The 55062-nt window shown below is 50.8% G+C and overlaps 2 protein-coding genes across 4 annotated transcripts; one reads left to right on the top strand and one right to left on the bottom strand.

Moving 5' to 3' along the window:
- Positions 1-8432: 8432 nt before the first annotated feature.
- C1QTNF1 (C1q and TNF related 1) lies at positions 8433-29578 on the bottom strand. 3 transcript variants are annotated; one of them, XM_014789331.2, is made up of 4 exons: positions 29187-29578; positions 13858-14023; positions 11306-11445; positions 8433-10675 (listed from the first exon to the last, which is right to left on the bottom strand). In XM_014789331.2, exons 2-4 carry the CDS (start codon positions 14004-14006, stop codon positions 10125-10127), a joined length of 840 nt encoding a protein of 279 aa, XP_014644817.1. In that variant the 5' UTR covers positions 14007-14023; positions 29187-29578; the 3' UTR covers positions 8433-10124. The 3 variants fall into 3 exon arrangements, with proteins under 3 accessions (XP_014644817.1, XP_004432890.1, XP_087297839.1); XM_004432833.3 differs by having other exon boundaries at positions 13858-14020; XM_087441713.1 differs by lacking the exon at positions 29187-29578 and adding an exon at positions 29027-29131.
- A 6639-nt stretch (positions 29579-36217) lies between these two features.
- On the top strand, positions 36218-53959 carry CANT1 (calcium activated nucleotidase 1). The gene is made up of 4 exons (XM_004432832.3): positions 36218-36337; positions 47806-48457; positions 50416-50619; positions 51656-53959. The coding sequence occupies exons 2-4, from the start codon at positions 47827-47829 to the stop codon at positions 52024-52026; spliced, it is 1206 nt and encodes a 401-aa protein (XP_004432889.1). The 5' UTR covers positions 36218-36337; positions 47806-47826; the 3' UTR covers positions 52027-53959.
- Positions 53960-55062: the final 1103 nt, after the last annotated feature.

Below are 55062 nucleotides of genomic sequence, written 5' to 3'. Positions count from 1 at the left end.
TATTTCTGCATAGATTACATCATGTTCACCACCAAAATACTAATTACAACCCATCACCACACACATGTACCGAATTATCCCTTTCACCCTCCTCCCTCCCCCCTTCCCCCCTGGTAACATCAATCCAATCTCTGTCCCTATGTGTTTGTTTATTGTTGTTATTATCTACTACTTAATGAAGGAAATCATATGGTATTTGACCTTCTCCCTCTGACTTATTTCACTTTGCATTATACCCTCAATGTCCATCCATATTGTTGGATATTGAATTTTATCAAACATTTTCTTCTATATGTCTTGAGATGATGGTATGGTTTTTATTCTTTATTCTGTTAATGTGGTAAAATACATTGATTTTACAATGTTGTCTAAGTCTGTATTCTGGAATAAACCCAATTTGTTTGTGATGTATTATCTTTCCTATTATTGCTGGCTTTGGTTTGCTAATATGGTGTTTAGGATTTTTCTTTCTATGTTTGCAAGTGAGGTTGACCTACAATTTTCTCATCGGGTTTTGGAATCAAGATCATGATCACCTCATAAAACGAGTTGAAAAATATTCCCTTTTTCTCTTTTCTGGAAGAGTTTTTGCAAGATTAGGATTATTTTTCCATATTTGGTAAAGTTTACTCACTAAACAATCTGAGCCTAGAAGTTTCTTTTATGGGAAGTTTTTTAATTACAGATTCTATTTAATACTTTTAAGACTATTCAGAGCTTCTCTTGCTTTCTGTATTAATATTGGAATTGTGTTTTTGAAAAAAGAAAAGTGTCTATTTCACCCAAATATTCAAATTTATTAGCATAAAGTTATTTCTAATATTCACTTATTGTTTTCCATTTCTATAGCTTCTGTAACCATGTTTATTTTGTTTATTTTCCTAGTTCACCGTTTTTCCTTTTGTCTTGGTTGTTTCTTTTCTTTTACTTTCTTTAGGCTTAATTTGCTATTCTTTTCCTAACTTCTTGAGGTTAGTGCTTGTCTCATTGATTTTCAGCCTGTCTTCTTTTCTAATATTGCAGTAAAAGCTACATGTTAAGTATGACTTCAGTATATCCCACAAGTTTTGACATGTGGTTCTTTCATTTCAATTAACTTCAAAATATTTTCAAATTTTCTTGTGATTAATTTTTTAATCCAGGGGTTATTTAGAAGTTTATTTCTTAACTTCCAAACATATCGGGACACCTTAATTTACTTTTTGTTATTGATTTTTAGTGTAGTTGAATTGTACTCAGAGAATGTACTCTGTATCATTCAATCCTTTAAGTAAAACTTGCTTTATGGTCAATTTTTAAAAATAGTTCATCTCCACCTGAAAAGACTGTGTATTCTGCAGTCAGTGTTCTGAATATTATTATTAAGTTAAATTTTCTAATCATATTGTTCAAATCCTCTATATATTTATTTATTTTTTAAAAAATATAATTATTCTGTCAGTTACTGAAAAAGGTGTAGTAAAACTTCCCACTATGATTTTGCATTTATTTATTTCTCCTTGTTTGCCTTTACATATTTTGAGGCTGTGTTATTAGGTACATGCAGACTTTAAATGTACCTTACATCTTCCTGGTAAATTGAGTAAGTAATCATCATGAAATGACCACCTTTGTTTCTAGTAATGCTTTATGCATTAATGTCTACTTTGTTTAGTATTATGATAGTTATAAAGCTTTCTTTTAGTTAACATTTGCAAGGTAAGTATCTCTTTCCATTGTTTTACTTTCAATTTTTCTATATTCCTATGTTTTAGATATTCTCTTGTAAATGGTACATAGTTGGGGTTTTTTTAAATCTAGACTAATAATCTTTGCCTTTTAATTGGAGCAATTAGTCCCTTTACATTTAATGTAATTATAAATATATTTGGTTTTAAATCTACCTTTTTAATAAGTGCTTTATATCTTTCCTCCTTACTCTATATTCCTGTTTTTCTCCTTTCTTGTCTTTTTAGATTGATTGAATGCCTTTTATTATTTCATCCCCTTCCCCCTTAGCTTGGATATTCTACACCCTTTTACTATTATTTAATGGTTACTTGAGAGATTACAAGGTGCATCCTTCATTTGTCAAAGTCAAATATTATTTGGTACTTTTACTTATTTTCAAGACAATGTATGGATTATAGAACACTTAAACTTCATATATCCCTATATCCATTACTTTTGTGTAATAAAGCAACCTAAATCTAGTGGTATAAAACAACAATATTTTTATTATACTCACAGATCCTATGGTTTAAGAACTTAGAAAGGGCACAGAGGGGACCTCTTGCCTCTATGGTGTGATATCTAGGGCCTCAGCTGGAAAGAGCCAAAAGCTGGGGTTGATTCATCAGCTGGGGGCTGGCATTATTTGAATGTTTGTACACTCACGTGCCTAATCATTAATGCTGGCTGTTGAGTGGGACCCAATCTAGGAATGTCAGCTGGTACATCTACATGTGGCTTTCCCATCTAGTTGCTTGGGCTTCCTCAGAGCATGGTGGCTGGATTCCAAAAGTAAGTGTCCCAGGAGGAACCAGGTAGAAGCTATATTGCCCTTTATGATCTAGCCTTAGAGGTCAGATGATATCCTTTGTAGTTGGAGCCCTACACAGCTTCAAGGAAAGGGAACATAGACACCCACCTCTCCATGGGACAAGTGTCAAAGTCACATCATAAGACGAACATGTGGGTTGAGAGATATTGTTGTGGCCATATTCAGAAAATACAGTTTGCCACAATCCTCCTCCAGACCATACCATAGTTGTTGTGAATATTTTTACTGTATATATTTTAAACTCCACAAGACATTACAGTCACGTGTTGCTTAACGACAGAGATAGGTTCTGAGAAATGTGTCATTAGGCGGTTTCATTGTTGTGGGAACATCATAGAGTGAACCTACACAAACCTAGATGGTATAGCCTACTACACACCTAGGCTATGTGGTACTTATCTTACAAGACCACTGTCGTATATTCAGCCAGTTGTTGACCAAAATGTCATTATGTGGCACATAACTTTACTTACTTTTAAAGGCTTTACTGAGATATAATTCAAATATAGTATAATTTACCCATCTAAAGTGCACAATTCAATGATTTTTAGTATATTCACAGAGTTGTACAACCATCACCACAATCAATTTTAGAACATTTTGTCACTCCAAAAAGAAACCCATCGGCAGTCATTCCCCATTCCCCACCACCACACACACCCAGCCCTAGGCAACCACTAATCTACTTTCTGTCTCTATGGATTTGCCTATTCTGGACATTTCACACAAATGGAATCATACAGTATGTGAGTTTTTTGTGACTGGCTTTTTTCACTTAGGATAATGTTTTTGAGGTTTATCCATGTTGTAGCATGTATCAGTACTTCATTCCTTTTATTTCCAAATAATATTCCATTGTATGGACATGCCACATTCTATTCATTCATTCATCCATTGATGGACATTTGTGTTGTTTTCACTTTTTTGCTATTACGAATAATGCTGCTGTCAACGTCTGTGTACAAGTTTTTGTGTGGGTGCGTGTTTTTATTTCTCTTGGGTGTGTACTTAGGAGTAGGCTTGCTGAGTTACATGGTAACTCTATGTTTAACATTTTGAGGAACTTCCAAGTTGTTTTTCAAGACATTTTTTTTTATACAGGCAATATTCATATAGAATTACCACCAAATTTACCATTTTTCTTGCTCCTCAGTTGTTCCCACATCTCTTACCTTCCTTCTGGGATCATTTTCACTTAGTGCAGGTTTTCCAGTGACAAATTCTCCCAATTTTTGTTTGCTTGAAAATGTCTTTATTTTTTATAATTTCATTGAGACTAGAACTTTAGATTGACAGTTTTTATTTTTTAAGCCCTTTAAATATACCTTTCCACTGTCTTTTGGTTTCTACTCCTTCTGTTGAGAGGTCAATTGTCAGGCTTATTATTGCTCCTTTGAAAGAAAAAAATTTCTCCTTTTTCTGTTTTTAAGATTGTTTCTTTGTCTTTGGTTTTTAATGGTTTTACCACCATGTGCCTTGATGGATGTGAATTCATCTTTATTTGTTCTGCTTGGGATTCACTGGGTTTCTTGAATCTGTGCCTTAGTGAACTTCATCAATTTGGTGAAATTCTAAGCCATTTTGTCTTCAAAATGTTGTCTTCATTGTTTCTGTTGCATTCTGTCTCTCATTTCTCCTTCTGGGACTCCACTTGCACATATGTTGGGCTTTCTCATTGTCACTTCTGTACAGATATATCCTCTAGTCCATATTTTTCATCCTTTTGTCTCTCCAGGCTTTTTTCTGAAAGTTTTCTTCTCATTTATATTCTACTTCGCTGATTTTTCTCTTCAGCTCTGTACAATATGCTGGTATATTCACCCATTGAGTTCTCCTTTTGCTAGTTTTATTTTTCACTTCTGGAGTTTCCATTTGATTCTTTACTATTATTATCAGTTTCAAGTTCTCTGCCATGATTCTCAATTTTGTCTTTTATCTCCTCAAATGTAGCAAGCATAGTTATTTTAATTTTTGGTTGTGATAACTCTACTGTGAGGTTTTTTACCCCACATGATAAGCATTTAATACATACTTGTTGGATATTTTTAGTAAGTAGGACCTCAAACTGAATGGACAAGTAACTTAGTGGCTTTCTCAATTGAACTGCTGTAACATTTTCTCTATCTTTAGGTGGGGGTGGGGGTGGGGCTCCAAATTATCTAGAGTATATGGACTTCTAATCCTATTTGTGAAAATCTCTGAAGTGGACCTTTGTGGGGGCCATCTGCATAATGAGAAATGGGCTTTGCTCCATTCTGCCCTAGGAGGAGCTGGTTACCAGGGCCAGTTGAGGTAGTGGCATTTGAGGTCACCAAGCCTTTCCAATCCCTACTCCAGCTGTGTAGTGACTTCAGAGAGAAAGGCATGGTCCTCAATTAGCCATTCTTTCTGGAATGCTTCCCTTGGCACCTGAGTCAGCCTCCTGCATTCCAGTGATCTCATCCATCAGTTGATTCCAAAATGCTTGTTCAATAATGCTCTTGGAAGAACTAACCCTGACACTCCCATCCCACCTCACTGACCCCTGGCCCCCTCCTAAGCCAAGCCCAGAATAATAAGACTGGCTCTGAAGGTTACACCTCTGGAGCTACAGGACTTCCCAGATCTCAACAGTGAAGGGCAAGTCATTCTTAGTGTGTGTGGGGGGGGGCGGTTTGTTCGTTTGTTATAACTACTTTATTGAGATATAATTTACAAACTATACAATTCACCCATTTAAAGTGCGCAATTCAATGGTTTTTAGTGTATTCAGAGTTGCACAACCACCACTACAATCAATTTTAGAATATTTTCATCACTCCAAAAAGAAACCTTGTACCCATTCCCAAAATTCTCCCCACTCCCAGTCCTTGGAAACCACTAATCTACTTTCTGTCTCTATGGATTTGCCTATTCTGGGCATTTCACATAAATGGAATCATACAATATGTGATCTTTTGTAACTGGCTTCTTTCACTTAACATAATGTTTTTGCGGTTTATCCATGCCGTAGCACGTATCAGTACTTCATTCCTTTTCATTGCTACCATTCCATTGTATGGATAGACCACATTGTGTTCATCCATTCATCAGCTAATGGACATTTGAGTTGTTTACAGTTTTGTTTATTATGAATAATGCTGCTATGAACATTCATCTACAAGTTTTTGTGTAGCCATATGTTTTCATTTCTTTGGGGTAGACACCTAGAAGTGGAATTGCTGAGTCATCTGTAGCTCTATGTTTAACATTTTGAGGAAATGACAGACTGTTTCCCTGTGCCTACATCATTTTACATTCCTGCCAGTAGTGTGTGAGGGTTCCAATTTCTCTACATCCTTGCCAACACTTATTCTGATTATAGTCATCCTATTGGTTGTGAAGTTGTATCTCACTGTGGTTTTGACTTGCATTTCCCTCGTGGCTAATGATGTTGAGCATCTTTTCATATGCTTATTTGTCATTTGCATATCTTCTTTGGAGAAATGTTTATTGAGATTTTCTGCCCATTTTTAATTGGGTTATTTGTCTTTTTATTATTAGGTTGCAAGAGTTCTTTATATATTCTAGATACTAGTCCCTTATAAGATATATAATTTACCAATATTTTCTTCCATTCTGTGTTGTCTTTTCACTTTCTTAATGGTGTCCTTTGAAGCACAGAATTTTAAATTTTGATGACGTCTAATTTATCTATTTTTTTCTTTTGTTACTTGTGCTTTTGGTGTCATATCTAGAAAACTATTGCCTAATACTAGGTGATTTACACCTAGGCTTTTTTCTAAGAATTTTATAGTTTTAGCTCTTAGATTTAGGTCTTTGATCTGTTTCAAGTTAATTTTTATATATGGTGTGAGGTAGGGGTCCAATTCCACTCTTTTGCATGTGAAGGCATCTTGTTTTATTTATTATTTTCTGTAACGTTCTTGTTTTTTCATGATCTGAGCAAGCAGGTTTCATTTTAGCCCAGTTATTATGGCCCAACAAAACCAGCTTGCTGTCATGCCCTTGTGTTTCTATAGTGAACCCTACAGAAAATTATCCTTGAGCAGACACATGCGCGCACACACACACACACACACACACATACACACACTGTAACTCTGTAGGATGGGAGTGCCTTCCTCACTGCTCCCACCCCTGGCTACAAAGGCTCCTGAAAGTCCTAACATAAGCAATTCTTTCCTTTGGCTGAGTCATCAGCCATTTCTAAGTCCTTTTGCTAAAACACTAATATTTGTGTTGCAACTGAGTTTTTCAGGTCTTTTCCAGGAATAGTTAGCTAATTCCTTACTAGCTGGGGTCAGGACATGGGGAAAGGAGCCTATGCAAAATAAACTGCTTAGGGAGGGAGTCAGGTAGAGCAGTAACTAGGTGCCAAGCATGCAGTTCTTCTGAGATCCATTCATGGATGGCAGGGCATCCATGTCACACTGTAGTTAAAATCCTGGAAAAGTCCTCTGGAAGGCAAGTATCGGATCTTATTTGTCATTATGCCCCCAGCACCTAGCATATGGGCTACCACAACACAGGAAGAGGGTAAATATTTGGAGAGCGAGCGGAGTAGAAATGCCAGCAGGAAGGGAGTGGAAGAATGGGGATGCGAGGGACAAGGTGTGGGGAGAGCTCAAAGAGTGAGGGACATCAAAAGGGGCATTGGGTGGGCTCTGGAGCAAACCCTGCCTCCTCTCCCATGTTGGCTTGGCCCGAAATGGGAGAGGTATTACATGCTCCACGTAACTGTCCTTGGAGAGAGGGCAGGCGGTGGGCACCTGGATGAAGCTGACTCATTCTTTCCATGCACCTTTGGGAAATACACTCAGCCCCTGCTCCCAGCTGCATGGAAGCACATCCTCTGCTGAGTGGCCTCAGCTTTGTGGAGGTGGAGGCCTGCTCTTTGCCCTGCAGAGAGTAGGATTGCAGTGTCTGCCTTCCCCCATCTGGCCCCAGCTCAAGGCTGAGTGTGACCACACGGGCTCACCCCAGAACCAGGCAAAGGAAAGACACCAGCTGTTTGCCAGTGTGCTGGCACCAGAGGGAGCAAGGCAGCTTTGCACTGCCTGCTGGCAGTCGGATAAGGGCCCCGGCCGCCAGTTGGCAAGCAATGGAAAAAAGAAGCAGAAATGTTTGCTCTTCACCACTCGGGCATAAGGGGGGATGTTGGTGGGTGTATTCAAGCCTGCAGGTCATTGTAGTGGGTTGAATTGTGTCCCCCAGATGTCCAAGTCCTAACCCCTGATACTTGTGAATGTGACCTTATTTGGAAAAAGGTCTTGCAGATGCGATTAAGTTAAGGATCTCGAGAGGAGATCATCCTGGATTTAGGGTGGGTCCTAAATCCAATGACTAGTGTCCTTAAAAGAGAAAGGAGAGGGAGATTTGAGAGACACAGGAAAGAAGGCCATGTGAAGACAGACATAGGCAGAGTTAGGAGTGACGCAGCCACAAACCATAGAACATCTAGGGCCACCAGAAGATGGAAGAAGCGAGGAAGGATCCTGCCCTGCAGACTCCGGAGGACAAGTGGCCCTGCCGACAACTTGATTTCAGACTTCTGGCCTCCAGAACTGTGAAAGAATAAATTTCTGTTGTTTTAAGCCATCAAGCTCGTGGTAGTTTGTTACGGAAGCCCCAGGAAACAAATATAGTAGTCCAAGACCTGTCTCTTGCCCGCCACTAGCAGAATCCTCCAACACAGAGCATCCAATGGGGCCATGTCCAGCTGAGTCTATGAAACGAGTTCCCATGAGGAATGAGGCAGTCCAGGGCCCAGCCGGTGCCCACTGGGTACCGATGTCCCCAGATACCAAGCTGAGGGTCTCCAGGCCTCCAACAGGCAGTAGGTGGGATTTGGAGATGGGGATAGAAAGGAAGAGGATGCGGTTCAATGACCAAACTGATGAGGCCACAATGCTGAAACACACAATTCCGAGTTTAATGTTTTCTGAAAGAGCACTGGGACAGCACAAAGCAGCAGGTGGGGGCCCTGCCCACTGGCAGGCCCACGGAAACACAGTTTTAAAGTCTGACCAGCAGAAGTCCTTCAGAGGGAGGGATGTACGGACCCTGGACTGCGTGGCCAGGCCCAAGGAGGGCAGAGGGATCGGTCAAGACCAAGGGTCACCAGGTGGTAGGAAGGAAGGCTCCCGTAGGGGCTTAGGAGCCCAAGCAGGTAGTAAGAGGGACCCTGGGTCTGGGCATTACTGTAGAGTGAGGCGGGGAAGGCCTGCCCAGCAAAGCCAGCCACAGGCCAGAGCACCAATTCCAGGCAGCAGCCTACTCAGGAGAGAGGGTTCTGACCCCAGGGATGGGGACATGTCTTCTCTCCCGGCCTCAGGGACTGAGTCCCAAGGGAGCTCCAGAGATAGGCAGAGGGGAAATTTCTAGCGCCTTCCGGATCTCCCCTACTTTGGGGCCCAGAGAGAGCCCCTCCCACATGGGCTTAAGCTGCTGGTCAAAGAGGTCTGAGGGAGGGTGCTGGAAGGTGCTGAAGGCTGAACCCTATGGGAAATAGGACTCTGAGATGGTGTGAGAGGAGGTTTTATAGAAAACGTTATGTGACCGTGACACCTGCTACAAAACCAAAGGCCCCAGCACCTTCCACGGCTGACCCGTCTGAGAGGCCAATGCCAGATGGACAGGCAGGGAGGCCCTGCCCAGGGCTCGAGGGTGGTGTAGGGAAATAGAGCAGAGCCATACAGGATGTATGGCTCTGCCTTGGTTGTACCGAGCTTTGCACCTCATAGAAACGTCTGCAGGCCCCTGAGGTCCCCAGGTGCTGTCAGGAGCCCATGGGTTCCAGCAAGCAGACTGCTTCTCCCAGCCCAGAGACCAAGGCCCAGGGCTTGGCTGTCCCTCTGGTGAGCTGCCATTTGCTTCCCCAGCCCGAACCCCCTCACTCTTGTGGCTCAGAAAGACCAGCTGAACCCTCAGGCAAAGCCATAAGGCTGTCCATAGGATGTGGACATCAGTCCAGCTGTCCCCCAGGAAGGTTTATACGTGGCTTAAGAGAATTAAGCCAGATGTGGTTTCCGGGGTCCCCATACCCCCGATCCCCTTCCCCCGTCGCCATGGTGTCCACATTAGATCTTCTCTTAAAAGGAACCTCACGCAACCTTAAGCAAAAACAGCCCTCCCTTGGGAGCCAGCACGGCTGGTGGAAAGGCAAAAATAACAACACCTTCCTTTCCTCCACAGTTTACTTTGCTCCTTCCACAACCTTTAGAATTTGCTTAAGTATTTCCAGCAATGGGAGCAAAGATGACTTAGTCTGGGACACCCTGCCGCACTGTGGCGGCCGTGTGTGCAGGGGTCACTTAAGGATACGTACACAGAGGGGAGCTGGAGGTCCCGGCCATTCTCGCAGGTGCCCGCCGGGGGATTTCATCTCCAGAGCCAGTAAGGCCTGGGACCACACAGCTTTTTCTGCCTCCCATTCCCATGAAGGGCGTCGTGTTGAATGCCAAAGCTGGGGAAGTGGGGACCAGGGGAATCAGGACTGGGGGAAGGGCTGACGGAGTCAGCCTGGTGCTGGACCGAGGGGGTCCAGGGAGCAGGGGGTGGGGGGAAACGGGAGGTTTGCCTCTGGCGCTGCAGCAGGTGGCTAGGGCTCAGCCGCGTGCTTGACCAGGTAGCCGCTGAAGGTGATGTAGGTGTCAAACTCATCGCTGAAGATGGCGTTCTCCCGCTCGCCCTTGAAGAGGCGCACCCACACCTCGTCCTGCTCCTGCAGCTCCAGCATCAGGCTCTGACTCTGCATGATGCTGCGGTCGCTCACCTGGGCATACAGGATCACCACCTCCTCTGTGTTCTTCATGATGTGTAGGTACGTCTCCTTCTGGTTCCAGGTGTGCACATTGAGGCTGAAAAAGTAGATGCCAGGCACATAGCAGTAGAACTTGCCGGTGAACATGTTGAAGTGGCCATAGAGGTTCACGAACTCCGTGTCGAAGATCACCGTCTGGTAGTAGTCATTGCTGTGCAGGGGCTTCTTCCGGCCCACGGAGAAGGCAGCATAGTGGTTCTTGCACCGGTCCCCGGGGGCCCCCATGGAACCCTTCTGCCCTTTGGGTCCCACGTGGCCCCTAGCACCCACGGAGCCTGGTTTGCCGTATTTCCCTTGCAGGCCTCGATCCCCTCGGTCACCCTTCTCACCTAAAACGGGCAGGAAAACACGTGGTGTCAAGCAAGCAGACCCAACCTCAAGGATCCTTCTATTTTCATCCAGAAGCAATAATTTTTATTTTCCTTCTGGAAAATACTGGCAAAGAAAAGGGAACATATGGGTTTGTCCAAAAGCAACAGGCGCTGTGGCCAGGCCCATGGCTCACTCAGAGCAAACGAACTGCAGATGTCGGGCTCGGCCTGGCCATCTTCCCAGTTAGATTTTGCAGGGCCACGCAAGGTTATCTGTTGTGCTCAGGACTGTGGTGTGCATGCGATGGCCTTTCAGAAAGTGGGCGGGGGGCGGGGGCGCCAAGCCTCAAAGCAAAGAACATGAGGCATGCAGTGTGAATGCAGGTAGGGCTGAGACCCAGAGCTGCCCTCGGGCTCCTTCTCCTGTCTTGGGCTGAGGGCCCCTATGCCATCTCTCCTCTTGGAAAGGGGCCAGAGCCTCAGAAACAGAATTTCCTCCTCCCCCCTCTAGATGACAGCCTGCCTCTGCTCTGTGCCCAAGGGAGACATGCCGCCCTGTCCACCCCGACGACTCCACCTTCTCCCCGAGCAGGACCGAGCAGCGCCCCCAGGGATGGTGCCCTTTGCTCCTCTTTGCAGCAGCCTCACCTTTCAGGATGGTGATGTTGATCTGCGGCACCGGGATGGCCTGGTACACAGGGGCAGCAGGGTCGCAGCAGCGAAAGCACCGGGAGGCAGTGGGCTCTTCGCCCTGCCTGGGACTGTATTTTTCCTGTTTTTCTTCAGCCCTAAGGGAATAAAGACATCACAGTGAAATCCATGAGCTCTCAGAGCCGGGATCTCTTCCTGCCTCTGCTACTGGAGGGTCTGGTGTACCCGACGTGCCTTGTCTCTCGCCTGGATGCACAAGGCTGTGTGTCAACTTTCCCTCAACAGAGACCACAGTGGCTCTTGGTGAATCCCAGGACCCTACGTGAAGTTTCAGAAAGAGCCCCCTGCCCTCTGTTAACAGCTCATAGTAATGGAAAGAATAAAAACAAAAACAGCAATAATTTGTGGGCTTTGCAAGACAGAGGCTGCTTTGGAGAAATCTGCCCCTCTAGGAGGTCTTCAGATGACATGTGATGATGCAGCGACTAGCCATCCCCTTCATTCGTCTATGACTCTAGGAGATACTCTATTAAGCTGACTCATTTGTAAATGAGAGGGCTCAGCTAGATCTTCGGGATTCCTGCAGCAGCTGGAGGTTCCACTCTAACGTTTACAACCCTACATCTGAAGATTGGCTCCTGGGCGAGGTGGACGGCGACAGCTCCATGCTACCACCTCGCGGCATCGCGCTGCATTGCACCGTGCCCTCTCTGGCTTGCGGCTCTTTTCACCCAGGCTCTAGGGCTGTGACAGGAACATCTAGGAGGTGGCACAGTCCCTCTCAATGGGCCAGCTCCTCATTTAACCCCGCTCCCACTTTTAAACCCCAGACAACGTGGAAACGGACCTATGCACCCTAAATTCAGCCCCTCACAAGCCCTGAACTCCCAGATGGACCCCTGCCCCCACCTCTGGCCAGAAGTTTCCATCTAGAGATTCAACAAGCCCCACAAATGTGAAGTGTCCAAAACTGATGGCCTGTCACTTAGCCTCTGACACTTTCTCTTTCCAAACCCTCTTCCTAGCATCATCATCAGCTGCCCAGAACGGAACTTTCAGCCTCATTCTAGATGCCTCTCTGGGCTCACCACAACATTCCGAGGATCACAGAGTCCTGAGGAGTCAGCCCCCCACCACACGAAAGTACCTCCAGAACCTGGGCCTTCAGCCCTCCTCATCTCTGGAGGACCACTACCATTTTGCTCTCCTGGAATTCATCTCTCCCCATGCCAATTCATTCTCTTCTCTGCCTCCCTCCAGTGTTCTTTCTAGAACTCTGTGATATTTAAACCTCTCCATGACTTCCTACTCCCTCCATGAAAGCCCTCCATGACTCCTCCATAGGATTAAGAAGAGACCCTTTCCCAACAGGCTCATCTCCCCTCCCATGCTCCACCCTCTGGCACCAGTTCCCACCACCCCAAAACCACTAGCCCTTACAGTGCCAGACACTGGCATGGCCACGCCTTTGCACACACCATCCTGGTTGCCGGGCGGCTTTCCCCTCCTTCTGCCCCTGGTGTCCTTCAAGACCCTGTCACTCCTCCACTTAGTCTTCCCCGGTCCCACCAACTCCCACTCCCCGGCGTTGGGGGTGCACCTGTACTGCAGAGCCTACATCACTCACTGCACTGGGTCATGTGTTTGTCCCGAAAGGCTCAGAGTTCCTGGAGGCCACCGACTGTGTCATTCATGTGTGTGTCCCCAGTGCCTAGTGGATGGCCAGACCAATAAAAGGCACTCAATCAACGTTTGTGGAATGAAAAGAAGGAGGAGGAGGAGAAAGAGAAGAAAAATAATGATGTTACTTAGCTGCAAATCCTAAGCAATTCCATGTACTCTAAGTTAGCCTGAAGCCTTGGGTATCAAGTCAGCCCAAAGCTCAAAATAATGAAGAAACTCAAAGCATCGGGCTATCACCTAGGTGCTGTTTGACAGTTCCAGGAGTAATCCCAAGCATTTTGTGTATCCCTACAAAATGTCCCAAATAGCCTGGTCTATATATCATTGAAGGTCACAGATCTGAAGACAATGCCGTTCAGAACTTGATAACTTTTCAAGGAGAGCAACCACTTCTCTTGCCAGTCTTCAGCAGTCCTCGCCATCTTGCAACTTGATCAGATGGTCAGGGTTGTGGGACCAGCTCTTGGTCCAACACTGTCCCTGCCTCCTACTTCCAGGGGTACTCAGAACTCTAGCAGATATTCTCAAAGGACAAAGCAGGAATGGAAAGACAAACTGAGGGCTGGGGTTGGGGTTTGGCGTGCTCTTTATTTAAGGATGTGGCTGCAAAACCTCACACAGACCCACATTCCTTTGGGGCTGGAATGAGGCTTGGTTATTGTCCTCAGTTTCAGATAAGGCGCCCGGGGCACTGGAAGGAGAAATGGCTTGTCTGTCCTCCAGGACCAGCCTCCACAGAGACCTCTCCTCAGTCTCAGCTATTGCTCCTTCACATCTAGCTGTGAACGAGCCCCCTGGGGTGCCCCAGACCCCAGGCCCAACCCCGCCGAGCCAGAGCTCCTGCATCCACACCGTCACAGCCTCACCTCTCAGCATGGTCCACTAGCGGCTCCCTTGTCCCCTCCTGCTCCTGCTGTTCCTGCTGGCCACGTGGCACACGGCCCAGCACCGGACCACAGGCGAAGGCGAGCAGCAAGCAGCATGCCAGCATGAGTCCCAGTCCACGGGAGCCCATCTTCCCACCGTGACCTGCTGGGAAAGACACATGGGGAAGGACAGCAGTTGGGAGGGGCTCCGCAGAGAAATAGCCGAGAAGCAAGGGTGCTCCCCAGACACGCAAAACCCAGAAGTGCTTCAGGCACAGAACCTTCTGGGAGGGCGACCACACACACGTTCTCTCTCACTCAAACACTCCCACATGCACGCACTCTCACACTCAGCAAACACATACATATACTCACATACTCTCACACATGCACACTCTCACACAATCTCAACACACTCATTCATACTGACACACAAACCTCAGTGTGCACACACATGCGTACATGCACTCTCACACACTCACATATTCTCATGTGCACACGTGCATGCACACACTTGACACACTCACATACTCTCTTATACTCAAACACACCTCCATTAGGACTCAACACACACACTCAACACACTCTTGGTACACTTATATGTGCACTCACATCCACACACTCTCACATTCACACTTGCACACTCATGCGCATGCACACTTTCAACACACTCACATGTACTCCTGCACACACATATAATTCATGTGCACACTCGCTTACTCTCATACTCATACTTACATGCCCACACTCAACATACACACTCTCAACACACTCATAAACTTACACTCACATACTCTCTCACACCCACACATGCATGCACACACACACACTCTCAATGCATTCACATGCATACTCACACTCTCACGCGTGTGCACACTGTTCCTGGAGCCTCAGCCTGCCGGGCTGGTGTGGGAGCACCAGCACTGCCTGAGGCCTCCATGCCTCCCAGAAAGGAGACTCCTCAGCCACTGGGCTCCACAGATGATCATTTAATTGGCCCTATCAGGACAATGAGCAAAATTCCGAATTAATTTGGGTGATCACTGTCCAGTGATTCTGCCTCAGCCCTGCACTCTGGGGGCCTGCGGGTAGGCAGGCGGCTACAAGTCGCTCTCTGGCCACCAGGGGGTGCGCCAGTGAGCAACCTCGAGCATCTAAAATAGGGATGGTGTCCGGCCCAGCCCCAGAGGGTGTTCATCATTCGCTGGGGCCAATCCATGTCTGTCACTCATGGTTCTCTCGGCAAAAACTCTGGACAGGACCCTCCTCAGCCAGGATTGAGATAGTCCTTCTAGAAAGAGACCCGTTGGGGGTTCCTAGTGAGCCCATGAGGGGCTTGGGCTTAACACGGCAAAACATCCCACTCGTTTTCACCCGTAGAGGTATCACCCCCATAACTTGGGGAGTCGGGTTTTACCCACGTGTGGATGGGAAGTCACGCGTGCCTCGGCTGTTCCTGCTGGGCTGGGAAACCTCCCCACCGCGGGAGGGGCGACTGTGGTCAATTCCAACCCATCTCTGTTCACCAAACACACAATCTAACACCTCCAAGGACCCATGAGGACCCAATTCAACCCTCTCAACTGCACAGTGAGAAACGGAGGCCTGGCAAGAGTAAGGACCACCCACCCCTCGCAGCCAAGTTAGGGGTGGGATCCAGGTGGTTACTGAGAGACAAAGAGAAAAAGCAAGGAGAACAATCTCAAAGGTCCTATATCTGATTTTTCCTTAATTCCTCTTTTATTTCTTTTTTTGTGTGTGTGAAGAAATCAGCCCTGAGCTAACATCCGTGCTAATCCTCCTCTTTTTTTGCTAAGGAAGACCAGCTCTGAGCTAACATCTATTACCAATCCTCCTCCTTTTTTTTTTTTCCCCAAAGCCCCAGTAGATAGTTGTGTGTCATAGTTGCACACCCTTCTAGTTGCTGTATGTGGGTTGCGGCCTCAGCATGGCCGGAGAAGCGGTGCATCGGTGCGAGCCCGGGATCCGAACCCGGGCCGCCAGTAGCGGAGCACGCGCACTTAACCGCTAAGCCACGGGGCTGGCCCTCCTCTTTTATTTCTAAGGAAAACAAAAACACTGAGGTGGATTTCTGTTTTTGTCAGTAATTATCTACCCAGATGAATGCTCCTTTCACAGACTTTGGGAAGCCATGGACTTCCCTCAAACACCCCATTGCTCAGAGACCTTGTAGCTGGGGAGGGCATGACCCTCTCCACTGGGTCAACTTTGGGCTTTGTTCTTTACCCCGCGTGTTAGTGGGCTCGCTGTCACAGCTCTGAAGAGATAGTGCTCCGTAGCTCTCCCTGCTGGAGCCCCCGTGCCAAGTCAAGAACCTGAGGGAGGCAGAAGATCCAGGAGCCAGAGCCCTGGGACAGAAAAGGCAGGAGCCCCAGGCTCTCCAATGGATCCTCAGAGACGTGATGAGACTCTGAACCAGGAAGGCTGGCCTCCTCATGGATCCCCTCCTACCCTGTCACTCGCACCTCTGCTGGGCCTTCAATTCTCTGCCTGACCCCTCACCCCATCCAGTGCAATGGATTAGCTGGGCACCCCCACCTCCAAGTTCTCTACCAACCAACCATCCTTCCCACGTGTCAGGGCCCAGAGACCTTCCCAAAGACCAAGAGACTGCTTGGACCAGCCCCCCACTCAAAACCTCTACTACCTCTCCTCCGCTTACCAACGAAAGTGTGTATATGTTCATTTATAAAATACATACTTAAATTATCTATCTATCTATCTATCTATCTATCTATCTACCATTTCGCATGCATGACCCTCTCCAGTCTGCCCCCCCCCTTCAGCTGCAATGCACAGCACCCCTCATCCTGTGTTTGAGCTCTCTGCTTCTCAAACTTTAACGGGCATACATATCACCTGGGAAATCTCGTTAAAATGCAGATCCTGATTCAGCAGGTCTGGGACAGGGCCTTGAGTGTCTGTATCATCAAAGAGCCCCAGGTGCTGCCAATGCTGCTGGTCCAAGGACCACACTTTGAGTAGCAGGTTCCAGACACGCCCCCAAACTCTTGGCATCTATCCACCAGCTGGCTTCCTTCTCCTCTGGCCAGGAGCACCCTATTGTCCTCCTCTTTTCTACTAAAAACCAGGCTAACAGGACCAACAACTGCACCAGGCACTGTGCTGGGCATCCATGCATCATTTCAATTAATCCTTATAGCCTTATAAGTTAGGGTTACGTCTGAAAACACCTCCTCATTAATAATTTTTACCCCATCACAGGCCTTGGATGGACCTTCAGTGAATCCTTTAAGGAGATGATACTCATTCTTTATTATCCCAAATTTACGAATGAGGAAATAAAGATGTAGAGAGGTTGATTAGCCCGAGACTGCGCAATTTTTAAGGGAGGGCCAGGGGCTGGATTTGAACTTGGACAGGCTGCCTTGGGATACATTAAAATCCTACTGGGTCTTCAAGACCCAACTCAAGTGCTGCATATTCAAGTGCTACATATTCTATCTGAAGCCTTCCCGACCCCTCAACTGGCAAAAACTCATCCTCCTCTTTTTATGTTTTGTTATTTTCATATTGTTCCATAACGCAGAGAGTTGTCCTTGGCCTGTAAGATTCTGCACAGCAGACTGTGACCTCCTCTGGGCCTGGGACATTGTCTTGTTCGTCTTGGACCAGCCAAGCATCCTGCAGCACCCTCAGCCTGACTGCTGCTCAACAAATATTTGTCAAATTGAATTCTCTAAATTTATTTCCCTATTTCTGTATTTCTTCTGTTTTTCCTTGGCACCTTAATAATTACTCTTTTTTTTTTAAGTGCCAAGCTTGCCTCACTTGAAAGGAAAAGAGGCTTTTCTTTCTTGAAACATTTTTTTTCTGAATCCAAAGTATATATTCATCTTGGAAAAGCTGGAAAATGACCACAAAAGGAAGTAAAGAGCCACTCTGGATTCTTTTGTCCCCAAGGGGTCTCAACCTCAGCACGATGGGCATTTGGGACTGGCTCACTCTTTGTTGTGGGGCTGTCCTGTGCATTGTAGGATATTTAGCAGCATCCCTGGACTCCACCCACTAGATTCCATTAGCACACCCCTACTCCCAGTAGTGACAACTAAAAATGTCTCCAGACTTCACCACTTGTCCCCTGGGAGGCACCCACCTCCCACAGCCGCCTCCACCCCCAGTCGAGAATCAATGCTCAACCCTCAGTGGAAGCACCATTTTGCATGTCGGTATGTCTCTTCCTAATCTGGAAGAAGGGTTTTCTGTACCTCGATCAGAAGAGATGGGGACCAGGATGCAGGCGGTTTAGGGGAGATGATATCAGTGAGCCGGGGATATGAGCTGGCCCAGCAAAGAGTTGTTGATGCTGGGCTGACAAACTGAGGGCCTCAGGGGATGGTGGTTCTCCTCAAGAACCTCTTCTTTGGAGCCAAAGCAAACCCAGACTGAAATCTTTCCTTCTTCGAACTTTCTTCAGAACCATTTTACGAAGTCCCACAGTAAAGCCAGTGTAATGACATTATGATCATTTTAGTCACTTTTGGGCAAAACCAGTATTGCCCAACTTGTAACCAAACTTGGCTCCAGATCACTTTTAGTGATTTCCAGTGAAAAGAAATCCCCTACAAAAGGTGAGGTTTTGCCCCCAGTAAGGCAACTCAAAAGAATGTGCTGCACACAGTGAAGGCAGGTCTGGGAAGGGGCCCCCAGGACTTCTGGGCCAGTGGTGTATAACCCGCATGAATCTGGACCCACATGGTCCAGTCTCCAGGCTGCCTTGTGGTCAAGGCATCTGAGGTCAATTCCAACATGACTCAAGTTCTGGACTTGCCTTTCCCAAACCCAGTGAAGAAATTCATTTGCCAAATTCCAAGAACATCTTTTTTCTCCCACCCACGTCCCTCAGGACCTTCAGCTCTTCAGAGTTCCTCTCCTCAACCTCCCCATCTACCTCCCGCTGAACCTCCCGCAACAAAGATGAATCCCCCTTTACAGGAGGTGGGGGGCAGAAAGGGAGAATTGGGCCACTTAGAGGATCTGGAGCAGGGCAGGAAGTCCGAGAACACTTCCTTGTTAATAATTTGTATCCCTTCTCAGACCTCGCATGGACCTGGGGTGAATCCTTTAAGGAGACAATTTTCATACACACGTTCAAGTTTCCGTATGTCTGTTTAAAATCAGTCCCAGTGAGTTGCCCCAGTTATTTTTGGGCTCCCTCCCACCTCTGTGTTGTCATGCCTCTGTTCTGACTGAACTCCCGGAGCTCAGGCTCCACTTGTTCACAGTCTATCTGAGGCCACACCCAGCCCAGTGCCATTTGACAAAAGCATTTAATAAACATGATTTTCCGTCTTCCTTAATCCCCATTGGGTGACTAGCTGTTCTAGAGGCAAGAAGCCTAGGATCTCCCTGGATTAGAAGATTACCATCCAGTGAAGGAGACAGATGTGTACCCAATTATAGCTCAAGACGGAAAGGCAAATGTCGAGTCAAAATGGTAAGTGGGTAGCACTCTAGACCTGACCTGTGCTGTCCAGTGCCATGAAATAAAATTCAAAATTCAGTTCCTCAGTCACGCTAGCCACATTCCAAGAGCTCAATAGCTACACGTAGCTGGTAGCTACCGTATTGGACGGCACAGAATAGAATGTTTCAATCATTGCAGAAAGCTCTATTGGACAGCTCTGTCCTATTAAAATGAAGTCAGTGGGGGAGGAAGTAGGAACTATGAACAAATAGTAGGCCAGAAATCTGGGAGTCATTTAGACTCCTTCTTCTCAAGCATCCGCCACATCGAATCAGTCACCAACCCTCTTTAATACCTCCTGAAGGTCTCTTCTCCTTTCTACCGTTTGCCTCATTTGATGCTTTCCAGGAGCTCCGGCTGTGCCCCAGATGTCAAGCCACCCAAGACAAATATCTTTGTCTGGCTTTTCTAGGGCCTGGACATCCCCCCAAATTTTACATGCATCTCCTAAGGAAGCCTGGCATAAGACAGAACTTTCTCCCACACCTCATGGCTCCTAAGTCAAGAAAGTGATTTAGCTCAGCTTCCGTCACTCCCCGTGTCAATACAGCATCAACCACCCCTCTACCACCACCCCTTCCGCACGTCTACTCCTGCCACCTTCCCTCCCCAGTATCCTCTCAACCAAAAAGGAAGCCCTGGGGCTGTCTCTCCCTGCTATGACATCTGGTGGAATTCTGTTGAGAAGCTCAGAGCTCTCCGGTGGCTGCAGGAGGTTCCCTGTACTCAGCAGCTCTGGTGCCCAGAAAGGAGAAAGCGCCATGTTGGGGTGTCCCTCTGGCCCTGATGACTATCAGGATTTTCTAACACATGACATCTGCTTGCCTTCCCCAAAAGCCATTCCTCGCACTAATTTTTCACTTACCAGCTCCTCTGGCAATGGGCAGGAGGGAGGCAGAGTGACTTCCAGTTGACAAATGACATTTGTTCACCAATTCCAGAAGCCCAGTTAGTATCTAATTTTCCCTCCTATAATTGGACAGGCCCAGCTGATCTTGAACTCTCCCCCACTTCCCCCCAACCTTGTAGAGGAAACAGCAGTAGGAGGATGGGGATCCCTTATTAAAGGAACTCCAGTCAACTGGAGGTGAGCAGTGCCTTTCCCAAGAGATGTGGGTGTCCTGGCGCCCATCCCACTCACCTGATCTCCCTTTTTTCCTTTTTCCAAGAAGCTGCTCTCTGCTTAGAGGAGGAGGGTTTATTTTTTAAGGTTTGGGGGTTGATTTGATTACCTCCAAAGCCCAAGGCCGGGGATGGAGATGGGGTCTTCCAGGGCTACTTGCTAGTTAATAAGCAAGGGCTTCCTTTTCCCTGGATAGGAGCAAGGTCTGGCTTGAGACACAACAGTGAAGGAAAGAGAGGCCAAGAATTCTGCCCATCCTAAAACATCTCCATCTTCTCCTGAAACAACACTCTGCCCCTAGACCAGGAAAGGCTCACCTGGAGAGGAGAGCAGACACAGTCTACGTTTCTGCCCAGGCCCTGTAGACAGGGAGACCACGTGGGCTGCAGGCGGCAGGCCTGCGTGGGCACCTGGCCAGCCCAGCCTCCACAGCTACGATTCCATCCCAGTGCAAACAAAGATTTCCTTGACTAGGGCACTGTCCTTAGATCACCTCCCAGCTGTCAGGCCTCCGGTGGGCAAGCAGGGACGGCAGGCCTGCCCCTGCTTTGAGAACCCTGTGAGAGAGAAGAGCTATTGACAGCTTGTGCTGTGAGCCTGCTCTGCAGGTGGCCTGGCCCCCCGCCCACTTCCCTGCAGCGGTGACACCCTCGGGGGGCTGACCACTCCCAAGACCTACGGAGGGAGGAACCTAGGAATCCCACGGCCTGTGTCCCATCCCACCAGCCCTTTTACAAGCAGTATAAATGTCTCTGGTTTTCTGGGGCCTGGACACCACTACAATGTTTTATAGGCATCTGCAGAGGAGCTTGGCAAAAGATGGAACTTTATCCCACACCTAATGGCTTCCAGGTCAAGAATATGACTTAGATCAGCATGCAGTCAGGATCCCTGCTGCCTGGTCCAGCCCAGATCACTCTGGCTAAGATCGCCAACGTCCCTTCCGACACCCAGCGCTTGTTGCCCCATGTTCCATGAGCGCTGTGGGGCGCCTGCTGATGAAGACCACCCACCTCTTCCACCCCAGCTCCGGCCCACCTGGTCTCCCAGTGTTTATCCTTCTTGATCTCCCCCTTACAGACAGGTGTTTTCCAGGCTGTGCCCTCGGCTCTCAACTCCTCTCACTCCAAACACTCTTTCCTCCTGTCATTTTCTACGCGAGGGCTTCAACCAACGTCTCCTCGATCCTTGTCCCCACTCTGGCCTGGCCGCAGAGCTCTAGGTATGTGGTCTCCAAAACAGTGGCCACTAGCCCACCCACAGGGCAAGTCAAATTAGACAAAATGAAGGATTCAATTCTCAGCTACATAAGCACATTTTAAGTGGCTACCCTCTTGGATAGCACAGCTGGGAGAACGTTACATCATTGCAGAAAGTTCTATTGGACAGTGCTGGTCTAGACCCAGGTATCTAACTGAATACCTCCTCTTTGCTCTGTCATAAGACCCTTGAACCCCCAATTAATCCGTCGCCTTCTACCCCAAACCCCACCATACCTGCTCCTCCTCCTGCAGCCTATGGCTCGGGGAAAGTGGGCACCGTTCACACAGGGGCCCCAGGCTGGAAATTTGGGAGCCATACAGACTCCTACCTCCACGCACCCATCACCTCTCATCTGTCACCAAGCCTCCTGAAAGTCTCCTCTCTTCCCCATCCCCTCGGCCTCTGTTACCACTTCTTTCTCAGCTCTTTGCTGGTCTCCCACCTCTCAACTATCTTCTAAACTGCTTACCGGAGGCAGCTCCCAAAGCTGCAGATCTGAATGCCACCCTTGGCTTAAAAGGCTTCCCCCCAAAATAAAGGAAACATTTAAGCCCTGAGCTTCACCTTCTGGCTCCTGCCCCACCTCTGGCCCCGTTGTCCCTACCCCTGCACATATATCCTTCACTCCAGCCATCTGGAGCCACTTGAAGTCCCCATCACAAGTCACACGATCTCGTCCTCTGTCTGTCCCTTTCTCCTACCACCTTCTTCATCACTGTGTTCTTCAGAGGCCAGCCTGACGCCAGCTCCTCCAGCATCCTGCACAGGCTGGTCTACAATCATTGGCTTCCTTGGCTTGTCTCCGCACAGACTAGGAGCCTCTCATAAATGGGAGCTGTGTCTCATTTCACGTGCATCTCCAGCGTCTGGTGTCTGACTTCCAATACTGATGGAACTCCACAGTCACCTTTCAGCTGTTCCCAAGGAGCAGAGCCATCATCCAGAGAGGACTCCAGGATCCTGCACTTTGTGCTATGGCCTCAAGCCAGCATGTTCAAATCTCTCTCTGACTCAGGGTGGGGGTGGTTTGGGGGAGAGGAGGAAAGCAGGGAGAGTGACCCAGGGCTCACTATTAAGTGTCATCAGAACTCTGAATCCTGGTGTGGCCATCTAGCCATCTTTTCCTCAAATGCTCCTCTTATCTACACTCAGAAAATCTACTGCAAAAGAGTTACAACCCACTGCCTCCATTAGCCAAGGTTACAAACAACCTAAATGTCCTGCAAAAACAGTCTAATTCAATAAATCATGGTGCATCCATACAATGCAAAACTAAAAGTGAGGCGGTTGATTGGGGTGGCAAACTCAAATGCCTTCAGTTCTTGTCCGTGGGCTGGGTGTAAGGTAATAGGGAGGGGTGGGTATTGCGGAGAAGCAGGAACCCAGTGCTCCTTTTAAAGGCATGTAAATAAATAAATAAATAAGTCTGGGGGGTGGGGCAGCTCCAGCCAGCAGCACCAATCAGTGACCTCTGTAAACAGATGAATATTTACTGACACGGAAAGATGTTCATAAACAGTGATGAGTGAAGACACAGGTTGAGAACATGCACACATAAATACATGTCCAAACACACACATACACTCAGCCACAAAGAGCTGAAGGCCACCCACCTGGCTGCTAACAGCAATTATCTCTGGGTGATGAAAATATGGATGTTTGCCATTTTCTTATTTTGGCTTCTCTGGGTTTTTTTCCTATAACAGTCACATATTTTTTCACCTTGAGTACACATTATTTTCCACTTAGAAAAATGACAAATAAGCCCACCCTGGGGACTAAGTGAGCATTTTGTTTATTCCAGGGAATGTGACTCTATGTGTAGAAAAGTAGAATGGAGGGGGGTTTGGGGATGCTGTGGCAAATCTGGGACTCAAGCGGGACCATGCAGATGTAAAGTGACCCAGTGCTGAAGCCCTGCGTTCTTTCACAAGTGTTTGTCGAGCCTCTACTCGGTACCAGGCAGAGGGCTGGATTCTGGGGACACAGTGGAACAGGAAGATCCAGCCCTCTCCCTGGGCAGCAGAACCCCCAAGGGATTGTGGGTACAGGTCAGGCCAGGGAAGGGCGCCTAACCTGGCCTAGAAACAGGCTAGCTGGAGAGAACACGTTTTCTAGAAGCAGGGGAATTTGTTCTGTCTTGGACACACCACTCACTGGTAGCACGTACTGCCGAAGGAGGCCTCCTGCGGCATGAAACAGAAGGAAATAAGCCAAATCCTTGAGCCCATCAGGAATTCTGCACAATGGCCAGGCAAGTTAACAGGCCAGGTGCAGCCCCATCATTTACCCAAGATTCCTTCTAACAAAGCCCTGCTACCACTGATTAAGCACCTACCACGTGCCAGGCTCTGGGCACGGTGCTCTACGTACACCGTTGAGCTTGATCCCTACAGTGCACCTCTGTTTCTCCGACCCGCAAACAGGCTCAGCGTGAAGGAGCCGCTCACCCCAGGCCCCACTGCGGGCGGTGCTGGAGCTCAGGGGAGACACAGGTGTATCTGACAGTAAAGTGCCTTCCACTTCACATCGAGGGGCCTCCAGAAAGATTCCAGATGGGGCCAAACTATGCTGGAGCAAACTATGGTCCAGCAGGTGCTCCCACCCGCTGGGCGTTCCCCTGCTTAGCTGACTTGTTATAGCTGGAACAGCAGCAGTGGCATTTGGCTCTGAGGAGTGTGCCACCAGCTGAGACCCTGCATCCATCCATTCAGCAGATTACTGGGCGCCCACTTTATGCCAGGCACAGTATGGGGCATGGGGTGATCCATGATAACTGTCTTCATTGAAGCCATGTGCTAAGATCTCCCTGGTGGCAGCCTGCCAGCACCTGAAAACTCACCATTAGAGTTTAATTCCTTTGGATTAAGACACAGAACCACCCGTAACAACCTCCTCATACCTCAAAATGTAAGGAACGTGGGAGGTGTGGCCCTTCAAACGTGCATTTCTAGGGCATTGCTTTTGCAGGCTAGAGAGGAAACAGTGCATTAGTGAACTCTGAAAGGAAGAAGGAGGAAGAAGACCACATCATGCAGGGACTGGCAAATGGCAGCATCCCGCCCCCAAGGCCCTCTGTGGTTAGGAGCCGACTGCAAAGGGCTCCAAGGCCAACTGCAGCTAGCAGGAAGGAGTGGTGTAAAGAACCAACGCGGGGGGGGGGGGCAGCGTTGTGCCCTGTGTCTGCCCACCCCTTGGGGGGGCTGTCTGGGGGTCAGGCTTGGGTGGACCCCCTAGTAGGGGGCCCTGCAGAGAGGGAACTGGAAGCAGAAGAATGCAAAAGCGAAGAACGAACAGAAAGGAGAAGGGCGGGCATCGGACTCTAGCCTCACTCCTCTCCCCAGCTGCCTGGCCTGGCTCCGCTTGCCCTGCAGGTGCCGTTTTCAGGGTCTCCTCAACCAGGACCTACGGCCGGTTTACAGAACTGTGGGTCTTGCTCTCCTAGCTATACCTTCACGGGGGCGGGGGCGGGGGGGGAGGGTGTCCTGAATGCCAGAAGACCTGAGAGCCCCGTGACCACTCCCAAACCCACCCAGACCCATCCATCTCTCACCAGAACCCACTTTGGACTCCTCACAAGGAGAAAGGGCCTGAGTGTTTCCAGGCACATCCCAGTCCCCAGCTCTGAAGACCAGACCCAGAAACCTGCAGGGCAGAGCTGCAGAGCCCAGCGCAGCCCAACTTCTGGCCTGCACCCCTCCGCAAATCCACCAGAGCTGGCAGCTTTCCCAGGCAAGGTCCTTTTCCTTCCCTGGTCCCCAGGGCAGAGGGTGGCTGGTAACCAGATGTCCCCACTGCTTGGGGAGGGGGCGCAACCAGAGGCAAAGGGTTTGGGGCACTCCGCCAAGTGTGGCTTTACCAGTGGCCAGCAGCAACACTTGACCCAGCACAGGGCACCAAGAACTTGACATCCCCATGCCCTCCACCACCCCCACTGCCCACCCCGCCTGTCTCCCTCTTTTCCCGTCCTCCCTTCCCACCCTGACACACTGCCCACAGTCTCCTGCTCTGCTCATCTCGTTTCAAGGAAAATTCCTACAGGAGCCAGAGAGATGGTCAGACACTGAGGCCCAGCCTGGCCCACAGCAGTCCTGGATGGGGTGGGACACCCCAGTAGGACTGTGCCAGTCCCATCCACTACTGGAGAAGGGATTGACTGTAGGGGCCTCTGGGGCAGGCCAGGGACACCCCAGTAGGCGGTGGGAGGCCGCTAGTGCCACTGCCCACACCCATCTCACTTTGAGCCCAGTTCTGGAAAGCAAGTGTGGGCAAGAATGAGTGGCTTAACAGGATACAAGGAGCCACTCATGTCTCCCACTTTACAGGCATCACTCAGCTGCAACCTTGACAAGGACCCAGAAATAAAGATGCCCCCCAAAGGGCTCAAGAGCTCGCACTGCTGTTGATGCCACTGAGCCCTGCCCCTGAAAGGCAGGAAGACGAGGGTCAGAGGACACAGGCTGCAGCAGCAGTTTCACCGCGGAGCTTGGGGAGGAAGAAAAGAGGAGGCATGCCCCACTTCCACACGTCTGCAGTTAAGCGCAGAACTGGCCCTGCCAGGCCAAGGACCCCGGCACAGACCCCCAGGCAGGGCCCCAAAATCCCGGATCCCAGGCCTCATGGGACCAGCTTGCTGGGTTGCCCTGAGAGAAAGCGGAAGTAAGCGCCTTAAGCAGTCTTTGACGATTCTTTTCCAGATTGTTCTCTAAGTGGGCAGACAGTTCCTCCTCGCACTGTATGAGGGGTCAGGGCAATGCCCGGGGTCCTGTCCACGGAGCTGCTTTGTCTCATCTGACTTTAAGAGAAGGCAGATTTCAGCAGGTAAAAACAGGAAAAAAAAATAATAACCCTCAGCCCACAAAGCAGTTACGCCACCAAGATGAAGCGCCCAGGAGGCCATCACCCCCATTAAATATCTCTGGGCTCTCAGGGCAGGGAGATGAAGCAGCTTCAGAAACACCCATTTCTCTCTCCAGTGGATGGGCAGGCAGAGTTGCCTTAGGCAATCAGCAGAGTGTGGGGACCATAACGGAACCTGGAACCTTTCTATTCTTCCTTTCCTTTGTGAGCTGTCACCCCCATCCCTAGCTTTGGAGCCTCAGCTACCCCCAGCTCCAGAACAGGGATCCACACAAGGGGCTGGCTGCTGAAGACAAAAAACACAGTGGCAAGCTCATGTCTGGTAAGGACGCCCAGCAGCACGACTGTATCTACAAAATTCTTTTCATCTTTGTTTTGATGGGTGAAGTTCAACGCCAGAATATTTGGTTTATGAGTCATGCTAATTACAGCTGGGGGGGTGTGGGGGGAGGAGGGCAGGAGGCACCAGGAAGAACAACAGAAAGAAGCATGTTCTGAAAAAATTATGCTGTGCTGGTTGCCCTGAATAGGGAGGTTACATCCCAGGAATGAGGAGGGAGCCGCCTGCGCCCTTCCTGGGACCACATCGGCTTTCTCGGCTCCACCTGTGAGGGCCTCACTGGCTGGCTGCACCTGCCCCAGACAGGTAGTGGCATCCTCTGGCTGGACGAGAGCCCACCCAAGACCTCCTGTGCCCACGTTTCTCTGTCTCCCAGACCTGCTGTTCACCGGGAGCACTTTCCTTGGCATCACAAGAGACTCAAGATGGAAGAAAGAGGAGAGAGAGTGAGAGGAGAGGGCAAGGGTCGCTGGCAAGCAGAACCTGGCTGTCCTTCCTGCCCCAGGGCACTTTCTCCATGGGCTGCTGGGAAATGGAAATTTGGAAACTTGAGAAGCTTGGATTCCAGCCTCAGCTTCAAGAGCTGTGCATCCTTGAGCAAGTCACATCCCTTCTCTGGGCACCAAGATGCAGGTTTGAGTCCCTGGTCCTCATCTATTGCCTCTGGGCAAGTCATGAGCCTTTCTGAGCTTTTCAGGGGTGAGAGTGCCGTTGATAGAATTGTCGAGAACAAACATTTGCTCAGTGCCCGCCACGCGGGAAACACACACATACACATACACACACACATCCATGGCTGCTATTATTTTTAGTGCCGCTGTTGTTATTGGGTCATCCCTAAGCTTCTCTCAGCTCTCAGGTCAAGAGGGAGAGTGGGGAGGAGGGCACGAAAGGACAACGCAACCCTCTGCCCCCATTTTTTAATGAAATTTTTTATTAAAAAATTTTTTAAAATAAAAAATAATTTTTTAATAAAAAAATTTTAATTAAAAAGAATACATTTTCCTGTATTTTTTCCCTCCTGTCCCAGCAGGGACATTGAGCAGGCCTCGTGGAGAACGAATTTCCTCCCCACGCAGGCGTCTCCACGTAGCACACGCAATAGTCAAGGGCATCTCTTTATGACCTTGCACGTGAGGCTGGCTGTGTGCTTTCCTGCACTATAAAAAGCAAAGGCCCAGCAGCCTCTGAGGACCTCACATCCTCCCATAGGGACCCGGGAAGTAGCTAGCAGTTGAGAAAACTCAGTTTCTCAGAACACTCCTCATTTTCAAATCTCAGAAGGAGGAAGCTCCAAGTGCCAAACTTCCCCAGGTTCTTAGAAACCAAGTGAGGTAGAAGAGGCAAAAACAAGTCACAGAGAGATGCAGTTTCCTCCCTCCCCTCCAAGCAGATCGGGAGGGCCCATGAGTGCCCAAAGCATGTGGGGATCCAGGGAAGACACAGGGGCTGCCAGGGAATTGGGATGGCGGGGCCCAGGCTAACAGGATGTGGGTGCCCAGGACAGGTGGGGACCACACCTATGCCAGTGGGGATGCCCTAGAAGAGCTGGGCAGTATGTGGTACATAGACACAGAGAGGCGTTGGTGGTCCAGAAACTTGAGGAGAGCTCAGCAACTCCGCCCCAGACCAGGGGCCACTCCCAGAGGCGCAGGCAGCCAGGAGGGTCCCTGGGAAAGGGACATTATTTTTCCCTGTCCAGGCTGGATCCTCTCCGGGAACCCCAAGGCCATCAGATGTGGGGCGCCAAAGTCAGCATTTCCTGTTCCGTGTGGGCTCCAAATTGGCCACAGGCAGGGCTAGACAAACCTGGCTTTCAGGTGGTCCAGGCAATATTGGGGTGGGGGGGCTCCCCACCAGGTGCAGAGGGAACCTGAGCACCATTCTTTTCCTTTCACGCCCTGAGAAACGCACCAGAGAAGAGTGAAGCAAGACAAACACTCACAAAACACGGGAGAGATACAATCATTGCTGACGGCATCCGTCTGCCACAGAGGGAGACCGAGGCCACGGCTCGCCAGGGCACCTCCGCTACTAAGGGAGCAGCGAGAACCGGCACCGGACCTTCCCTTACCTCCTGGTCTTTCTGCCCCTGCCGCAACTGCCGCCCTGGCCCCTCCCACTCGGCTCCTCGCCGGTCGGTGCGAGTGTCTGCTCCGCTCTGCTCTGCCACCCGGGCTGAAGCCACGGAAACGAGCGGGAGCAGCGCCGGGTCCCGCCCGCCCGGCACCTACCTCCAGCCGGCGTCCGGGAGCGGGGCGCCCGCGGCCTCTCGGGCTCTCCCGGCGCCACTTAGAGCATCTCCCAGCGGCGGAGCCTCCGCCCGGCCAGGTCGGGGAAAGAACAGACGTGTGGAAGGAGAGAGCCGGGAAGAAGCAAGGAAAAAGTCCTTGGGAAGAAGGCGCAGAAAGTAGGGGGGCGGTGGTGGGGGGCGGAGGGTGCGGGCAACACGGTCCCTTCCCGGCACCTTGATCTTCTCGCCTTCAAAGTCTCTTTGGCCAGAAGCGGAAACGCGGTTTCTCGAAAGTAAAGGAAGAGACGAAGAAAGCAGGACAGACGCGTAAAGAGCAAACCCCAGCCAGATGTGAGCGGCCGCGGAGCCTCGAACGCTCCCAGCGCATTTTATCCAAACAGCAGCCGCCGAGGATTAACTGTGTGTGTGCCCGGCGGGCAGGGGAAGCCAGCGCTGCCCTTCTCCTGGCCGCCCTGGGAGCCGGCCCAGGATGGGGACCAAGGTTGCCACCCCTCTCTCTCCAAGTATCTGGAAGTCCGTCCAGGTGTGGGGGGGCTGGGGGCAAGGAGGGTTGGGACCCCTGAGTTGCTTGCTGGCAGGAGGATGGGCTCCAAGGAGCTCAGGGGGCAACTGTAGCCACCCCTGTGGGGTGAAGTCTTGGGACAGTGGCAGACCTGAGACATGCCTTCTATCAGGGCCTCCATCTGGGGTCCAGGGACCACGGACATTTGGGGTAATCTGTGAACCTCCTAAAACAGAATGTAAAATTGTGTGCACGTGTGTGTGTACACATCTGCATTGTTGGACGGCGATGGTCTATGGCTTTGATTTAATTCCCAGAGAGCTCTGCGATCCAAAGGGTAGGAACCCCTGGCTGGGCAGTGTAGATGCTCTAGAGTACAGAGTGAGCCGCGGGGTGGGGGTGGGGGACAGGAGGGCCTTGAGCATTTGTCAGTCTCCATCAGCCCTCTCAGTCCTTAATATGAAAAACAGATATTTTCTCCATTTTATACAAAAGTTCTTTCTAAACAAGTCCCTTGGCCCTACCTCACATCCTGATAGCTGCCCCAGACTTCTCGGGAGCTGCCCCCAGTTGGGCTGATCTCCATCCCCAAGCTCTGAGTCAGACCAGCTAGTTCTAGAATCCTATCATATCACAAGAAGAAGGATCTGACCAGAGAAACAAAACTCTGTGGTGATGTAGCAGTTTTCTTTCTTTTTTGTTTCTCCCCTGCTCCCACGTTCTCTCCAATCTCCTCAGATGTTGTTCCTGCACTTTTTGTCTTGTCACCATTCCTCCGAGAGCCTCTCTCTCTGGCTACACCTGGACAGGAGATGTAGAAACAGAGATGCTGGGTTGGGATGCTGGGAGCAAAGCTAAGAGGCTGCACCTCACTCTTCCTTGCCTTGGAATTTCCTTGCCACCTCTGCTCCCCACGTGTCTGCTGGGAGGCTGAGAAATCAAAAGGGAGGAGGAGGAGTGTGCATGCCAGACATCCACTGGGCACACCTTCTTGCCAGGGCGAGCTGAGAATGATGGAGATGGAAGAAGAGAGAGGGTTCTGGGCGGTGGAGGCAGGGAGTGCCCCGTGGCCAGTCCACGGAAACCCTGCAGCCAACCTCCAACTGTGGGAGCAAAGGAAAAAATGTTCTTGATCCTCCAGTGGCCCTGGAGAACTTCAAGGACACCATGGCAAGATTAAGTAAACGTGTCCCCGTTTGGGGACGCCATTTCAGCTGGCGGTAGAAGACTCAGGAAGTGCTTATGATCTTTGTCATGTGTCTGAGGCTTGGCAAAACCTACATCCCGGGTTGCTTATCAACACAGGAAAACCCGGAGATAAGCTCGTCTTCATTCCTGTTCATAACACGAGGAAGTTTCCCTGTCAACAAGACCCGGCCAGAACACTGATTGACCTTCCCCTAGTTGCTCTGTCCTCAAATAGCCTTCACAGTGGGGAGACCAGGGGAGACCACAACAAGAGAAGCAGAAGAGGCAAGTAGGCTGCGTCTTCATGCAGCACCTGCAGGACCTTTGTCTAGGATGTTAGAGAATCCGGGTTTTCCTCAAAACTCCTGTGAACCGGCAACTCCCTGAATGCAATGGAAAAGCTCCCCATTGCCCCATCCAGGAGACCCTGACCTGGGGAAGCCCTGGACTGATACCAGAATTCAGTGCACACAAAGCTGGGCATGCAGGTTTAAAGAGAAACAGATGCGGACATAGAAGATTTATTCCCCCTCTTTATTCCATTCAAGATGGCTTTTATGTTGAAGAACCAAAAGACAGTTACCTTTAAGATAATTCCAAGACATGAACTCGGAGACCCGATACAGAGAGACGCTTTAGAAATACAAACAAATAATGACTGTCTCTTCCGGCAGCAGCTGACTGGTTCTGATAGGAAGTTTAAGTCCTCAGCCTGGGGATGCTGCCCAACCTCGCTGGGCCTTAGTTTCCTTGTCTATAAAGCAGAGACAAGTCCACGGTCTTTTATCTGGAACCCACGAGGCCAGATGTGCTCAGAGTAAGATGCAAATATCACACAGAGCATCTTACCCCAGCGGACTTTGGGGCAGCGCCCCTGTGCCAGACGCTTGACTATTCTGTAGTGGGATAAATGAAGGACATTCACGGTCTCACAACCGTTCAAGTCACGATGTTCTGTCAAATTAGTTCTCGCCAAATTTAGGGGAAAACTATGTTTTCAGAGCTGTTTTGTATTGGAGGGATTTGGGGTAAAGGATTGTGAACCGGTAATTTCTCACATGGTTGATAAAAGCGGTGATGTAGCAGACACAAAGTGCTAGAATGTTCAGTATAACTGTCATTATTATAAGTATAATCTTCCTTCCCTCCTCTTGGGTTGAGTCTCAGTTAACTCCCAAGAGATTAGAAAACGGATTACTCATTTTTCTTGAGGCAGAAATAGGGAGGGGGGGGAGCGTTGATATTAAATGTGGCAACAAAAGCCTGGGGTTTCCCAAGACATTTGTGTGACACAGAAGGCTCAGAGGCGTGGGAAGTTCCAAAGAATGGGAACTGAGGTCTCAGTACGTTTTGGGTAGTGCCTTCACCACCCACAACTCAAGCCAGCAGGCAAAAGGGCAAAGACTCAGCCCAGGCTCCCTAAGAAAGCCAGTCAGCCCTCGATAAAGGAAATAAAATATGTCACCAAACACAGAGCTGGCCAGGTCCCTAATGCCTTTTGTCACCTACTTCATACTGCTTTCAAGTTGTAAGTCGGAAAGATGGGAAGTTTGACAAGCCAGAGGTGGTCTTGCAGACTGCTTGATTTTCTTCCAGCATGGCCATAGCACCCCCCAAGCAACCTGGGCAGAATGTTCTCAGTTCAGAAAAAAATCTTCCTGTTGGACAGTCCTGGTCAGCACTGGGACAAGAGTCATGGCAAAAAAACAACATTAACAAATCAGAACCCAAAACCAGCAGCAGTGCTGGGGGAGATTTCATCAGCGCTGTGCTGCATGAGAGGCCAGGGCCAACCAGAGTGATGAGCTGCCCCGCCCCCTCCAACGTCTCTCTCTTAGGCCCCCTAATGTGCGGTAGGCCACGCCCATCCTGGAATACCCTAGGAGCTCACCGCTCCTACACAGAGATGTCGGGGCCAAACTCCTAAAGGCTTCCTGAACATTCCCAAGTGGCTCCACATTCTCAGACAAGGGCAGCTCATGAGATGTAAAGCCCAGAGACTCAGAGGGGAGGGAACATTCCCTGGAATCCCTGTCCAGGAGGCAGCACATTCTGTGTCCTCCCTGGTTTGGCAATTGCTTCTGTCTCCCTGGGCATGACATTGCTGCTCACTATGTCTGTTTTCTCATCATTGGAGAAATCGATGTGACCTTGGTTAAAGTCTGTAAGACACTCGGTTCCAGATAAGCACAGCCTGTCATTAGCGGCACCGTGATTTTTGCTACCGCGGCCTGAAAGTTCTGCCTCTCCCAGCTATTTTGGGCTGGCCAGGCTGCCCCATCATCCCACAAGGGCAGAGACTGGTATTGCAAACTTTTGAATTCTGTTCTGAAGGGTAGCGACAGGCAGGCTCAGATGGTGGTGTCCCACTGCCAAGGGGTGGGGGTGGGAGAGTCTCTGTGCAGATTTGGAGAAGGAGCTGAGATGGAAACTTGGCAGCCAGACCCAGCCTCCCTGGCTACTGGCCCACACTCGTTGCTCCTGGATGGTGGTGCCCGTGTTCTGGAAGGCTCGGGGCAGGTGGGGATCAGGACTGGCAGCTGCAAGGACAGGACAGGCTAATCTGCTGTTTTATGATCCTCACTCTGGAGAAGACCCCTGTCAGAGGAGGACAAGCTTCTCCATGGAAGTCCCCTCTGGACTCTTGAAGCAAAGACGGGCAGTCAGGGGTGAGAAGCTACACACGTAGTCTCACTTCTGCCATTTATGTGCTTTCTGACTCTAATCAAGCCACTTAATGCCTCGTGCCTCAGTTTCTCCATCACTCAACGTTTATGCCCCTATTTTGGGAATTCCTTTTCAGCACTTTCAGTTACACAGAGATAGGCATAGACGGGACGATTGGGCAATATTTTACTTGATAAATAAAATGGGAGGGCCCCCTGGTGGACTGCACAATTCTAAGCACCGAACTACGAAATTAGTGAACAAATAAGTAAGTAAACACATGAATGAATGATTAAAGTGAAGAATTTTTAGACTTTTATGCAGAGCCACAGAAAAAAAGGAGAGAATTTCCAGAAGGCAGCCACGGTGAAGTCTCCAATGACGCAAAGAAGACAAGGAAAACCTAATTGTATATGACCATAGAGTCACTGTCGACTGTAAGGAGAGCAGTTTCACAGCACAGCCTCTCTGGGAGGCATTGTCTATTCACTGGATAATGTAAACATCCTTTGACCTAGCGATCTTTCTTCTAGCAATTTATCCTACAAATATATTTATGGTTATGCTCAAATAAGTTCAAGGCTACTGCCCTGAAGCATTGCTCTAATGTAAAAAGATCACAGATATCCTAAAAAGACATCATTAAGGGCCTGGTAAAATAAATTACAGTACATCCACACAGGGGAATACCACACAGCTCTTTAGAGAATGAAGCAGCTCTCTATATAATGATATGGAAAAATCTCCAAGCTATATTGTGAAGTGAAAATTACAAACCTTATGAAAAACATTAAAGAACACCTAAGTAAATGGAAAGGCAAACCATATTCTTGGACAGAAGATTCAATATCATCATAATCTCAATTCTCTCCCAATTAATTTACAGATGCAAAGCAATTCCATTCAAAATCCCAAAAGGTTGGAGTGGGTGGGATGTAGTGGGAGAGAGGGGGGAATTGTCCTGCAACATATGAAGGCTTACTATAAAAGGGTAATAATGAGGACAGTGGCATTAGAGCAGATATGGAAAATTACAGCAATACAACATAATAGAAAGCCCCCAAACCGACCCAGGCATATATGGAAACTTGATCTATGACAAAACTGCCATTGCATGCATGTTACTGGGGAAAGGATGGATTATTTCCCCAAAACAGAACTAGGCATCCACAGAAGAAGAAATATAAATGGCCCCAAAATATAAGAAAAGATACACAACCTTTCAGTAATCAGACAATGAGAAGACATCCAACGCCATCAGATTGGCAAAATTAAAACATCTGATAATATCCGTGGAGCAACAGGATCTCTCTTCCATTATACGTAGTTTTATTTCATTTTTGTAGAATTTATACTAGGCAAAACTAACCAATATGTTGTTTAGCACATACATAACTATGTGCTAACATTATAAAATAAAGCACGAGAATTATTAACACACATTGTGAGATTGTGGTTACCTCTTGGGTGAGAGGGAGTTGGGAACTGGGAGGTGTACCTAGAGAACTTTCAAGATAACAGAAATCTTTTATTTCTTAAGCTGGGAGGCATATATAGACACAGATGTCTTAGTAAATAAAGGATTTGAATCGATTTAAATAATAATAGTAACGTGGTATATGGTTAGGACTCAGTTTAACATGATGGGAAACAAACAAACTCAAGAAGGGTTTGTCCTTCCCGCTCCGCCGCCCCCCCCACCAGGAAAAGTGCAGAACCGTATGTTTAACACATTTATGTTTGGTTTTAAAAAAGGTAATTGAATATATGTATTTATGATTTGTTTGTGTGTCATAAAATATCTCCAAGAATAGCCACAAGAAACTAGTAATAATGATCGCCTCTGGGCAGGGAATGCAGAAGAGGGTGGGAGGGCGGGTTATTTTTCACTGTGCACCTATTTATATAATTTGAATTTTCCCCTGTGCATCTGTTACTTAACGGAAGGCTCTTGGGAGACCGGGGACGTTTGCATGCACGCAGAGGTTGAAGGCGCAGGCCGGCAGAGCACCGATGCACGCTCCTCGCCAAGCTCTGTGTGACACTCCACTGCTACCAAGCTTTTTTCAGGATTTCTAAAAAGGGCATCATTGCAGGACTTGGGGGTGACAGGCAGGAACGCCTTTTAACGCATTCCTTTAAAATAGCTCAAAGGCTGGGGAGGGGACTGGAGAAACCGGATGAACCAGAAACCCTTATACGGGGGGATGTGGGGGGAGTTGACTGCAAGTCAGCGGCAGGGAACCCCTACCCGCTCCCAGGACACTCTAGTCTGCGGACCCGTGCCCTGACCTCTCCTTTGGAAACTAAGGAGCCAAGGAGAGGGGCTCTTTCAGAATGAGAGTGGCAGAAAAGGGTCCGCGCTTCTCCACCTCCAGGCAAGGGGTTCTATAATCTCAGCTCGAGGAACGATAACCCTCCTCCCCAGTAGTCTTCATCCCCCGTACCACCTCCCCCGCTTTTTTGCTTGGCCAGCGTTCCAGAACAACGCGGTGAAAGGTCCTGCGGGTCGGCAGCGCAGACGTCTGCGTCCCTCCCTCTCGTCCTTCGGCGGCCGCGCCTCCTCCTCCCAGACCCGCTCGCTGAGCGACAAAAACCACAACTCCCAGCAGCCCTCGCCCGCGCTCGCGCGCAGCCTCAGAGCGGAGGCTGCCGGGAGCGTGTTGCTCGGAGGCGGGGCGAGCGCGCCGGGCGGAAGTCGACCGCCGCTCGGACCCGGCCCTGCCCGCAGCGAGTCCCAGCCGCCCGCGGGCCCCGGAGCCTGCCCGCACCGGGTGAGTGACGGCTGCGGCCGTGGCCGCCGGCGCCTTTCCTCGCGACGGCCGGCCCCGGCGCCTGCCGCCGCCCTCAGACCCTGCCGCGTCCCGCCCCTTCACCCCGCAGGCTCCCTCCCCATCTGACAGAGCGTGGTCCCAGGCCCCTGACCCGCAGACCGGCTCTCCCCTCAGACTGCGGTGGGACGCCTCCCTCTGACTCTGAGAAACTGTCCCCTTCCTCCGACTGGGCGCGGACACCTCCCCTTTCTGACTTGCGGGACACCTCCCCTTTCTGACTTGCAGGACTCCTACCTCCTCTGACTAGTGTGGACATCACCCCCTCTGACCCTGAAGGACACATTCCCTTCCTGACTCGTGTGGGACACCTATTCCTGAGGACAGCCCTTTCCTGCCCCCCTGTGATTTCGCTACCCCTACTCTGACCTGTGCAGGGCCTCTCCTGACCTGTTGGGGAGCCCTCCCTTCTCTGACTGGCACTCTGTCACACCTGCAGCAGGCCGACCTTCCCCACCCCAGCCCAGGCCTTCCTCTCCTTTCCCTCAGCACAACTCACTTTCCTGCCTTTTGCACCCAAGCTATCCCCCTTCCCTCTCCCCCACCCCTCCCTCACCTGTCTTGCTCCTTTCATCCCTGGGATCAGAGGGGATCAGCACCTCCTCACCCTCCTTGTTGCTGGTGCCTTTCCCTTGCCCTCTGTGTCTCTGGGCTTGGCTGGCACCTAGTACCTGCGATCACTCTTCTGTCTGCCACACGCATCTTGTTCCCGAGCGCCTGAGTGTCCCCAGGAAACCAGTATCCCTTAGCACACTTGCCCCATGGCTCATTCCTGTCTCAGGGTGTATGCTTGACATCTTTCCCCTCAACGTTTTCAACAAAGGATAGATTTGGGAACACGCATCTGCTGATGTCGACTGAATCTTGCTGGCTCTTCAGTGCGAGGGCCGGGGGTCACAGAAGGGAGAAAAGAAAGCGGGTGCTGCAGTCCTTCGGGAGCTGTGGGGACTCTGCGGCCTCTCCCTCCTTTCCTTTTGAGGAGCTTTATTGAGAATCTTCCTGAGCTGGGCTGCAGACCTTCCGCCAGTCCCCAGCCCCGCCCACAGGCCTCCCAACTGAACAGTCCAGCCTGAGCCTGTGGGCACCGTGGGGCTTTTTCCAGAGCAACCAGTGGCCTCCTTGGTGCCCCTCCCTGCCGGCCTCAATGAGCCTTCTATTCAGACCTGGAGTGCCCTGCTGAAAGGCACATTGATGGGCCAGCCTGCTCCCCTCTGGACTTGGCAGGGGCATCCCGTCCTGCGCAGCCCGGACGTCTTCCGGGAGAGGACTCAGGTGAAGCGTGGATTGGTCAGGCACTGTCACAGGGCCACTGCAGTGGTCTGGGGACAGAGGAGTCTTGGTGTCCTCACTCTTTCTTGTCCAAATTAACCTGATCACGAAAGGCGATGCTACGTCACAGGGCCCTGGCGGAAATCATATACTTGCAAGTGTCTAGGTGCCACTTTGTGTCACTGCATGATTGAGGTGTAAATCTGATCATTTGATACCTTATGTTAGCTAGAAGTCTCCTTCTTCCCCCTAAAGCTGTACCCCACTGGTAGTGCATGCCATGTTTTCATAGGCGTGGTAAGGGTGTTGGTTTAAGCTGTCAGTACTTGAGGAAATTTTTACCTGCCGGTCTAACTGCACCGAATCTGCCATCATGCCTCCCCGCGCCACAACGGCAGTGAGGAGAGACCCCGGTGCAGTAGGAGGTGGGGTGTTCACTCCCACTCCCTGAATGTGGCCTTTGAGGTGCACACGAGCAAGCTCTCACAAATACACACAGCCCCTTTCATCTGAGTCCCAGGACTTTCTGGGCAGCAGTGTGGCGGTTCCGATGGCATCCATGTAGGGTAGGTGTGTAAATGCTCCAGTGTTTTCTCTTTCAAAGACAGTATCTCAGATCTGGGAATATGGTCCAGAGTCCTGAAATGGATCAGTACTATGACATGGGAGTCATTTCTCTGTTGTACAGACATTTGTGGAATGATACCCGGGACACTGTGGAAAAAAAAAAGGGACTATTTTTTTCCCTTCAGTAACACTCTGGACTGTGGAGATTTCCTGGAAAGCTCTTTTTTTTTTTTTTTTTTGTGAGGAAGATCAGCCCTGAGCTAACATCCGTGCTAATCCTCCTCTTTTTTTTGCTGAGGAAGACCGGCTCTGAGCTAACATCTATTGCCAATCCTCCTCCTTTTTTTTTTTTCCCCCCAAAGCCCCAGTAGATAGTTGTATGTCATAGTTGCACATCCTTCTAGTTGCTGCACGTGGGACGCGGCCTCAGCATGGCCTGAGAAGCGGTGCGTCGGTGTGCGCCCGGGATCCGAACCCAGGCTGCCAGTAGCGGAGCGCGTGCCCCAACCGCTGAGCCACGGGGCCAGCCCCACCTGGAAAGCTCTTATTAAATGCCAACATTGGGCCGGCCCCGTGGCTTAGCGGTTAGGTGTGCGCACATCCGCTGCTGGTGGCCCGGGTTCGGATCCCGGGCGCGCACCGACGCACCCCTTTGCTGGCCATGCTGAGGCCGCGTCCCACATACAGCAACTAGAAGGATGTGCAGCTATGACATGCAACTATCTACTGGGGCTTTGGGGGAAAAATAAAATAAATGCCAACATTAAGGGAATTTAAAACTTTTATATTGATTTTTTTAGGACTTTTATGTAGATTTTCCCTTTCATTAGACCAAGACAATTACTTAGGAAAAAATAATCCTGGTAATAGAGAAATCTGTTTGGGGAGATGTTCATTTTTCTCTTTTGTCTACAGTTCTTTTGAATCCTACTTGTTGATCTATAATAAGTGCAGTCGTTAATGGAGCTCACAGCTCCGGGTTCCCAGGCAGAGCACTGCTTCCGGCCATGTTCAGCCAGGGGAACATGCTGTGGGGAATGACGCAGGAGTAGGGCTCAAGACAGGGCAGGGCAGTGTGCAGACATGGGGCCAGACTGGGTATGGTTATGGCGAGTGACAATGTGGGCGTGAGTGAGATTGGAGCCCGCCCAGAATGGCTCCGAGGGGTCTCGCAGGGTGGAATGAGTCCTGCGATGTTGGCCACTGTCACACCTGCAGCAGGCCAACCTTTCCCACCCCAACCCAGGCCTTCTTCCCCTTCCCCTCAGCACTGAAGAAATTGGGAGAGAAGATGGGTTTGGGCAGGTGGAACTGCAGTGTCTGTGGGGACAAACCCTGATTTGGGTCATTCATGGGATTATTGCATCCCTTTATTCTCAAGCTGGAAAAACACCCCAGTGATGTGTAGTGTTGTTTCAACTGAGAGGGTAACTTTTTTCCTACAATTCCCAGGTATAACATTGATGATACAATTAAGCATACACAGCCCTACTGTGATGCAGTAAATATAAACCGTAGAGTATTCTGAAGCTGTGCCACCCACCCCATAAATGGAGCTGTGTGTGAACAGTTCTGGCCCTTAGGGAAAGCTGGAGGTTCTTTCCCTGTCTCCCTCTTTGTGAGTGGCAGAATAATGGCCCCCCAAGATGTCCACGTCCTAACCCCCGGAACCTGTGAATATGTTACGTGGCAAAGGGGGATTAAGGTAGCAGATGGAATTAAGGGTCCTAATCAACTGACCTTAAAATAGGGAGATCATCCTGGATTACCTGGGTGGGCCCAGTGGAATCACAGCGTCCTTAAAAGTGAAAGAGGTGTGCAGAAGAAGAGCATTAGAGGGAAATGATGGCAGAAAGGCACAGAGAGGTGCAACATTGCTGGTTTTGAAGGTGGAGGAAGGGGCCGCAAGTCAAGGAATGGGGGCAGCCTCTAGAAACTGATCAAGGAAGGAAGCAGATTCTCCCCTAGAGCCTCTGAAAGGAACACAGCCCTTGATGTTATCCCGGTGACACCCATGTCAGACTGTCCAGCAGCGCTGTAAAATAAGTTTGTGAGGAAGCTGCCAGATCTGAGTGACTTGTTACAGCAGTGGTAGAAAACTAGTGCGCTCCTCTTGGGTAGTTGACTTAAAAACAAAAACAGAGGGCTGAGCAATGAGTTATCCTGAACCGTATTTAACTTGGTCCAGTAAGCAGTCGTGAACGCCTGTTGTATGCAGAGTCAGGGGGGCAGGGGAAGGCAGAATTCAGTAGGATCCAGAGTCTCAGCCTTTAAGGAAGTTACGTCTGGGAGGAGGAGTTACCTCAGTAATCCTTATAGGACATATTTGACCACGACAGCGTTTTCCTTCCTGGTTTCCTTCTGCTGCCCACTCCTGTCCAAAATTGAAATGGCATTTTCAAGTACAATAATAAGCTTTGGTGAGTTAAAAACAGAAGAATGCCTCGAATTAGGTAACATTTTCAAGGAGCCTGGCCACAGGCAGTGTTTAATAAATGTCACTCATCCAGCGTTCTCTCCCCAGCGTCAGCACTGGTGCTCTGAAGCCCTTGGCCTCTGTCCTTGCTGCTCTCAAGAGTCTGTGAGGTCCGCGGGGGTGGCTCTTTCCTTTCCAACCAGGAGGTGCACTGTGGCAGTGAGCAGAGCAGAGCCTGGGCTCTTTAGGACCCTTCAGAGACCGTAGTGGGCAAGGGAAGGCAGCTGCTCAGCAGGAGTGAGGGCCTGGGGAGGAGGAGGCAGGGAGCTGGGAGTGGCCCTCCTTATCTCTCACTTCCTGCCCTTCCCTAGATCCTGGAAAGAAGGAACTGGCTCTGGCAGCTGCCCTTAAACCTGTTTGTTCTGCCACCTGTCACATACCACTCCTGAAGGAAGCCTAAGAAAGAGACCCTCCCCGTAGGCTGTGTCAGGAGTTGCTGCCCCTGTCGTCTGAGCCTTGGGTAGAGTCTGGTGGCAGGCCTGGGGATGGCCTGGGAAGGTAGGGTATCTGAGCTCATTTAACCGTGGAGGGGCTGCTCGCTCCTGAGGTAGGGTGGGAGCGTCTCCCGGGTGTGCACAGAGAGGACGTGCTGCTCCCCTTGGAGTCTGGTACACCTTGCTGTTTCAGGCCTCTTTTATAAGGAGGTACTGGTTTGACAGAAACCAGAAATGCCTAAGTGTCCTTGAGCTGTCTGTGAGACTGTCCTAAAAAGAGGGGGTGGGGAAGGAAATTAGGACCCCTTGAGCCTCCTGGGTAGTTGTCGCTCCTCGTGGTTCCTCTTTCCAGGGACGTTGCCCGCAGTGTGGCGGCGCAGGAAGAAGGGAGCCAGCAGGGGTACAGTCCCTGTGGTTTCTGACCCAGAAAGAGCTCGTTTGCAGGCCCACCTGAGCGGGGAAGCCTGGCCAGCCAAATTGCCAGTAACTTTATACTATAGCACCTTGCTTCTAATTTTCCTAGATTATACAAAATCAGCCCATTATACTGCAGATGGTGGGGTTGACAAACTTCTTGCCACAATAAAGCAGACATTTAAACTGCTTGGACCCTTGGGGGGTATGGGTGAGGAGAGAAGCCTCAGGTGGGCCTTCTTCCAGGCACAGCTTCGTCCATTTCATCTCTCCCCTTCAGTGGCTCATTTCTGTTGGTGTTTGTGGCTGGCAAATTCTTTCTTTCTTTTTAATAAAAATACAAGCTCGTGCTCTGCACCAGCCCTCCAGCAACACAACACTACAGGCTGTTACTATCAGTTTTAGGTGATAAACCAGCAGGGGGTCATGGAGAACAAATGGAAAGACATCTGATTGGAAACTTTTCTTTCTACAAAATAAAAGTAATTTCTTGATGGGGCCAGCCCTGTGGTGTAGTGGTTAAGTTCATGCACTCCTCTTCGGTGGCCTGGGTTTGCAGGTTTGGATCCCGGGCATGGACCTATATACTGCTTAGCAAGCCACGCTGTGGTGGCATCCCACGTACAAAATGGAGGAAGATGGACACGGATGTTAGCTCAGGGCTAATCTTCCTCAGCAAAAAAGAGGAGGTTTGGCAATGGATGTTAGCTCAGAGCCAGTCTTCCTCACACACACACAAAAAAAGTAATTCCTTGGGCTACTAGAGGAGAGATGAAGACCAAGGCTGGGTATTGATGCAGAGGGAAGTTATTCTGGTGGTGAAGCTAAAGGGATTTTCTGGAAGGCAGACAGTTCTCTTGTCACTGAAAGCAGTCATTCTCTCATTTCTGCACCTCCGTTAGGTCTTGGGAACCAACCTGATACGCAGAACCCCTTCTGTCCAGGAGCTGTCAGTGGGGAGACTGACTGAGCAGATCCTGGCAGTGCCGGATGATCTGTGCTGTTGCAGAGCCACGTCCCAAACAAAGGTGGCACAAAGCACAGTGTGTCAGGAGGTACATTTGTTTCTAGGGCTGCTGTAACCAGTTACCACAAACTTGGTAGCTGAAAACAACAAGCATTTGTTCTCTCATGGTTCTGGACGCCGGAAATCCAGTATCAGTATCAATGGGCTGAAATCAAGGTGTCAGTAGGGTTGTGCTCCCTCCAAAGGCTCTAGGAATCGAAGCTTCTAGGGAAGATTCCGTCCATGCCTCTTCCACCTTCTGGGGGCCCCAGGCGTTTCTTGGCTATGGTCCTCTTCTATCGTCCTCACATCTCCCTCGGCCTCCCTGTGTAAGGACACTTGTGATTGCATTTAGGACCCACCCGGGTAATCTCCCATCTCAAGATCCTTAATTTAGTCATACCCACAAAGTCTTTGTTGACATATAGGGGACATTCACAGGTTCAGGGATTAGGCCTAGATACCTTTAGGGCCAGTGTCAGCCTCCCACAGGAGGGAAGCTTACTGGTGGGGAGACGGGGGAGGGACAGTGGAAGCATGACTCATGGCTCAGCCAGAGACTTCTGGATGGTTCCATATGGTCAGAGGAGATTGGCATTCCAGGTGGAGGAAGCATTATGTGCAGAGGTTCCACACGTGGAGTATGGAATTGTAAATAACCCAACGTAGTGCGGGTGGAGAGCACACAGGGGAAATGGGACTTTCTCTGCAGGCTGAGGAGTTCCTCTTTCGCAGGAAAGCATTGGGATCTAGTGAAGAGTTTTAATCCAGATTCGCTTTCCAGAAAAACCATTCTTAATCCAGATTTGCTTTCCAGAAAAATCATTCTATCAGTTGTTTGGAGGATGGATTTGAGAGGGTCTAGAGTGGGGCCTGCACACGTTTTCTGTGGAGGGACAGGCAGTAGATATTTCCAGCGTTGCAGGCTGTGCAGTCCTTGACTCCGCAGCGTGCCCAGTACTCTCAGGAGTGGGCCAGCCCTTCCTGTCAACTCTGTCTACAGAGCCGCGCCCTGCAGGCAGGTGGGCGAAGGTGCTTGGAAAGCAAGGGGGGTAGACCGACAGGAGTGGGCAGTCAGCACCAAGTCCTGCGGATTCTGACTCAGCTGGCAGCACAGTGACATCTGCAGTCTGCGTGTGAAAACACTGAGGCCCGGAGAAGCCAGGTCATTTGTCCAAGGTCACGCAGCTGGTAAATGGCCGAGCTCAGGTTGGACCCGGATGATCTGGATCAACAGGAGGCCGGGGTGAGACGGCAACAGGGCAGAGGCCGTGGGGGTGGGACCAGAATCCCAAGCTGGGTTGCAGACAGGCAAGGGGACCCAGCGCCTGCCGGAAAGTGAGGAGGAGAGAAGGTGATGTGACTGCTGGCCAGGGTGACTCCTCAGGGCTGGGAGTGCCCTCAGCCAGGGCAGTAAATTCATGAGGGGAACCTGTTCCAGGTGCCTGCGGGTGTGTGACCAGGAGGCTCAGCAGGTGGGCGCGCTGGCCTGGAGTTTGGGAAATGTTCAGGCTAGGAAGGCTTGGGGAGCCCTCACTTAGAGACCAAGGTCACCTCTGGGAGATTCAAAAAGAAGATAGGTGGCAGCAAGGAAGGAGCCTTGGGGGCTGAGAAGGGACAGACAGGGAGGAGGACCCACAGACAGCATGACACTCGTGTCACCATCCCTGCTGGCAGGAGACGCAGAGGGACACCCCGTGGGACATGTTCTCACGGCTGCGCCTCAGGAGGAGGCCTGTCGGTCAGTCCTCTCCAGGAAGCAGGGGGCAGACCCTGGCATGGAGCGTCCAGGAGGGACGAAGAGTGAATGCTCTTGCAGGGTGGTGAGGGATGGTGAGGGCCAGAGGCGTCCCGGGGGATTCTCCATTCATTCGTAGATTCACAGATTCACCATTCATCCACAGTTTTTATTGAGTGCTTTCAGTGTACCTGAGAGTGTAATCTGGAGATCCAGCAGTGACTCAGGTGAGGGACTTGGACACGTGTATAGACTGTGACGAAGGAACCAGAAGGGCAGGCGTGTCTGAACTGACCCCGAGCAGCAGAAAGGAGCAGTCTGGTGCATGGGGGCGTGGGCATTTGGGCTCCACCCTGGGCCCCTGGCCGCTGAAGGGGGCTGCAGTCTCTCCCAGGAGCGAGCAGGCAGGAGATGTCTCAAGATGACCGGTGACAGGATGGCGACTCAGGAATGGAGAGGGAGTTGACCAGGGGCAGTGAGGACGACACATCACAGTAGTGACAGTGGTCTATACAGCAAGCATTGTGTCCGCTGCACCTGCAGCTCAGTGTCATAGCTGGGCAGCTCGACCATCAGGGGCTGGATCCAGGGCTGTGGGTTTGCAGAATAACTTGTGGGGCATGGGGACAGAGAGTTGAGGGGCTCTTGAAGAAGTGGTTTAATGACCCACCACGGGGTATAGTTTTCATTCCTTCAGCAAATGTATCCTCAGTTCCCATACTTGCACGGAGTGTCAGCCAGGAGTGTAAGCTGGCAGTGGGCAAGTGGCAAGTGGGCTCTGCCCCATGGAACTAAGGCAGAGCGGAAATAATTACTTAACATGCTGAGGTAGGCAGGCCAAGTCTTTCTGAGGAGCTGACTGACATTTTAGAAAAACGCAGAAAGGAGAAAGTGAGGCAGCCATGCAAAGAGCCAGGGCAGGAGTGTTCTGGGCGGGGGCCCAGAAGCCCTGCCCTGGGTGGACGAGGGCTGAGGTGGTCCGGACAGGAAGGAGGCTGGCGTGGCTGGTCGGCAAGCACAAGAGCTGGCTCTCTGGGCAGGGCCGTATGAGTAGTGAGGGTCTACTCTGAGAGCGGGCCACTGAGGCAGGTGATGACAAAGTCTGATTGACTTGCTTGTCTAGCAGGTGTCGCTGGCCGTGGGGTGAGTGGGTTGTCAGGGAGGGGTGTGGTGGCAGAAAGGCTGAAGGGAGGCTGTCTGTGTGGTTCCGGTGAGAAGGGGCTGTGGAAGCAGCTGGGAGCCGACAGGGAGGAGACGGATGGCCCACTTGATAAGACCTGTGGTAGAGCGGATGCTGCGGAAGGAGGCGGGGATCCAGACCATGCCTAGGTTTCTCGAGGTGGTGGTGGTTCATAACTTTCTGTCAAAGTATGATATTCATGCGGAAAAGTGCTACTCCTAGGGTTTCGATGAAAGTTTTAGCCTGGGCAACTGTGAATACGGTGCCCCCATCACCATTCCTGAGGGAAGCTCTGGGGGCAAGTGGGTTGGAGAAGAGAGGGGAGTAAGACTTAGGTTTTGAAATACTATGTTTAGAATTCAAGTTAGAAATCCAGGCAGAATTTTGAAGAGGAGGTGAGATGTAGGAATTGAGAGCTCAGTGGCGGCCTCGGGCTGGAAATAGACGCTGGGTGGCTTTGGCCTAGCATGGCTTTTGAAGCCTTGGGGTTGGGCGCAGCTAGAGGAGGGACAGGGACTCCTGTTTCCCAGCCCTGAAGGCCTTAGTGACCAGCTCTGTGGCCGTGTGGCATGTGAAGCCTGGGGGAAGAGGGTGCCCTTGTCCAGGAGGGAAGCCCAGAGGCCAGCCTGGAGTAAGGAGCAGGAGGGCTTCTGAGGCCCACTCCGCCTACTCGGTATGCTCGCTCCTTAGAGGTCACTTTTCTGCACCTGACCCTGTGGCCAAAACCAAAGAATCTGTCCAAAAAGCAAGGGAAGCGGGGGGCTGGCTTCCATGTGGAACCTGGGCCGAGTTTTTCATCCTCAGAGCCAGCAGCCTGCAGTGTGGAAGGGGACTAGGCCATGTGGTCTGAGTGTGGGGGGCCCGGGGAGGCACAGAGCTGCCAGGTCCCCACGCCCTTCCCATCTGCTACCTGGCAGTGAGAGGAGCATCTGCCCCTGAAGTCATGCTCTTGGTTGTTTTGGAGGAGGAGGCAGAAATGCCCCGGTGGTCGGGCGAGGGGAGTTTCTTAGGCTGGGGCTTACTGAGTTACATCTGAAGGGCGGACACTGAGCCGCAGCCCAGGGCTAATGTTCGCTGATGCTGCTCCCCCAGCTTGGCGGCTGCCACGGAGACAGATGCTGGTCTGGCGCGGCTGTGGCCACACCGAGCTGCCATGGTCTGTGCTGGGGACGTGAGCAGGGGGCAGGTGTGAAGAGCTGCAGTTCCTGGCTGCCACCATCTGATGATGGTGCTGCACCTGGGGAGTGGGCCAGGGGGCTTGAGGCCAAGCCAGGCCCCAGGTGAGCCCAGCTGTCCTTTGGAGCTGACACGCTGGGCTCCAGGCAGAGAGGGCCGTTCAGACTCCGGTTCCTCAGTCATTTGCATTAATAGGAACGTGCCAGGGGACAGATGTTGCCAAAAACAGAAGTATTTCTGTTTGGCTTGAATCTATTTTATACTTATACTTGAATATTACAGAAACCTAACCCAGGAGGAAGTAAAAACTTGCTTAATGAGCATGCATCTGCTCTGTGTACTGTTCTAGGTGCTGGGGACACAAATGATAAAACTGATAACTGTGTAACATGATGTCGCATGGTGACAGATGCCAAGGAAGGGGTGCAGGGTGCTGTCGGAGCAGAGCCATCAGGGAGGGCTTCTCTGTTGAAGAGACATGTGATTAAAATACAGATCTGTACCCAAGGGGCTGGCTCAGTGGCGTAGCAGTTAAGTTTGCACACTCCGCTTCCATGGCCCAGGGTTCGCAGGTTCAGATCCCGGGCACAGACCTATGCACCGCTCGTCAAGCCATGCTGTGGCAGGCGTCCCACATATAAAGTAGAGGAAGAGGGGCACAGATGTTGGCTGAGGGCCTATCTTCCTCACCAAAAAGAGGAGGAGTGGCAAACGATGTCAGCTCAGGGCTAATCTTCCTCACCAAAAAAAAAAAAAAAAGATCTGTACCCTTTCTGTTATCCTCTCCTGCCCAAGCCCCTCAATCCCCACACTCCCAGCCTCGCTCCCCTGCTTTTCCCTCTTTCATGAGATTACGGAACACCAGCCTACACATAACTTCTTTCTCTCACTGAGCTTTTTGTCCTGCCAGCTGGGACAGAGGAGATGGAATAATTTTGCTTTGGAAAGACTGCTCATCTTGCTGAATAAGAGAAAACAAGGATATTTCTAGAGTCAGGATTTAATTAAGCCAAGGAAGGAATGGCCACAAAGTGGTGGCAGTACTATTTATTCTGGATCAGGTAGCCTGCAGCCCATGCACCGTCAAGTAATTGGGAAGCCACTGTGTTTTGCAGGTCGCTGACCTCTCTCCTCTCTCCCTGGGTGTGCAGGTCCACCTGTCCTGCAGTCTGATGTCTGTTCAGCCCTCCGACCACCTGGAATGGAATGAGTCTATGCACTCCCTCCGGATAAGTGTAGGGGGCCTTCCTGTGCTGGCGTCCATGACCAAGGCTGCAGACCCCCGCTTCCGCCCCCGCTGGAAGGTGATCCTGCCATCCTTTGTGGGCGCCGCCATCCTCTGGCTGCTCTACTCCCACCGACCGCCCCCAGGCAGACTCCCCGCACCCAATGCCCACAACTGGAGGCTTGGCCAGGCACCTGCTGACCAGTACAATGACACCTACCCCCTGTCTGTCCCCCAAAGGACACCAGGTGGGACTCGGTACCGAATCGCAGTTATCGCCGACCTGGACACAGAGTCAAGGGCCCAAGAGGAAAATACCTGGTTCAGTTACCTGAAGAAGGGCTATCTGACCCTATCAGACAGCGGGGACAAGGTGGCCGTGGAGTGGGACAAAGGCCACGAGGTCCTAGAATCCCATCTGGCAGAAAAGGGGCGGGGCATGGAGCTGTCCGATCTGATCGTCTTCAATGGGAAACTGTACTCTGTGGATGACCGGACAGGGGTTGTCTACCAGATCGAAGGCACCAAGGCTGTACCCTGGGTGATTCTGTCTGACGGCGATGGAACTGTGGGGAAAGGTACGTCGGGCCGCTGTGTCTCCTGGGTTTGGTGAGGAGCTAGGGGACAAGTTCTGGGCCGACTGTCCGCTGGCTTGGTTTGCATGCGCTCACAGTAAAGTGTTCTTCTGTCCTGAAGGAGGGAACGTTGGGAAGAGCTAGTCTCCGTCCTGCTTCTGACCCACGGCCCCCCAGACTGGGAGCAAAAGCCTTACGGGACTTCAGACCGAAGTGGAGTCTAGATGTTTGAGCTTGTTACTAGAGGCCTGCCAGGGAAGTGGGGGTTCTCCCCAGGATACATTTTAGGGCTCTGTCCACTGCTACTCACAGTGCCTCTGGGAACATGGCCCTTTTTATGTCTTAAAAGATATCGTAAGAGCACACTGGGATTACACCCTCTGCGTGCCTTCCCTTTAAAGCCCTCATGTCCAGTTGTTCTCGTTTTGAACCAAGACTGTATTAAAAGGGTAAACTTTTGCTGCCCAGCCCTCCTTTCTGAAAACCCAGCAGAAGGAGGATCTGTGTAAGCAGCAGTGACCTCGAGTGGAATCTGACCTCTGAAATCTGCCATTACCCACTGCTCTGTTGTTTGCCAGAAAGGAGTTACTGCCTGCAGCAGGTGTGGAACAGAGCTAGAGAGGGGGCCAGAGTGGCCCAGAGCCTCAGACAGGGGAGGGGGCAGGGGGGTGCTAGGCACCAGCAGGAGAGTTGACAAGAGCTGCCATGTGTGCCCAAGCTCTCACGGTGAGTCTGCACCTTCTAGAAAGCTAAACCACTGCAGCCTCTCTGAGGTCAGAGGAGGAACTGCACTAATTAGCTGGGGCCCTGGGCAGTGGTCTGCCAGGCCCTCCCCTGGTATAAATCTCTTCAGTGTTTGCCCAAGGCTGGGGCAGTTGGCAGGAAATGTGCCTCAGCCTAGGCCTTAGAGAAACGTTGGTTGTCTGTTTCCTGCCTCAGTCTGTCAGAGTTTATAGGCCACCATTATTTAGTTCTGTTCTTCCTCTTGGATCGGGAAGAAAGCAGAATAAAGGGAGCCGTGGGTTTGCCCTTTGGTCGGGTCATCCAGAACGGGTGGAAGATCTGGTAAGTGGAAAGCATCTTATCTCGAAAATGGCCCAGGGGACTGATCCTGGGATCACAGGAATTCAGCGGGTCCCTCCAGAGCCATCTGCGGAGAAGCATTCCAGAGGCTGCTGCCATCTCACGGGGAGGGTGGCCGCTCCAGCTCCTCAGAGCAGGCAAGAAGCTTGCAAAACCTCTGGGAAAGCAAGTACAATTCAAGTCCATCTAAGAAAAGAAACACACTGATTGGGATGGACACTGTGAGCCCCCACGCCAGCCCCTCTTGGCAGCTCTGGCTACTGTCACTTAATTTACCCTCAGTGACATGTCAGGGGTGGCTGCCAGGACAGCAAACGTGTTCTGCTGTGACAGGTACTTCAAGTGCTACCACTTCCTAGGATTTGGGAATAACCTTGAGGTTGGGGCCTACAGCTTGAGAAACAGGGAGTCTGGGGATCAGAGGAGATTTCCGAGTATGTGACTGGGCCTTTCAGAGCTGAGGGGAAGGTGGGGCACCAGCGGCAGAAGCAGTTAAATCGCTTTGAGGGGATGTCCCAGCAGAGTGTTCCTGGGTTGAGTTACCGAAGGAAAACGTGATGGTTCCTGGAGGGCAGGGAGAGAGGAGTGGGGAAGAATAAAGGCGGGAGAGTAGGTGCCCATCTGCCCTGCATGAGTTGCCGTGGGGTCTGCTCTAAAGAGAGGTGACCGACTGCTGACCTTCTGGAATAGAGCCCTGAGCCAGGCTGTCCTGTCCTCTGCTCGTCATGGCCTCGAATGAAGTCCAGCACGGGTGACCTGACACCCAAGGCTGCTGGACCGGGAGGGCTGTCTGCTCTTGCCTGCCAGACCCCACAGGAGCCCGCTGAGCAGAGGGCTGGCTCATCTCAGGCACGCCCCTCTTGTCTCCTTGTCCCTAGGCTTCAAAGCTGAGTGGCTGGCTGTGAAGGACGAGCATCTGTATGTGGGCGGCCTGGGCAAGGAGTGGACCACCACCACGGGGGAGGTGATGAACGAGAACCCGGAGTGGGTGAAGGTGGTGGGCTGCAAAGGCAGCGTGGACCATGAGAACTGGGTGTCCAGCTACAATGCCCTGCGGGCCGCCGCTGGGATCCGACCGCCAGGTAAGGGACCAGGCGCCACCCTGTGGGCACTGAACAGATGCCGTGCACCATGCATGTGCTTTCTTGGGGTGTTACTTCCAAACACAGTGGCTTAGTTTCTTGCTCAATTTTGATGATTTCAACTGTCTCTGATGGCTGGTCCCATCAGGCCAGTGGATTCTCAGGCAAATGAGCCGTTTTCTCTTTCATCGCTCACTCGCCTTGACAGACCACCTCCTGCTGTCTCAGTTCACAACCCATCCTGCCAGGGCTGGTTCTCGCTGTTCCCCTGGGGGTCAGGGCCTCGGGCCTCGCACCTGTTGTGGTAGAAGCAAGGTGGCCAGAGCTCTGGTTCTGTCCCCTCGTTTTCTGAGAGTCGTCGTGGTTTGTAGTAGGGAGTCGCGATGCTTGGAGCGGCCTCGTCAGCTCTAGGCTTGGGGGGACAGGACTCTGAGGACATTGCTTCGCCCCCATATAGGGCTCGTTTTCCATCCTTAAATGTGAAGGGAGTGGTGCTTCCTCTTCGGCTTTGAGGCCGCCTCTCCCACCTACCCCACTGTCTATTCTTCACGCATCAAACTTGCTTGTTTATCTGGCTGCTTCCCCTGGGCTCTGCTTCTCTTGATTAGCACCCAGGAAGCAGAAGTAAAGACAGACCCCGTGGCTGCGGCTTAGCAGCAGCTCTGGGGAAAGCCAGCAGGGAAGCTTGGCGAGGGGAGACGGGGCGCCCCGGAGACTTGGTGTTTGTCCTGCTTTCCCCGTCTTTGTTACTCTGGATAATTGAGAACAAAAGCAGATCGAGAATCCTCTGGGAAATACAGAGATCTAAGGAAAAGAGGAGTGATGCTGCTCTGGACCGACAGGCTACCTCACACCATCTCCCGGAGCACGTGCAGGGAGGAAGGCTGTCTCAGGCAGCCACGAGTCCCCTCACCTCTGCCGTGCCGTCGAGGGTGCTGCATACCCTGGTTGTGGGGGGAGGCAGGCCTGGGGCAGCAGGCGGGGTCAGTCCCGCCCGACTGGGTCTGTGACCTGTGGGTCTGTCGTGTGTCCCCAGGCTACCTCATCCACGAGTCTGCCTGCTGGAGTGACACACTGCAGCGGTGGTTCTTCCTGCCGCGCCGCGCCAGCCACGAGCGGTACAGCGAGAGGGATGATGAGCACAAGGGCACCAACCTGCTGCTGAGCGCCGCCCAGGACTTCGGCGACATCTCCGTCAGCCGCGTGGGGGAGGTGGTCCCCACACACGGCTTCTCATCCTTCAAGTTCATCCCCAACACCGATGACCAGATCATCGTGGCCCTCAAATCCGAGGAGGACAGCGGCAAGGTTGCTACCTACATCATGGCCTTCACACTTGACGGACGCTTCCTTCTGCCAGAGACCAGGGTCGGAGGTGTCAAGTACGAAGGAATAGAATTTATTTAAACTGAAGAAATGAAGCTGTTGAGCAAGGCCGAGGAGTGGGCAGTTTTAAGCTACATCAGGACTCAGATTTCATAAATACCAGAGGACTGCACTTTTATGTGGTGTTTTGTTTGCTTTTTTTTCTTCTCAGAACGCTGTGGCAGATGCGCGATGTAGAGGTCTCCAGAACGGGGCTCAGCCCCAGGTGTGTGAGCAGAGGTCTGATTTCCTGGAGCTGGGCAGGGGCTGCCGGTGCAGGCTCTCACCCACCGGTCCTCTGCGCTGCCAGCTGGTGGTAGAAGCTGATCATTGCAGGCATCTTAATTTGGGGCCCATCCTCTCTGATTCTGCTAGGTCCTTTCTTTCTTCCATCTGACCTCCCTCTTTCTTTCCATTTGTTCTTTTGTTCAATAAATTTTTCTTGAGCTGTTACTCTGTGTCAAGCACTGTGCTCCCTCGGGGAACACAATAGTGAGTTGGAAGTGGACCTGACCGTCGGGAACTTCCATGCCACCCCTTTTCTTCCTCCTCGTGAACCTCGGGCATTAAATCCTCCCCTCCAGGTCCTCGGGAAAACACCTGTGTACACTGCAGGATGCTACAGGGCTGTGAGCGAGGGCAGGCCCCGTGGAGCCCTCTGCCCAAGTGCTGCAGGGAAGGGTGCGGGCTCCTCCCTCCATCCCAAGCTGCGCGTTAGACATCTCAAGTCCATGGGGCGACTCCATGTTCTCCCTTCAGGAAAATTCTGTGGCTACGTAGCACTTTGAAGTGTTAATTATTATTTTAATTAAAGCCATTCCTTTTGTCATAGAATGGAATTGCCAAATCTTATCTCACAGAGCAAAGTCCCATCGTTAAATTCATTCTCAGCAGTGGAGGAAATTGTAATTAAGCAGTTAGAGTTGGTGAGGCAAGTTTATAATTGTTTCTAAGTCCTTGGCCAGAGGATACAAAGATAAAGAAAACATTGCCTTTTTCTGGCAACTATCAGAAATTGTCATGCCTTTAAAGCCTTCCATGAATGACTTGAATTTTTATTTCCTGACTCAGTGAGACCCAGGTTCTGAGGGCCAGCACCCGGCTCCAGGCACTGGGCTGCTTTACTCTGGAGGTTGTGACGAGGCCTGCCCGGCCCTGCGCTTTCCGTCCCTGGTCTTTTATTTCTCCTCTTCCCTGTGGGAGCTTTGCAGCCTCTTCTCCGTGGAAGCTCTTCATGCAAACCTTGGCTTGTCTTGTCCCTGTGGCCTTTTCTCAGTGCCCCAGGGTAAAGGCAGAGAGTTTGGGACAGGTCAGCCGGGACCAAAGCCTAGAAGGGCCGTTGCCATCCACTCACAGCGCCCCTCGCCCAGAAGCTACCTCACCCCCCAGGAGAATGTAGGGGTACCGTGATGGCTGGGAAGGGCCATCTTGTAGGCTCTGACTCTTACTGTGTGGATCCCTGTCTCACAGACTTTTCCCACTTTGAAACTGTAATACAGCTGCTAGGAGGGAACCCAGTAAGGATGGTTGTCTGTTTGTCTGTTGTCTGGTTGTCTGTTTCTTCCAAACAAATGGCAGAAGAACGGAAACAAGCTACTGAATGTGACACACATCTCTAGAACTCGGCTCCCATACATATCCCTCCCGGACATAGCCCGGAGGACCCAAGTCTTTTCTGACCTTGCCTGGCTAGGCTCCCTGGCCCACCTCCTTGATGAACTGTCAGGGCTGTGTGATTTTAAAACTACAGAGATGAAACTTGGAAGACTGGAAACAGTCACTAAGTTGAGACCTCTCTGCCTCAGCTGTGGCCTAGGTGCCCAGCAGCAGCATTTTCACACTCAGTGATTTTCAAATATTTCCAAGCTAGCCTTTTCCCGCCTCTATATTCGCTGCTGTAAGCGTAATGATTGTGTTCCTTCCTACTGGAGCCATTGTTTTGTAAACAATAAAGTGCCAGAGGGGCCTGTGAGTACTCTTTTGTCTCCTGGTCTATGTTGGCTGTTCTCCAAGGGCGCCGCCCCAGGGCATACGAGAGACGATGATTCACACGCCAGCTCAGTGAGCCAGCTCAGTGAAGGGTGCGCTCTGTCTGTGTGCATGGTGGGGGCAGGGAGTACTGGCAAAGAGCACGCAAGAAGAGTTCTTGGCACAGGATGTCTGATGTGCCATGGGCATTCATGGGACAGGGACCCATGAACCTTTGCCAACCAGGGAGCCTTTCTGGAAACCCAATCACCCAGTCCAACTTTTGATGACATCTGAAGATGCTCCTTTGGTCTTAATGGTTAGGAATATAGGCTCTGAACCCTCCCAGGTCCAGTCCTGGCTCTGATACTTTGTAGCTGTGTGACCTTGGATAGATTATCTAACGTCTCTATGCTTTAATTTCCTCATGTGCAAAAGGAAGATAACAATAGAGCTGTTGGGAATGGTAAATGAGTTCACACACATAAGGGTCTTGCCTGATGCCTAGTTAGCATGCACCCATTCTGTTGTTGTGGCTCACCAAGTGGAGATATCTGGAAGATTTGGTGATGAGGTGGGGCTCGGGTGAGAGGGCTAACTGATCTGGGTATCATTAGTGTGTCTGATGAATCTGCAGGAGCAAATGAGACCATGCCAAAGGACATGCAGGGTCCTAAGAAGTCCTAACTTGAAACCCCAGGAACAACGGGAAAGGAGGGGACTAGTAAAGAAGAGAGGCTTAACCTGGAGAAGGAGGAAACCAAGAGAGTGTGGTATCATGAAAGCCAGTGCCCACATCTTTTGTCCCATCCCCAGCCCGCTCTGTGTCCCCAGGGCCTGACCTGCGTGAACCTCATGAACCCTCTGGGATTGACCCCTGACTGGCAGGAGGGAGGGGGTGAGCTGGGAGTCCCTGATTCCCTCCTGCAGGGTTGGTCCTGCACTGTCTTACAGGGCAGCTCCCTCTACCCACTCTCTCCCAGCCTGGGCTCCAGTAACCACTCCCTGCCTTTGTCCCTTCTGGCCTGGGAGTGGTCCTAGCTGCAGATCCCACACTACCCCCTGTGGTGTCCTTATTCCCTGCTCATGCACACCTAGTAAATAGCCCTT

The sequence above is a fragment of the Ceratotherium simum genome, chromosome 16 (genome assembly GCF_057802395.1).
Source record: "Ceratotherium simum simum isolate JZ-2026a chromosome 16, ASM5780239v1, whole genome shotgun sequence".
Classification (NCBI taxonomy): domain Eukaryota; kingdom Metazoa; phylum Chordata; class Mammalia; order Perissodactyla; family Rhinocerotidae; genus Ceratotherium; species Ceratotherium simum.
The sequence above is the reverse complement of the archived record's forward strand: the minus strand, read 5'-3'. Positions and strand labels throughout refer to the sequence as shown.

Coding starts and splice junctions, on each gene's coding strand:
- C1QTNF1 (XM_014789331.2), bottom strand. CDS start 14,006: ATGGGCTCCCGTGGACTGGGACTCATGCTGGCATGCTGCTTGCTGCTC. Junction 11,446..13,857: donor CTAGTGGACCATGCTGAGAG/GTGAGGCTGTGA, acceptor TTATTCCCTTAG/GGCTGAAGAAAAACAGGAAA. Junction 10,676..11,305: donor CAACATCACCATCCTGAAAG/GTGAGGCTGCTG, acceptor TGCCCGTTTTAG/GTGAGAAGGGTGACCGAGGG.
- CANT1 (XM_004432832.3), top strand. CDS start 47,827: ATGTCTGTTCAGCCCTCCGACCACCTGGAATGGAATGAGTCTATGCAC. Junction 48,458..50,415: donor CGATGGAACTGTGGGGAAAG/GTACGTCGGGCC, acceptor CCTTGTCCCTAG/GCTTCAAAGCTGAGTGGCTG. Junction 50,620..51,655: donor CGCTGGGATCCGACCGCCAG/GTAAGGGACCAG, acceptor GTGTGTCCCCAG/GCTACCTCATCCACGAGTCT.